Raw genomic sequence first — 72,089 nt, 5'->3', positions numbered from 1 at the left:
TTTGTGATTGTTTTTTCAAATGTACAATAGGTTAAAATCATGTAAATTCTTGTACTTTTATAGAAAATTTAATTCAGTCTCGATTTACATAGTGCATTTAGAATGTTCATGTTTTTAAAGGGCAATTACTAATTAAAACAACTAAAATATATCTGTAAAACTTATTGCTTATAAGATTTAAGATGAAGATTTTTAAAAATTTATCTTTTTTACCGATAAAATATTAATTATAAAACAATAAATTTAGCAACTTAAATTTACTTTTATGTCTTCCTACCTGTTGAAGGTACAGATATTAAAATATATGTTGTATGATTAGCTATTAAAATATTCATTAAAATAAATGTGACTGCAGAAATCCACTTCGTATCTTCTTTAATGTCGACACGCTTAAATTTCTGTATAGATGAATTAACAGAGACCGAAAGAAATTTATTAAAAATTTTAACTGAAAATATAAAGATTTTAGTTATTAATTTATATTTATTTTTCATTGTTATAAAGTATAAAAGTTCAAAAATATTCAAATTAACATTGTAAAAGCTAAAAATTATACTTAAAAGATAGATGGTGTGATAATTTCAATACTGAAAATGTAAGTGAAATTACAATGCAGTTTTTTACACGATATATTAGTTATGATATTGCTAAAAAGAGCTGTATTTACTCAGACTCATTCACGTTGTAGCAATGTGGAAAGATTTTGGAAAACTCATGACTTTTCTGTATCGCAATCCTACCATCAATTGTAACAGTTCAAATACTGACATTAAATGTTGCTCAAATATTTTATTGTAAATGAAAGTGTTAAAAATAATACGAAAGAATATATTAAAAGTACTAATTATATGTTTTACACTTACCTTCGTCTTTAAAATGTGAATACTTTGATACTTTTAGCAGATTTTCTATAACAGTCGCAAGTACAACCGAAATGATAAAGAATGCGATAATTGACCTAGAAAAAAAATTCAAATATAATATAAGATACTCGATATAAAATGAATTATATTTATAATATTCTTAATTACAATACATAAAAGAATTACGATAAGTAACTATGTCGTGTAGACAAATAATTTATCTGATGAGAAAAGTAAGTCACTTTTTTCTATAATTAGTATTATAGAAGACTTTTTTTAATTTTGTTTATTTTATTCCTTTATCTATTGTGTAAGAGAACAATACATAAATTTTAAATTTAAATAATAAAAAAATTTATAACAGCAAGTCGAAATTTGGAAATTTACTAACTATATCTATAAAAATTAATTAAAAGTTCTTATACAAACAATTAAAATAAATTGTTATTACTGATTTAACTGTTAATAATTAATTATATTTTCAAATTTAAATTTTAAACTAATAGTCTGTAACGATCAATAAGATTTTATTTACTGCAGATAATAATTGTCACTAATTTAATGCTGGTGTAAAAATTTAAATAATATCCAGATTATTTAAAATATAAAACTTACAGGCAAATTATTTGATGTGTTGAATAAATCCTTTCTTCATTTTGTTCTTTGCATTTTTCTACAGTCAATAAGTTATCACTCCCAGTTACTGAAAATGTAAAACTAATACAATTCTGTGTTTTCTGATATATTCATTATACTTGTGAGATTTTTTTAAAAAAATGGCATATTTCAAAAGAATTTACACTATTATGCAGTCATTTATAAATAATTTGGATGTGAAATACTTGATACAATTTGTCTGAAAGTACATACGAATGGTTATGCCTACCCATGTCGAATGCAGTAATAATGCAATAATGTGAATGAATGACTCATGTTCACATATATTATGAACACAACACGCATAATAACTGTGCTCCTTCGGACGACGTCATTATGATAAAGCATTTTGAATATACTATTTAAGTCTTATATGAATTTTTTATATAAAATTTCATTAGCAAACGTTTAAATAAAACACATTTGTACAATTAGCTACAATTAACTTATAGCAAAGCAACACTTGTGCAATCTACCTATGGGAATGTCTTCTGGGAGGTCTTTTTAAGGGAAACTGGCCCCTAATGACCGAACTCCCAGTGTTCGGGGTACGTTGACCGCTTTGCCACTGGTAGGCCCGCAACACGGTGAAGGAAAGGGTTATAATTATGAGTGTCACGCGAAAATTTTACTCTTTTTGTTTTTCTGTGTGTCGACGCATACAATCTTAAAGTTCCTAAAAGTTGTTGCCCACCAGTGGTCAAGCGGTTCCATTCCCTGGACACAGAGAGTTTGGTCTTCGGTTGGCGCCTCGCCAGGACGGGCTGGCCACGTGATCTCTTCCGGGTTTTCTCCACCTATGTAACGCCTGAATAGAAGCCAGTTATCCTTACAAATATCTCTCGGAAGGAATTTCCTTAGGCAGATCGCACAAGAGCCATAAGTTACTAAAACTAAACCTAAAAGTTTTTCGAAAACCGATTTGTTCTAAAATTAAAACCAAATTTTCAATAAGAAGTAATACGAAATAAATTATTCTATTCCTAACCACTGATACAAAAACCTTTTTAACGATTTAGCTGCATGCCATGCATATAAATGCAATGTAATATTATATATGATATTTTATGTATATCTAATAAATATTTTAGTTTCATTTTCGATGTAAAAGTTTGTTTTTATTAACTGGCTGCGTAGTATTACTATTAAATATTAATTTTAAAATATATAATATTGTATTAATAAATGTTTTTATTTAATTGAACTTAAGCATATCTAAACACGAATTTTTGAATGTCATTTATATTACTTGAACGTCAATTAACATAGTGTTTATTAATTAGCTAGTAGCCCGGGACGTTCCTATTACAAATAAAAATAATAATGAATACTGTTAATAAAAAAATTATATTATTAATTTAAATAACAGCTGAAAATCATCGCCAGGGACGCCCATTAGTGCACATTCTAGGCTTACTGTGACAGATATACAAACAGTGAAATCAATGGCTTATATAATAGGATTTGTTTTAAATTCAATTGCGATGCGTACCGAAAAACAGAAATGATAACAATAATAGGTTTAATTGTATTTATTTTTAATAAAATAGTTAACATAATCGGCTTTCGAAAATACAGTTTAATAACTTTTTCAGTACGTTAAAAATTCTGTTAATCAATAGTCGACTAACCGGTAAGATTGTTCAAGAAAGTAATAGTAAATAAATCTTAAGCAATTCACACAAAAAGGTTTATATATAATTATGATTTTATGTGTACAGTAGACCCCCCTATAACGCTTAGATACGTTCCACGCTAACCGAAAATTACGTTGTAGGAGTGAGCCAATCGCAGCCCGATAGGTGGGAACTTTACGGACTAAGGCTGTTCGAAAGGTTTTCTTCTATAAAATTAACCGATTCTAGACTAATTCCACTCAACATTTCCAAAACACGTATAATTTTTTGGGAATAATCTGTATAAACTATGCTATAAACAAAAAATTGTAGGATTACTTACACCGTTCGACTACGCCGTTGCTTAAAGCTGGTTTTCATCGCGGAACANATTGGCTCCCTTCAGTGAACCTGCAGAGGGTTTGCCGAAAGCATCTAACACTGAAAAATAAAATATATATTTTTATGTATTGTAAAGTAAAAAATTCCTCATGGCATAAAGTTGGTCATTCTAATCAAGAGGTATACGTAAGAGCAAAAAGTTGTTAATAAACTGAATTACTTTCTGCCATCAAATGTCTTGTTGGATGAATCTGTGAGTTTCTAGTAAGCTGTTGTATTATGTCTACGTTTTACAAAAGTGGAATTATATTTTCCTTTAATGAGTCTTTATGAAACCTATTGAACCTTCCTGTAGGATCTTTTATAATTTCACGTTAGAAAGTAGTATTATTGGCCTGTTATTCAATATTAAATGTTTCCGTCTAAAAACGATTATTCTACTTTATCCTCTTCACAAAAAGTAACATTTCTAGCCTAGTTTAATCTTGCATAACTTTTGATTTTTTACCTTTCGCATAATAAAATCCGTGTTTAATATTACTCTGAACTGTAATTCTTCTAATTTTCTTAAAGATTTTTCTCTGTAATCTTGTTTAGCTCTATAATAAATTTTATAGTTTCTAAAAATGAAGCATTCACAAAAGAGCCGGGTTTTGTTTGTTACTTTAGTATGAGAAAGGACAGAATGTATGTATACAAGTTTCTTTCAAAATGTCCTATATGTAAGATATGTTTGACTTTTATGGAAATGTTACTTTTATAAAACTTTTAATTATATTTCTTTCTGAAATTTCTCATTTAGTGATAAATTTTAATTGGAAAAATTTTTAAATTATTGAAAAACTTTGAAATAATTTTTCATAATAACTGCAGGTTTCAGAAAACTCATTTTGTGCCACCATGCGGGAAGATGTTCTAGATAAAATTATTACATTACGGATACTTCGTGTAGCCAAGAAACTTTATTAAAGCTAATTAGAAAAACTAATAACATAGCCCGTTTCATTTGAATCAGACTGTCATTCACATATTTATTCCCTTGTATCAAAGCCAATTGATCAGACAATGAGACAGGGGCGAATTCTCTGGGCTTGCTTAGCATGCGCTGTATGTTTAAGAAAAAGTTTTTTTGCTATTAATATACTTTTATATGAGAAGAGATATGCCAATAATAATTTATTCTAATATGTAAACTTTTTTTATTATATGTGCTTGGTTTTACATTGACAGCTAGCGGCTAGATGTCTTCATTCGGTGCGATGCTGAAGGAAAATCGCTTGCTGGAGTGGAGGTTTATCGCAGCAAACAAGTGCGCGTGCATGACGTTATTCGAATCACTTAACACGGCCAGATTGTATCGAAAGCTTTCGGTCCCCAGTCTGCATACATGTATTGCTTGGTTTCAAATTTATGTTGTGAATTGTTGTGAGTTAGGTACGTTGTCATAAGTACTAGGCTAATTATGAAAAGTGAAGAGTTTTGTATAATCAGTGACCTGTTACAGAAACAGTTTTCTAGAAGAAATGTAGCTGAAAAAAATCGAAATCGTGAGAAATAATAGACCATGTCCTGAGATTCCAAATTTATCTTTAGATCATAAAGACAAAAATGGAAACTATGTACGACATTTTAAAATATCTCAATACGCAAATAACCTATAGCTTGGTTAGCTTGATCTAAAACATTAAACTATTTTGCTGACCCTGCTTCTTACTTTCAGCAGACAATGGAGTTTTACTTACATCAATCTTATGTTTATATAATGTGTGTGTATGTGTAATGGGCTTTATAATAGTCCGTTATTTTTTATGAACACCAAATAACGTTTTTGTCTATTGTTTAGTGCCAGAGATAAGCTTATTATTCTTTTTATAACTTTCAGCTTGCCCAAAAATTTTGGTCAGGATTTGCCCCTGCAATGAGACCTATAATCTACGGTCTGTATATTTATCTCAATGGTAAACACCTATAGTGTCTGATTGCCAGGTTAGGTGCTTTCAGGCAGTTTGGATTTTATAAATTATATGCTGAGTTAAAATAAATAAACAAAAAAGTATACCTCAGTCAAGAAAAATTACTTTTGGGATGGTTTGGAGTAAAATAAATAATATATTTATGCACAGATTTCTAGTCACTACTGGTAACGTGTAACGTAGTTTGAAGATTAAACGTACTTTTTAAAATTCCAGAGACACGTGACTTGTGATTCTCGTTTGCTTTTTCTTTATACTTTTTGCTGTTTATTCTGCATGAGCTAAGGTAGGAGATAGATCCGAAATGGAAAATTATAAGTACTAAAGCGGGCATCATGAAAGCAAAAAAACCCCACAAAACCAAGAAGTAAATAATGTTAAACTACTTAAAATTAGAAACTGTTACGAATCACAACAAACTTAAACCACTTAAAATCCAGATTACATATTTTTAAAGTTAGCATCACAGTTACTGTCAATTCGGTCTGTATTCTAATGAAATATTTAAATATGCAAAACGGTTTATGACCTGACAACCCTTATTATCCTAGATAATGATGAGTTAACATTCAATTACTTCTCATTATAATTAATGAAAAGTAAATTTTCTATATACTTTAGTAACCGATTAGATTGTTAGCATTTACAATAAGAATGCTTTTCTGTGTATAAGTTACAAATGATAAAAATAATCTGATATAAAGTTGACTTACCCCATTTTAAAATATTTTGCAAATCATTTTTAGAACAGGAATTTGGAATGCAAACGTCAATAAATAATTGCATTCCACTTTTCAAATTTGATGTTATTTGAGAAAGATTAAATGGTTTCTGGAAATAAACATATTAAATGAGGCAAAGTGTATATAAAAAGTGATATTACTGTTTCAAATTTAAAACCAGATTAACTATCAATACTTCTAAGATTAAATAACCTAAATTGAAATCATTTTTATAGCATTATATTTTTGCTAATCCGTGGGAAATTGGAATACTTACAGTTTCAAACTCAATGAATTTTACAAGATTACTCTTTTTTAAACTCATAATTTTTTCTACCATTTCGCTGTTTACTTTATTAAAATCGACATTAATGTAACAAAACTTTCCTCTTATATCGTATACGTTTTTATTTGCTGTACTGTTTTTTTCAGAATTGATCTGTATACATTGATCGTAATCACNGGAAATAAACATATTAAATGAGGCAAAGTGTATATAAAAAGTGGTATTACTGTTTCAAATCTAAAACCAGATTAACTACTTCTAAGATTAAATAACCTAAATTGAAATCATTTTTATAGCATTATATTTTTGCTAATCCGTGGGAAATTGGAATACTTACAGTTTCAAACTCAATGAATTTTACAAGATTACTCTTTTTTAAACTCATAATTTTTTCTACCATTTCGCTGTTTACTTTATTAAAATCGACATTAATGTAACAAAACTTTCCTCTTATATCGTATATGTGTTTATTTGCTGTACTGTTTTTTTCAGAATTGATCTGTATACATTGATCGTAATCCTTTATTTAGTATACCTTCCTCATTCACACGTTTCCAGAGGGTTAAAAATATGCATCTAACACTGAAAAATAAAATATATATTTTTATGTATTGTAAAGTAAAAAATTCCCCATGGCATAAAGTTGTTCATTCTAATCAAGAAATATACGTAAGAGCAATGAGTTTTAATAAACTGAATTATTTGCTGCCATCAAATGTCTTGTTGGAAGAATTTGTAAGTTTCTAGTAAGTTGTTTTATTATGTCTACGTTTTACAAAAATAGAATTTTATTTTCCTTTAATGAGTCTTCATGAAACCTGTTGAACGTGCCTGTAGGATCTTTTATAATTTCATGCCAGAAAGTAGCATTATTAGCCGGTTATTCAATATTAAATGTTTTCGTCTAAAAACGATTATTCTACTTTATCCTATTCACAAAAAATAACATTTGTAGCCCAGTTTAATCTTGCATAACTTTTGATTTTTTACCTTTCGCATAATAAAATCCTTGTTTAATATTACTCTGAACTGTAATCCTTCTAATTTTCTTAAAGATTTTTCTCTGTAATCTTGTTTAGCTCTGCATTTGATATTTTCACGAACTTCTCGTTCGCTACGGTCATTATCTCGAGGAATGTCGATATATGTCTTAATCATGGCTGGTTTAACCGTTAGGCAAAACTATCACGTACTTAGGGAATCAACGAAACAGGGAACCACTAATATTTTCAATTGCTTGATTTACAATGGACCATATGGTGTAAAGAGCAAATGGTTAATTAAGCTGGCCCAGAAACTTCAAAAAGGGCATCAAAAAGGGCCACACATTAAATTAAAAATTAATGTACCGTAATTGCTGTCATTATTTATTTCGAAAACTAAATTTTCATTCTTTGTTCTATTAATATTTATAATTTTAATTTATGTATACATTATATGAATGCACCAAAATTTTTTCTAGTGCTTAGAGCCTCTGAAACTCCTAATCTGGATCCTGCCATTAAGTAACTTGAAACAATTTTTCATTTTACTATTTGAGTATTCAAATTACTTTTATACGTCTATATTTCATGTTGTAAATCAAGGAAAAAATGTTTTGGGGTTTATAATAATGTTACAGTTCAGTTTGTCTGAAAGATCATAAAAAACACATTAATCCTCTTTATTTTGTTATAGACTGTAATTTAATGCAATCAATATATGTAACATGGTCATCTTCTGTTAGAATCCCGGTCGGACATTTACTGTACAATGTAGGTTGTGTACTTGCACTAATTAGAACTTCGTTCCTCATTCTTTTATCCATGTTTTCTACACTATTGTGGATTAACGTAAATCAGGAAAAAAGGCCCCACTTCAGTACTTTTTTCTGGCAACACAATCTAATAGAAAAACTAACCGTAGCTCAGATCTATAGTAAAGATCATTGGCATGTCATACTTTTGTTTTTTATTAATAAATTTTATACTTTCTAAAAATGAAGCATTCACAAAAGAGCCGNGTATACGTTTTTATTTGCTGTACTGTTTTTTTCAGAATTGATCTGTATACATTCATCGTAATCACCTGGTATCCAATTGGCTCCCTTCAGTGAACCTGCAGAGGGTTTGCCGAAAGCATCTAACACTGAAAAATAAAATATATATTTTTATGTATTGTAAAGTAAAAAATTCCTCATGGCATAAAGTTGGTCATTCTAATCAAGAGGTATACGTAAGAGCAAAAAGTTGTTAATAAACTGAATTACTTTCTGCCATCAAATGTCTTGTTGGATGAATCTGTGAGTTTCTAGTAAGCTGTTGTATTATGTCTACGTTTTACAAAAGTGGAATTATATTTTCCTTTAATGAGTCTTTATGAAACCTATTGAACCTTCCTGTAGGATCTTTTATAATTTCACGTTAGAAAGTAGTATTATTGGCCTGTTATTCAATATTAAATGTTTCCGTCTAAAAACGATTATTCTACTTTATCCTCTTCACAAAAAGTAACATTTCTAGCCTAGTTTAATCTTGCATAACTTTTGATTTTTTACCTTTCGCATAATAAAATCCGTGTTTAATATTACTCTGAACTGTAATTCTTCTAATTTTCTTAAAGATTTTTCTCTGTAATCTTGTTTAGCTCTATAATAAATTTTATAGTTTCTAAAAATGAAGCATTCACAAAAGAGCCGGGTTTTGTTTGTTACTTTAGTATGAGAAAGGACAGAATGTCACTAATTTAATGCTGGTGTAAAAATTTAAATAATGTCCAGAATATTTAAAATATAGAACTTACAGGCAAATTATTTGATGTGTTGAATAAATCCTTTCTTCGTTTTGTTCTTTGCAGTTTTCTACAGTCAATAAGTCATCACTCCCAGTTACTGAAAATGTAAAACTAATACAATTCTGTGTTTTCTGATATATTCATTATACTTGTGAGATTTTTTAAAAAAATGGTATATTTCAAAAAAATTTACACTATTATGAANATGTTTCTAGCTATTGTTTAGTGCTAGAGATAAAATTATTACATTGTGGACACTTCGTGTAGCCAAGAAACTTTATTAAAGCTAATTAGGAAAACTAATAACATAGCCCGTTTCATTTGAATCAGACTGTCATTCACATATTTATTCCCTTGTATCAAAGCCAATTGTTCAAACAATGAGACAGGGGCGAATTCTCTGGGCTTGCTTAGCATGCGCTATAGCTTAAGAACAAGTTTTTTACTGTCAATATACTTTTATATGAGAACAGATATGCCAATAATAATTTATTCTAATATGTAAACTTTTTTTATCATTTGTGCTTGGTTTTACATTGACAGCTAGCGGCTAGCTGTTTTAATTCCGTGCCATGCTGAAGAGAAAGTCGATCGCTTGCTGGAGTGGAGTTTACCGCAGCAAACAAGTGCACGCTCATGGCATTATTCGAATTACTTAACACGGCCAGATTGTATCGAAAGCTTTCGGTCCCCAGTCTGCATATATGTATTGTTTGGTTTCAAATTTGTTGTGAGTTAGGTACGTTGTCATAAGTACTAGGCTAATTATGAAAAGTGAAGAGTTTTGTATAATCAGTGACCTGTTACAGAAACAGTTTTCTAGAAAAAATGTAGCTGAAAAAAATCGAAATCGCGAGAAATAATAGACCATGTCCTGAAATTCCAAATTTATCTTCAGATCATAAAGACAAAAATGGAAACTATGTACGACATTTTAAAATATCTCAATAAGCAAATAACCTATAGCTTGGTTAGCATGATCTAAAACATTAAACTATTTTGCTGACCCTGCTTCTTACTTTCAGCAGACAATGGAGTTTCACTTACATCAATCTTATGTTTATATAATGTGTGTGTATGTGTAATGGGCTTTATAATAGTCCATTATTTTTTATTCACACCAAATAATGTTTCTGTCTATTGTTTAGTGCTAGAGATAAGCCTATTATTCCTATTATAACTTTCAGCTTGCCCAAAAATTTTGGTCAGGATTTGCCCCTGAAATGAGACCTATAATCTACGGTCTGTATATTTATCTCAATGGTAAACACCTATAGTGTCTGATTGCCAGGTTAGGTGCTTTCAGGCAGTTTGGATTTTATAAATTATATGCTGAGTTAAAATAAATAAACAAAAAAGTATACCTCAGTCAAGAAAAATTACTTTTGGGATGGTTTGGAGTAAAATAAATAATATATTTATGCACAGATTTCTAGTCACTACTGGTAACGTGTAACGTAGTTTGAAGATTAAACGTACTTTTTAAAATTCCAGAGACACGTGACTTGTAATTCTCGTTTGCTTTTTCTTTATACTTTTTGCTGTTTATTCTGCATGAGCTAAGGTAGGAGATAGATCCGAAATGGAAAATTATAAGTACTAAAGCGGGCATCATGAAAGCAAAAAAACCCCACAAAACCAAGAAGTAAATAATGTTAAACTACTTAAAATTAGAAAAACTGTTACGAATCACAACAAACTTAAACCATTGTATACTGGCACAATGAAGTGACTTTTCTTCAACACTAGGCAAGTTTCAATCTTTATTCAGTTAGTACTAACTGAATAAAGATTGAAACTTACCTAGTGTTGAAGAAAAGTCACTTCATTGTGCCAGTATACAATACATAAATACAACACGGTTTCGACAACAACAAACTTAAACCACTTAAAATCCAGATTACATATTTTTAAAGTTAGCATCACAGTTACTGTCAATTCGGTCTGTATTCTAATGAAATATTTAAATATGCAAAACGGTTTATGACCTGACAACCCTTTCTTTTGTTCAAAATCATATATTACATGCTTCAACTTCTATCACGCAAATTTTTTTTTCTGACTGCCAATTAGATGCAACAATTTCGAAATTTATTCTCTCATGATGAGGAAACATAGATTAATTCTTGGGTGTTGGCTACATTGTCTATTCTGTGTACAAAACATAAATGGGAAAAGGTATAGGCATATGTCTGAAATTGTAAAACTGCTTGCATTTTCAAAAGCTAGGGAAAATTTTCAAGCTAACCTTATAGCCTTATGATATTAATTACTGCAAATTACAAAATTTTCATATTCGGATATTTTAGCAGAGATTTCTTTTACTGTTTCAATAGCAGAATAAATATTATATTTGTCGCCTAATATGACAGTTTTTTTCAAACCGTGATTCGATCCTGGATACCCTAGAGTAGTAGAGTTGTCTTCTGTACTATATTTTCTGTTTTGCATAAGTCGTTACATATTTGCACAAGTTATTCGCCTAAATAAACATATTTGCGAATAAAAATTACTATTCAATTTATGACATTTTTCATTCGTCGAATTCATAATATACTTTACCAAGGACATGTTATAATTACAAGTGTACAAACTGCACAATTAAGTTTTTCATTGACTAATATGTATTAAACAGTTAATAAGGAAATATATGCATCAGTTAGTTAATTAAAGAACAAACTGGATAAGATAGCTTAAAGGATAGTCTACATATAATAAACAATAATTAATCTTCCAAACTACTTACTTTTTAAAGTCCACGGTTTCAATTCTATTAAATCTTTAAAAAATCGATTTCCTGAGATTCGACAAGATTTTGATATTTTCACTTCTTTTTCCATTCTGAAGAGGCACGGAAGAATTAATTTATTAAGCGATTTAAAGAAATTTTTCAAGTTAATCTCGGTAGTTATAAATAACTTTTTATAAACATCATCTATTCCTTCAGTATTATTTTTACTACTTGATACTAGAAAAATTTCTATCAAAATTATAACAATAGTAAACTTGAAAGCGATAGAATTCATGCTGCTAGCTTATAAAGCAACTACTTCGCAAGAGTTGAACTCAATTATTATTCTGTCATAAATGTTAAAACTGTTTTTATTTATTAGAAAGTTTCCTGAAGACATTATTCGAAACAACGAAGTGAAAAATTTTGTGGAAAACTGCAATTAACATTTCAATGATAAAAAAAAAGAAATCTTAAATTACAGTAATGTAAGGGTTACAAGATGATGTAAACTTAAAATAATTATTTAATGAACTTCATTGGATTTAGTAACGCAACTCTACGTATGGGCCATATTAGAGAAAGAAAAATTCATAGACACGACTGTGTTGTAACGGTTCGAGTTATTGATGAGTAAAATTATAGTGTGTTGAAAATATTCTAAAGTAAAAACTGAAATTATGGGTAACAATTATTACTGAATTTCTTCCATTGTTCAATGATAATTGCAGTTTCGAGTTAGGTAATGACATTTTCTGTCATTTAACGTAGTTTAGAGCAACTGTTAAAGTCGTTCTGCCATTTTTATAAAACTCTGCATCGAATAGATGGATAAGGACATTCAACAAGTTAACGGTCCTGATCTGTGTTTAGAAGTTACACACGTAAAAAAATAAATTTACCAGTGACAGAATAAATAAACATTAATGACCGGAGTTGAGGGTTCTCACCTCAACAACTAGCTGCACACATATACATTTTGGAGACTTTTTTCACGTGTTTATCACCTAATTACGAGAGGTTTTTTTTATTAAAAAAAACTCTCTGGGAAGGCACATCTCCTATTTGATTGTCTTAATTTATTAATTCAATATAATTTATGCAAAGAAAATCCGGAAAACTTCACGTCGGTCAGTTTGTTGGTCAGGTGCAAACCAGAGTTTAGAGGTTTATATATTCTCAGCCATTGACGAGCTTTTTAAACTTACGATGTAAACTATTATTTTGTAAAACTATCATGTTGTAAATCTTACGTAATTTTTAAATTTCAGTTGATATTTTAAATGCATTTTAAATAATTAAAATGAATTTAAATTTTAAAATACGAAATATCTTATATTGTATACTAGAGTCTACCACTTCAATAACTAATTATATGTAGATTTTTGTACATTTCTGATTGAACGTTTGCTACAAACGTATTATCTTTTAATCAAAGAGTAAAATGTAATATGGAAATTTTCGTTTTGTTATAGAGAAGGCACAGATTTTAAGGTTTTAAAGTTTTTATTTGACTGTACGACCTAAACTCGAAGAAATTATGTTTACTGATTTTCAGAAACTAGGAGGCTACATGTATATATGCATATATTTCCGTGCATATATACATATATGCACAGATATTTTTATTACATTTTGTCAGATACACTGTAAATATCAACGATTTTTGAAAAAACGTTTAATTTATGAAAAAGAATTCGTGTATTCTTTTATGATTTTTATTGTAGAGGTAAATAAGTGAAGGAATACATTAAAAAAGAATTTCTGGGAATTCTGCACTCTTTATTCCTCTCCTTCTCAGTTGCTCCTTGCAGCCCTATAGCTAGCCGGTTGTTAAAAATTCACCAACACACCACTGATTATAAGAGATAGTTATTAAAATTGTAGCCCAAATTTTATAATATTTGTAACAACATATAAAATAGCTGACTCAATTGCCATCTTATAAATTAATTTGCTGCTTGTAAAGTTGAATCCCCAGTGTTTTCCAACAATCCAATTGAGCAGGTTAGCTAGCTGTTTGACTCGTTTTCTTGCTAATTTCATTCACATGATGGAGCCAACTGAGCGTTGGGTCGAAGAATATTCCAAGGTATTTCAAAACTTTCACCTGTTTAATTCTGTTATTACCCATACGAACTTTAATGGGTTTTTTGATTAAAGTATCTCAGTACAACCGCAATATTCAATTCAGTTGGACACCATCTCATAAAGGACAAAAAGGAAACGAACTGGCCGATTCTTTGGCCAAAAAGGCTGGTACTTTCAAGACGCAGAATACATATACTAGGATACCAAAATCAACACCGAAAAATTCCTTAAACGAATGGGCACTAATTGAATGGCAGGAAAATTGGAATAATTCTACTACAGGGAGACTTTGCCACCAGTTTGTTCCCTCTATTACTAATCGCATCAAGGCTATTTACTACAAACTAGATCCGAAACCACCCAATGTTTAACGGAGCACGGCAATTTTCTGGCCTACTTCTACCGCTTTAAGAAGAGAAACACTAATAAATACAATGCGACAATAATAGTGTAGGAGATGCCATACATTTTATATTCCACTGTGAACGATATGAGGATTAACGCATTCCATTCTATAGGGAATGCATTCAAGAAGGTTGTAATTGGCCACCGACACTATAAAACATTTTTGATAAGAAAAATCTCTGGAAGTGTTTTGAAAGGTTTATTGAAAGCATCAGGGCTCTTCCAGACTTCTACAGGAAAGAAAAAATTCTTGAGAATGAAAACAAGAACAGACAAGATGAGCAGGAAGACTGTGAAAAAACGGAAAAGTGACGTTATCAGCGATTAATTGATCGGTCGTGTAGAATTATTCTGTGCATAGTTTAGTTGTCTAGTATTAGTTTAGTTTTAGATTCTAGATAAAAAAAAAGTATTCCCATTAATATGTATCGGGTCCTCATGTACCATGAAACTTTTATTATTATATCATAGTAAGCTGATATTTACATTTTCTCTGCGTATTAAAATTGTAATCAATTCTTAATATTATTGTAACATTGCAGTGTTCAAGGTTATTTTATACCTACCCATATGAGATGGGTTTTGTATTTTACTGTAACCGGATCATTTCTTGTAATTGTTAATACTGTATAACGGTCTTGTTAACTTTTGTAATTTTGGTTATTAACAATTTCCGATGCAACGCTCTGAGGTCATAAGAACTTTTTTCACCGTTACTTTTCTCCTTTTCCTTTATACTTCTCCATTCAGAACCCTTCCTTCAACCTTTTCTTCCCCCGTTTCTCTTCCTACTGGACTAAGTTTGCAAAAGCAGGTAGCCCCTTCTTCTTTATTATTATTATTACTATTATTATGAATATCTGTAACAAACACGAAACACAATATCATCTATCAATTTTGACTTTTCTGGCTGTTATATATAACAAACAGAAAGTATGGCGATCGGTCAAAAATGATTCCCCCAAGATTTTTACGTTTATGAACTCCGAACCTTGAAATGTCCAGAAATGCAGACAAATTCAGGGGTAATATCTGNTTTGTATTTTACTGTAATAGGATCATTTCTTGTAATTGTTAATACTGTATAACGGTCTTGTCAACTTTTGTAATTTTGGTTATTAATAATTTTCGATGGAGCGCTCTGAGGTCATAAGAACTTTTTTCACCGTGACTTTTCTCCTTTTCCTTTATACTTTTCTCTTCAGAACCTTCCTTCAATCTTTTCTTTCCCCGTTTCTCTTTCTACTAACTAAGTTTGCAAAAGCAGGCAGCCCCTTCTCCTTCTTTATTATTATTATTATTATTAATATCTGTAACAAACACGAAACACAATATCATCTATCAATTTTGACTTTTCTGGCTGTTATATATAACAAACAGAAAGTATGGCGATCGGTCAAAAATGATTCCCCCAAGATTTTTACGTTTATGAACTCCGAACCTTGAAATGTCCAGAAATGCAGACAAATTCAGGGGTAATATCTGTTTGTAAATATTAGTGTGTGTGTTTGTGTGTGAAGGGAGGGGAAAAAAAGTTTTTTAACCTTTTTGAAATTTTATGACTCTCCTGCGTTTTCTTAAATTCTTGAAATCTTGCAGGGAGGTTTATGTTTTAGTTGTTTTAATGATGATAAATTTTTCTAGTTAAACGTCGAGGGGGTAAGATTATAATGGAGGTCGTGTGTATCTTCAGCAGGGTCGAAAATTAATGACGATTTTATTTCTTATTAGCATTTAAAACTTTTTATAAAACTCGTCTCTTCTTTCAAAATGAAGGTTTTTGTCATTTTGTATAACAGTTAAAATATAAAACTTGTTTAATGAAGTATTATAACAGATGGCATCACCATAATTATAAATGTTGCCTGAAAAGTTGAGCAACTCAATGCTGGTTTATTTTGAAATGTTTATTCCGTTTATNACACCAAACACTTGCTGAGCTTATTATTAATTTACTAATCAAACGTTTTCAGCCTACTTCTAATAGGCCATCCTCAAGAAATTACTGTTCTACTATCGAATACAAAGCTTTCGAACGTTCGAAAGCTTTGTATTCGATAGTAGAACAGTAATTTCTTGATTATATTTGTGATTATATTTGAAAATACATAATTTTACATACGTAAAAATGATTGGGATGCAAGTTTTTATTTTCATTTATTTATAAAATCATGCGCCTTATGTTTTAAATCGAAAGTTCGTTTAAAGTTAATCTGGGTTTTTCACCATTAAGCTCTCCATGTCTAGTATCGATTTTGGTCTATTTGACTTTGTTTTCGAGATTACGGAAGGACAGCCAGATAAAACTGCAAATGTATAAGTAGATAATTTGAAATTTTTATCACAAAAAATAAATTTAAAATTTTAGAATTAGGTCTTCCTGTTTCCAGACTAATTAGAAATTTTTTAGATGGGTGTAAAAATATGTTGGATTTCCCGTAAAAACTCAAAAAACCGCATCTGCGCCTGTAAATCTTGCATGTCGTTTTTTATTGACACTTTCATTGTTACTTAATGTCCAACCTGTGGCTCGCGACTTTATGCGAATCTAGTAGAGTTTTATTGCGGCTCCCATATACTTATACAAATTATTTATATAAACTTTATAAATATCACAGTATTTACACAGATATAATATTTATGGAAGTTTTCTTGCTATGATGTCATGTAATATGCACAGAGATTGTAAGTGTAATTTGCAGTGTAACTTCGAAGAGGCGAATTGAACCTTATGTTACATTCATAAAGATATAGACGTTTACCTAGTAAGTCATGAAGTACTGGTATAGTGAAAGTGATATTTAATATATTAAATGATAACTACTCTATTTCATCTATAAGCAATAGAAGTAAACGATATTGCTCTTTAATACTCATTCCAACAATAATTGTGGTTCTCGTATATTTCTGATAGATAGTGTATGGCTCTTCAAAAGGTTTGGCCATTCTTAGTCAAACCTTTTCATGCCTTGTAAGCAACTAAAACCATTTGCCCACTGAGTAGCTGGTGTGCAAAATAAAGTTTCTTAAACAAGGATACATTTTTATCGTTCTCTGCAATTAATGATCTGTCGAAAATATATATATCAGTAACAATGTAAGATTCAGAAACTCTTAAGTAAACTACAAAGTTTGCCTTACACGTGGATTTACTATAGAAAGTTGGTGTTAGAGCAGGAAAACTCCAGCTCATTGATGAGGCGCGAACTGTTTAATAGTTTTATACTTATATTAACAATGAAACATCTTTTCAGTTGAAAGTGATCTGTTAGAATTAAGTTATAAATATCTCGGAGTATTTAAATTGTATAAATTAGTTACCAGATCTGGTAAATAATTTACTTTTACATGGTTTCGTCTCTTCTCTTACTTAAGAAAAAAAGTTTTATAATTGTTGTTGTAATTCATAGTAAAAAATTAAACTATGTTTGTTTATTTAATGAAATAAACAATATAAAAGAATCCATACGTAAAATATCCAAATTTATATTTTAATTTCTACTCAAAAAAACAAATTAGTTTTATCNCTTACTTAAGAAAAAAGTTTTATAATTGTTGTTGTAATTCATAGTAAAATATTAAACTATGTGTGTTTATTTAATGAAATAAACAATATAAAAGAATCCATACGTAAAATATCCAAATTTATATTTTAATTTCTACTCAAAGAAACAAATTAGTTTTATCAAACAAAGTACATGATGCGAAAAATGAATTACAGTTACATTGATATTAATCGCATATAAATACTTATATAACAATGAATAATTAATTTATTTAGTTCTTATTTTTGTCACGTAAACAAGAAGAAATGTTCCTGATAATATATTCTGCATATTATTGTATTTATGTCCCATGTTATATATATTTAACATTCCTGACTTACTTTATCTATTGTTTGAAGTTGGCATTCATTTTTTTGTATTGAGGTTACGTTAGAATTTCTTTCGTAAAATAAACCTTTAACTACAGCATTAAAAGGAGCTTCCAGGAATAAGTAGAAAACAAAAGATGCAATTATGGAAATAAACAACAAAAATATAAACGCCATCCACTGTAAAAGAAAAATAAATTATATTCAATAATGAATTAGAATATTATTTTAAATTAAATATAATACTGTACTATCAATTTATTTTTTATATAACGGTAAAATTAATGGTAAAGTACTCTTACTTTAAGTTAAAGATAATGATTGGGGTATTAAACTTATTAAGTAATTTAATATAAGTTACTTCCGAATTACAGCTCTAAAATAGTAAAATTTATTTTTATTTGTCTTAAGTCATAAAACAGAAAACTTCAGTATAACATTATTTTTGAATACAGTATAAACTGCCAGAAGGGTACAGTTGGAAAGAGGATGGAAAAATTACTTTGAAAGTGGTGTTGTGTTTAAGACTTACAACATTACGTAGTAAAAGTTGTAGAGATAATTATTTGCTGTACGTATAAACTAACGATTGGAACATTCGCCTAATAACGGATTAGTAGTCCACCTGCAATTTTATCTAAACCCATACCTGTTCAAACAGTTTTGTTAGTTGGTGTGCATTTCATGGTGGAATGGGTAAGAAACTCAGCCCATGTTTTAGCATATATTAATTAATAATGTTCACATCTGAGTACATTCTTGTAAGATGGGCAAGACAATATGCGGAATTCATTGTCGTATTCCTCCAATCATTCCCGAATGAGCCTTGCCCGGTTACACGGTGCATTATTATTTTCAAACATGTCACTATTGTCAGAAAACTTTGGTGATCATGTGCACATGTTAGTCTGGAGATACACACCCTAGACTAACAGGTCTCTGTATCTTTTACCATTCAAAGATTGTGGTATCACGAATAGTAACTCACTGGTCGTCATCCTATAATCTATGAATAGGCTAGGATCACTGACAGTGACCTACCCCTGGTCAAAAGAGCCTTCCCCAGGCTATTATACTATAATCAATAGCTTATGTAACCTCAACTGTGCAAGCAACATATGTGGCTTGATGTGGATTACATCAGATTCGGATCTAGCCTTCGGTGTGATTCCGCAAGGAACTCAACTCGTAACTCCTGGTAAGCTTCTTCCATATGTCCAAGGTCTAATGCTATTTTTTTCTTGTTTACACGAGGCGTTGTTTGAAATGACACTTCATCAACAGATGCACTCTTTCCGTTAAGTGACTATTGAAATCCAGTCGATACAAGTATATTGCATTGTCATTGTCTTATCCGCTGTTGTACTGGCTTGTAAGTTATTCTACTGTACTTCATCTGTGTTTAGTTACCAGTCCTAACATACGATACTCACCTTCAGGATGAATCACACATGCCAGCCGGTATATCATCTTCGAGAGGATGTTTGTGCATGATCCATGTATTTGCAGTCAAAGTCGCTGAAGTCACCCGGTTTGCACATGGCTGGCAAATATTGTCTTCAAGTATGAAAAAAGGTCAACACGTCATGACTGCAAAGTTGCAAAGTAGAATTAGAGGACACCATTTTATCATTATTATCACACCATATAATGGAAATAGTGCTGGCGTAGTGTTCCTAAAGCAGTGTTAGTTCAGTGTATATCAAATACCTGAGAATAGGTATATTATAAAATTAGAAGGAAAGACTTATGTAATATATTATCTGACTTTTAGAGATAGGTTTCTTTTGTGCAGTTTACCAGAGATTCACAGATGAAAACCAATCTTAACAATAAGTCGAAAAAATTAAAAGAAAAATTGGAAAAGGAATTCATATTCTTGTAATTAGAACTGTTAGGTTTTTTATACCGGTGTACAATAGTGTGTATTTCTTTCGTCTGTCAGAAAAGAGCCATGTTTCAGAAACAGCCACAGTGCAGTTTGTAACGAACTTTTTTGATTATTTCCTAAAAATAAACTACTTACCAGTGTTATCATAGAAAGATAAAATGGTTTCCTAATGGTAAAGTAAATGTAGAAGATGAAAAGAAAATGTACTATGTAGAGAGATCCATTCAGACAATCAAATCTTACGAATATATCTGAAGACAGAAATCTTTTTACTAAACCTGAAATATAAAAACAAAACTAATTAATTATATATTCTAGAAAACATTGCGTGAGTTTTTACTGCATATCAAGACAATCAATTCATTCTCTGATACAGTGGCAACGACATGGAGGAACTGAGTATTTATTGATTTCACACGGGTTCGAACAATCAAGGCATTTATGTTTATTTTAATAACAGAAAATACATCCTAAAATCTTATTTGTATAAAAAAATTATATAAATTTCTAAATTCAAAAACTAATGGCTAAAGAAGCCCTATTTTCCTCCGTGTCTCATATAATTTCTGGATTGCCCTGTTCTAACATCAAAGAAGAATTATTTATTGTGACATCAGAGCCCTCATTGCGACATCGTCACAATGTGGGCTCCAATTTTTAATCATATTTTTAATTAATTTAATTCAAAATATATGCTCTTCAGATCAAATTGGTAGATGCTTCACTTTACACGTACTTTGCTTTTACCAATAGAATCATACTTGTAATTGTCTAACACGTTTCGAAGAAAACTATTAAATCGAAATAACAAAATTTTCGCTTTTTATCCGATATTTCTGTATATATAATTGGAGTGTAATGCGATTGCGCCTTTCAACTTTAGTTGCAGGTTTTACCTTCCTAACAGCGTTCACGGGATTTACGAAGGACATACAGACAGACTGACAATAGTGGGAATATAAAGGTTTAATTCTTTTCCAATTGAAGTTAAAAATAAAACTAAATAAATAAAATAGTCTGTTATATCATATTCCAATTTCCCATAGTAATATATTCATTATATATAAAACATAGCGTAAACGCGATTGACTATGTATAATTTTTCAAAATCTGTAAATAATTATACTATTCTGTATGAGATAACATTGTTAGTTTGCTTTCTTAAAGCAAAATGTTAAAATAAGTGTTATTTAAAAGATTATTATGCGGCCAACAAGTATAATGGGGCAACGAAGAAGTAAAGTACAAGTTGTAACAAGAATAATGGAGCAACGAAGAAGTACAGTAAAGATCTTGAGCAATATTCTGTTTCTTCTACTTGATATTATCTTGTTTGAAAAGCGGATAACCCGCGTGTTATCTGTGGTTAACCCTCGGTTAGACCTGCGGCGATTATTATTTTAGATGGCAAGACAATCAACTCTCAATAGTACCAGTTAATTAATAGATGACGTATAATATAATAATAGTATAGGTTGGGATATGTCGCATTGTAAAACTGAAGTTTTGCACGTTGTGAAAAATAATTGTTTAGTAAATATATACAAACAAATAATATTAATTGTAAGTGAAATGTGTGATTTTGATATTTAGTGGTTTTCAAATTGTATTATATAGTAATATAATGTAACTTATACTTATACAGTACTTTAACTAAAAGAACTGACTCTCAGTTACTTTTACTGTAAAAAGTGGAAATGGAAAATATAATACATAAATACTGGATAAATTTAAAGTAAAGTAAGATTTGAATTTTAATGAGCCATTGTTTCACGTCATTATAATTTATATTTTATACGATATAGTTGCTTTTTTAATGTATATTTACGGAAAATGCAAAATATGGAAATGAATTTTTAATTCGTTTTTCTATGAAACATATAAGTGTTTGTTGTAAAAATTTTTTACAATATATAAGTAATGTCGGGTTCCTAATTGTACTGTTGTTGATTTTTGACAGCATTGAACAGGGATTGTAGATATACAAAAACCCGAAATGTATTTGTAGCCTGCGTTCAATTTGGCAATAAAGTCTTAATTTTCTAACCGGAAGTGCTTTGAGATTGTCAACCATAATGATTTATTGAATTAAAATGACTATATATATATAACTTAATAAAATAAGTTGATCAAAACACAGATAAGCTGCTAAAATAGATTCTATTTCATATGTTAGACATGTGAAGAAAACTTTACGTAGCCAGTGTTTTGGCAAAGCGCAAACCTGTGACTGGACTAAGGTATTTAAAGCGAAGTAAGTAATTAAATAATGGAAAAATAAAATCAATCTTTATACATAAACAATTACTTTGAGAGACATCTTTGTTCTCCTGATTTAGTATATAAATTTTCTCCATTGCATCCGTCAAGGAGAAGATTTATATACCAAATAGTGTAAAAGTTTATTGATGAACTAAGAAACTTGTTTTAATATTTATAAATTATTTTATAGTGTTTAAAATGAAAATAGTAACTATTCATATTTTTAGGTACGAAATTTATGCTTTAATTCGAATACTGCTTACCTCCATGGCCTTTAGTAAATGCGATGCATATCCATATATTTGCAACTAACCATAAATACGGTGCAAATATCTTGAATAGAAGAATACTATTTTCATTCGGCGATACCGTATTCATATTTCCGTGTATTCCAAATATTGCAAATAGCAAACATGCAATTGATAACATCCAAAACAATAAACGAATTTTCTGTAATAGAAAATTAGATATGTTTTAATTATTTTATGTAAGAAGAAGCTTGTGTAATGCGATTGAAAGTTTTAAGTATACGTAATAAGTAAAGCATTAATTGCAGTTGGAGTTTGTTAATCCAACTGTTTGCTAATCAAGTTCGAGTGCTGCCATATTATCAAATATACAGGGTGTATTAGAATGACGTTTTAAAAATTTGGGGGATTGTAGAGGATGAAATTTTGAACGTTTTGATATAAGGAACCTATAGCCGGGAATTTGAACTGAAGTGTCTACGGTGGTAGGAAGTACTTGACCGCCTGTTACTTTGGTAGCACCCTTCCGTCCATTGACGTCATGTTATTGCTGCGGATGGAAAACTGTAAACACATAACTATAGGTGTAACTAAGCCTGTGTACAGGACGTTGTGTTCTTAGTGCTTGTCGTCCTTTAGGTCACCATCAGAGCAGAGCGTGGCATCTTACAGAGAGTCGGACAAAACGTGGTTCGTCGTTGCACATTATGTAACGAAGTTGATGATCGTCACATTGAACATTTATTGAAGTAAACTGATTCGATGTACACTTTGATTGTCCTCTACTGTTTTGTCAATAAAACTTGTCATAAATACTGTATTCTGCTGTTTCATTCAGCATATCGACCGCAAAGTGCAAAGTGCTGTAGACACTTTCGTTCAAATTTCCGGCTATGGGTTCCTTACATAAAAACGTTCAAAATTTCATCCTCTACACACCTCCAAATTTTTAAAACATCATTCTGATATACCCTGTATATGTATTATTGCAAAAATCGATAAGCTATATTAAAAAAAATCCGCTGCATTATTTACCATTTATATTAAGGCTATTTTAAGAATTAGATATAGAGCGAATTGATTATTCGTTTGGCATGACTAATTGAATCAAGTGATCGTATTATTAAAAACACAACCGCTCACAAATGTAAGTGGTTGCGTTTTTAATAATTTTTACAACATTGCCACGATCAAAAGCAAATTAAAATATCAATTTCTTTGTTATTTATTGCACCTCAATATTTAGACAAAGACATTTATAGCAGCATAAATTAAAACACGAAGTAGAAATTAAGCTGAAGAAAAAAAAATCTCAAAAAATGAATTCTTGTAAATCTGAATATAGGGGAGACCGGGGCAAGATCGGCATGTTAAGCTTTACTTAAATTTTGTGTAATAAATACTGCTGTAAACTGAAAAAAAAGCTTTGCATATTGTCTATTGGAATGTTACCTTACTATAGAACTGGTTAAAATCAGTTTGGAAATAAAAATAATTAAAATAATTACAACTTTACAAGAAGAGAGAAATTGACGAAGTTGCCCCGGGTATAGGGGCAAGATCGGCAACTTCTCTCTTTTTGTAAAGTTGTAATTATTTTAATTATTTTTATTAAAGTTGCCCCTGGTATAGGGGCAACAGTAATGGGGCAAGATAGGCACGTATATAAAATTATGTTATTAACAATGTATAAGTTGGAATTCACTATTAAAACAAAGAAATACAAATCCAACACCCATTTAATATTATTACAACGAAATGCAAGTTCAAAGACATATATACATGAATAACAAATGCAAACATGTTTTCATTTATCATCTGTTTGATTTTTATCCTTTGCTTCTAATGTGGCTTTATGTTGCCGATCTTACCCCGCTAGTCATGATTTCGAAACATTAAGTACAACCCTGAGAACAGAATGCCAAGCCACGATCTGGCCACGTGAATAAGTTGAAGTTACATCCTTCTAACAGGAAAAGTAACTTTCGTTATCATGGAATTATAACAAAACCTGCCAATTCAATATAAATGGAAAAAAAATATTATATGGAATTCAACGAAAATGAAAATTTGCTTGATAATTCAACTACGCTTGTTGGAGAACAATAAAAACACTACATTCAACAAGCTACCAATAAAACTCAACTTCCTAACCTATAACCAAAGTTTCCTTTTAATTTGTTTTTTAAAAAAAAAAGCGCTTGACAAACTTGCCCCGCATGCCGAAGTTGCCTCGGTCTCCCCTATATAAACAAAAACGTAAATTTATATGTCATGTGCCAACCTATCCGTCTAGTTAACAGGCAGGGTAGATTGGTAAGTAGGTAAGAAAGTCAATAGATAATAAAATATGTAAAATTCAAATTAAATCTCTAAGATAATGTTAACATAAAATTGATCTACCTTTCCAAATTTCAAAATTTTTCTTTGAGATAAAAGATACCCAACCAGTAGTCCCATACAATAACTACTTAGATGTGAGCAATATGGTTTGAAATATACTTTTTCCAGATACTTCATTATTTTCCTAAAAAGATGAAAATTTTATAAAAATTTATATTTAATATATTGTATAATAAATATAAAAATTAATTATTGAAAATTAATACATGTTGTAATGTTTCATTTAAGTGTGGTTACAAGAAAAGAAAATAAGGAGAAGATGCCATTATACTTGTAATTCGTTTATCAGCACTTGTGATAAGTACAAATTATATACAATCATTGTTTTTCATGTATGCAGCGTAAGACAAAAGTTTCTTTACGTTTATCGTCATTGCGAATTTATGTTTATTGTTGATGGTTAGTAGACGTGTTATAATGTTTTTCTTGTTGATAGTAAACACTGTGGATCCTGTGTGTGATCTAAGCCGAGTGATTTATGTATCGGCTTATATTATTGGGAACTACCCTATTTGGCTAATAGAGAATGGCTGGAACAGTGGTTTTCAAAGAGGTAGTTTGAAGAGCAGATTGTGTTTTCTGATATTCGGGGTAAGATGCCACATTGCGTATCGTATTAGATGTGATTGCATTTACTTCTTGTTATGTAAAAAATGACATAATAAAGTTTGAAGTAAAAATATTTAGTTTTTGTTGGTTTTGTTAAGCTATGGCATTTTCTCCGGACTACTGTACTTTTAGTAAATGTTAAACTCGTGTATTGAATATTGTTGAAATGTTTATCTTATTCACTCTAACTCATTAATAACATATTAATTTAACCATATAAACGTACTTTATATCAAGAAGATATCCAAATATTGCTGCAGTATCGGTAATTAAAAGAAGTGCTGTGTTTGCTGCAAATCCGATTAAAGTCAGCAAGACCATCATTATAATTCCACATTTTGGCCACCTGTAAATTAAAATATCATATTATATGTTAATAATTCTCATAAAACAACGATAATTCAATTAATGTTTTATTGCATGAAACTTCGTTTGTTAAGACTATTATGCTCTGTAGTTATTACTGTTTAACAAGTTAATGTAATAAGTTGTAGACTATAACATAATACAAAACACAATACAAAATAATTATTAATTTTTGAAATACATGATGAATTAATTTCACCTTTCCAAGACTTCCAAGACTTAAATCTCATTGAATACCTTTTCCTACCTGCTTCAAATTTCAAACAATGAAAGAGCATTTCTTCGCAATTTCTATATACTTTCATACACAACTACTACAGATTCAATCAGAATGTATTATTAGTTTACTATTGTATGTTATAAGATAAGATTGAGCACATGTCTGTTAAATAATTAATCGTTTTAACATGATAAATTTTGTTAATAAGCAAGTAATTCTCGTGCCCAAAAGTAAAAAGTATATATAAAAAATTCTCGTTTAAAAAATATATTACTTTGTTATGAGAAAATGCATGAAATTTTGGTAAATGTTTCTTATCTCATAATTTCATTACGTGCTTTGTCCATTTAGATTGCACAAGACATCGCCTTAATAACACGAAAGTTTTAAAAATAGCCACAGTAAAATAGAATGCACAACTTTTCTTTCTGTTTGCATAAACAAAATCTTTTTTCAGGCACTAAAACCGTTAAGAAATGTTTACAGAAATCATGCTTAAAGACTATGGGAAACTGGAGATATTGGAAAATATGGTTCACATGACTTTTTAGAACATGTTTCAGAAAACTTTTAAGTTGTGAACGTTCGCTGAGAATATATTGAAATCTACCTAAAGTAGTAAAAATAAATAACAAAGCAGAAAATATAGAAACGTAAATAGTAGTATGATAAAAAAAAAATACCTTATTTTACTACTACTACTGAATTTATACATAGAAATAAAGTTATAGCGCGATAATTGACAACCTTGTTTGGACCATTAATATTAATTCCGAAAATCTTGCAGATAGTCAAAACAATAGTCTAAACGTAGATGACCATGATGGGCCCTATTTTAAAAAAATATAAACAAAAAGTATATACTAACTTCAACATAGTTGCAAAACTAGAGTTTTCTACATTCATTTTTCCTTTATATTTATATATATATTGAAGTTACGTTTAACATAAAATCTTCTTAGTTCTGTTTTCTTATATATTACTATTAGTACATCGATGTACTAATAGTGACATATAGCAGAGTTTAAGTTAAACGTCACTTCAAAAAATAATATGGAAAAGTATAAAGAAAAATTAATGTAGAAAAATTTAAAATTTTACGAAAATTAAAAGACATTTTCTAACGATCAATTTTCTGAATAAGAGAATGCAAAAACAAGAAAATTCAATACAACCTATTAAATAACAATAACAAATTAATTTGTTTTATAATTATAAAATAAGAGTATATTTTACAGTTATTGAATCATAAATGATATAATACTTCATATACGAATCTCTTCAAATTAAGACCTATATTTTCATAAATATATACTGATTATTCTACGATAGTTTGAATCTATAAAAACAAATTTCGCTTTTTAATGAAATACAGCAGTAAATTTCAAAAAGTATATTTCAAATAAAATGACTGTCATCTCATTCTTCTTACCTGTCAAGTATAAATAATATGGGTGCAGTTATGATAGTTAATTGAAATATTACATTCATGATCCACATGGGAGTTATCATCTGCAAGAAAAATACATTACAAGTTACTGTTTTACACAATGCAGTAAATAAAATTGAATTTAAGTTTGTTGCCACTTACCAACGGTATGAATTTATAAAAATTCGATACATGAAAAACGAATTTCCACCAATGTTCTTCAATTAGATTAACTTGTTCCTGTAGAAAATGCCAATGTGGGCCATCACCAAATATTGGTAGTATAAGGGCAATTGCTGTAGTACATATCACTGGAAATGTTAATCTGAAACATGAAAATACAAGAAATTCCCAATGAAATTTATCATCAAACCGAAATAAGGATTGTAAAATCAAATAATTTTTCAAACCTGATGAACCTCTTCACTACAAACATAATGTAATAGAAAATAGAATGCTTCACGTTATTTCTTCGTAGATAAAGTGTTAGAAAGCCGCTACATTACAAATTAAAAATACATCATTACATTCTTACATACTAATTATCTATAAAGAAGTTTTAAAATGTTATTTATTGCATTATCGTCGTCAATCTTTCATTATTTTTCATATTGCTGTGTCACAAAAGAAATTTCCGTTTCTATTAGTTACATCTATAAAAAATTAGAATCTTATAATTTTAATAGCCTCTTCGTAGTATAACTGTCTACTTTCTTCCTATTATTGTTCACAAAAACAGAAAATTTACCTTTACTTTATTGAATTCGACACATTCGAGTTGTGTTTGACTTAAAAGTTTGTATATTGTATATTATTGAGCAAAATAAATAAAATTGTGTGTCTCACGATCTGTTATAAGATTTTATTATAAAAACTTTTTTATTTTTAACTAATATAAAATGGTAAAAAGCTTAGCTTTCGGGTAGTGATGAGTTTTATAAAGAGTAATAACGAGAAAATGTTTATCAAGCATTACTCCTCTATTAATACCTTTATGTTAAGAATACACTTGTAATGTTATTCTTATATTTATTATTTAAAAAATTTAATTTTTAAGAACTAAAAATGTATTAATTAAATAATAAAAAACAATTAATAATGAAAAACATTGCATACCTCAAGAATAAGAAAGATTCGACTGTTTCGAATGAGTTTAGCACTAGGTCCATGTAAGCAACGTCAATCACATGAGTATAGTATAGGAGATTTTCTAGAAATAAATTTTAATAAATATTTTGTTATATATTTAAATATAATAATAATAATTGTTTTACGTTGAAATATATAAATATAATAAATTGATTTCATTTTACTTCATTTATATTTATTAAATATTAGTTTATATACCACATGTTACCCGAAAAATGTAATAGAGCACTGCAATGGAATAACCTTTCTTATGTTCTGAGAATGTACAATCTGCATAGTTATTTACAGTGATAATGCAATAACTATTGTTGATTTATTCTAAAATAATGTGCATATGTTCCCCCAACAAATTTTAATAACTAATAAACAATAAATCATTAAAACATAAGACACAAAAAAGCTCAAGAGTAGTGGAATATTCTGTAAGTAACACATTCATTTATTAAATAGATTTAATAGTAATTCTTAAAGTACTTTTTTTTAGAATTAAAAGTTGAAGAAGTAAGTGTAAAATTATAAGAAAGTAAAAACAGAATGTTATTATTGTAATCACAATAAAATGTGTTGTAATATTGTAGTCATATTATAATAAACAGTTTTGAAAGGAAATATTATTTAAAATATATCCACTTTTAATTAAAATAAATGTATAAAATATATGTCTGAAAAAGATAATAAAAGAAAAAAATCATTATAAAGAAAGATAAAGTTAGAGATGTTAAAAGTTTAGTTACAATAGAAAAGGATACACAGTACTGGAAGGAATTTGACACTCATTAAAGTTGCTTATAAAACTATGTTTCCCATTAAGCCTTCTTATCTGGCAACATATCTTCTTTAAAAAGAAATGAAACTATTAAAATGATGTTTGACAGCTAGTGATAAAAACATTTTGGTTAGGTTTGATGAAATATGTCAATGAATACATGGCACACGCGTAATGTTCTGTGTTTCTGTATGGTGCTGTACGATGGATTTAAAACCATTAATGGTTTCGTGCAATCACTGAGGATGAATCAACCAGTGGTTACATCTGCCGATAGTCTAGTTATCTGTGTATTCGCTCTTTTTCCTCTGTGGAAACTAGAGGATATGCATTTAATCATGTCCAGCATGGATTTGGTCAAATTTGCAATAGGCAACTGGGTTTATTATCAGAAATTAAGTTGAAATATGTAAAATAATCAATATGAAAAAACTTTAATAGCTGATAATTAAACAAAATTAATTTAATTCGAATTATTAACTTATTTTTCAGAGTAACAACTTTCTACCTAATGCTGGATATCGATCAGTTCGTATCACAATGCAACCCCACAATACACCATTTTCTGGCTCTAAAGTTATAATCGCTTAAATTTTAAAATAACATATAATTATATAGATATACGCAGTGATTGAAAAAAAAAAAAGATATTAATACATCTCTGTACTATGTTTTAAGTAGAGAGAAAGCGAAGGATTATGTCTCCCCTTGTCTTTTGGTACCAATTATTCTGCACGCAATAAAGGCTATGAAATAATTGTAAAATCTATCTGAACATCGAAAAAAATGCAAATAAGAAAACGTAGATTAAAGAATATTAAAAAAATTGTTTCCTTATTAAAATAGATATAGGCCTAATAGGAACAATATGAATCGAGCTGTACTTCTCACGATAATTATTCCCATTGATTTTATATCAGATGCAACAGACAGCTTTTTTTAACTTACGTTAATATTAATTCCACATAAAGACATAACAGTTTACATCTATTTTATCTGAATATATATTTGAACTCGTAAATAACAACTTGTAAATGGACGGTGAAAATATAGAAGCTTAAGTTTAAACATAGTTTTCATGTCAGTCACTACATACTTATATATAGTATTTATTCTAATAAACAGTACACTGCTTACATTTTTCAGTTGGCAAGTACTCAGTCTAATAGAGTGCGTTTATTATTAGAGGGTGCTAATTTTTTTTCTATTAAAAGGCACTATGAGGACGTTTAGTTACTGTAGTAGCTCATTGTGTGTTTGTTAAGGCTCATAATAGTGTGGATAAATGGTGACAGACAGGATTCAACATATCTGGACAGATCATCCCTAGAAAATTTTTTGAATGATTTTCGATTTGTACGGATTCAATCCGGATAATAGTGTACAATTGGAGTCCGGATCGAACCGGACTCCAATTGTAGACTATTATCCTCCACGGTCATCCGACCATCAGAGAATGCTATTATGAAATAAATCCGATATCTTTTTACACATTATTGTAATTTCGAAACATTGCAATACTCATTACAAGTGTCTTTTATTTTAACATATAGTAAAAGTGACAAAGCTGAATAGACTGTACAATTTTTGAGTTTAATAAATAAATACTGTACTTTACACACTAATAACAATTAAATAATTCAAATTTAAATAGTTATGTAATTAGATTTTAATTTATTCGATTAATGAAATGTAAAATCAAACTTTAATTTCTTACTTACCTATTGAAGGAAAATAAATGAAAGCCCCTATTATATGAATATATATTAACTTTATCAATAAAATCAGTTTAACGCCGCAAATCCATTTCGTCTCCTCTTTGATGTTGACTTTCAGCAATTTCTGCATAGATGTGTTAAGAGAGACACACAGAAAATAATTCGAAATCTTCACTGAAAGTACAAAATTTTTTATGTATTTAATTGATAAAACACGTTAGACTTTCGTCAATCCGACACGTACCAGAGCAAAGCGATGTTGGATTTCCTGTATAGGTGAATGGATGTTCTGCATTTCCGCAAAATTCGATAAATTATGTGATTCGAACGTTACAGACATTACTGTACAGTTTATACCAGTGCAGCTACTGCATGCAACTGATATATTTGTGTACGCTGTTTACACAGCTTATCGACAAGCGTACAAAGGCTGCCGAAACCAAAAGTAGAAAATGAAAACTACAAAATTTTTGTTTTATGTCAACCGAACTGTGGCAGAAAAGAGGGTTCAGCTGTGCTGCATAACGTTTCTGATTTATATTAACCAATAAATAATTAAAATAATACTATAGTATGTCATTACTTCAACGCCATGACATTGATTACTGCCGTGCCAATGTGCAGTAGGATATTAAAATGGCAGAAAATATTAGAAAGCGTGACATTAATCTAAAAGCATTTTCAGATAAAATAAGAATACACTAATGCTTATAAAATAAATCAGATCAAAATTTACAGGTTAGATATTGCTGTAAAATTTTCATAGTACAAACACTACATAAGGTTCATCGCGTTCTATAATGCCGATTTGTATATTACCCACAGTTCCAGTTGTAGGAAGTAGAATAAAAGCAACTGGCCCACGTGCTGCTGTATATTCTGAATTTTACTTTCGATAAGTAAGTTTATCTATTGCAAATATGCCACCTAAAAAAACAAAGGTTTGCAACAGCTAGGACCGTCGTCAAGTGTTTCAATTCGGCCTAGAAAAAGGAATGCCCCAAGCCGCATACTGGAGGGAGGTGATAGCAAAAGTGCGACAACTGATCAGTGGTTCAAATCCAAAAACCCAACGAAGTATTGCCCAGAATGTTGGAATAGCTCAGTCCACAGTTCATCCCATAATTCACAAGAATTTGAAACTGGAAAACGCCATAAAGGTCGAGTCACAAGCTGCTGTCTCATCACATTCAAGAACGTAAGACCAACTGCCGAAAACTGTACGAAAAGTATCTTTCGGTAAACAAGTGGCAGTTTGTAGTCACGCTAGATGAAGCACGGATGTACAGTACATGAACAATTGTAACAAATCTCGGGCAATTTACTACAGACCATGAGATGGGAGACCATACCAAAAATGGTTCAAGGAATGTTGCGAAAGTTCTCAGTCAGGCTTATGGTCATTGAGAGTTATTGTTATCGTATTAAACTAAACATCAAAAAAGTTGATAAAAACGTTAATTTGACGTTCTGGAACCTCTATACCTTGAAGAGATCCCTACTTTATACGGAAATGACCAAACAAATGTATAGGTGCATCAAGACAAAGCTTCGAGTCATACCTCCAAATCGACCCGAAATTTCATCCATGTATTGGAACAGGAAACGGGAATCCATACCATCCCTTTCGATGACATTCCCGTGAAGTCGTCCGACGCGGTTCTAGTGGACTACTGTACGTTTGGTCTATTGAAACGATCTCTGCGAAGCTTTCGTCCAAAAACAACGGCAGACTTATGGAAAGCCTGTAAAGAGGAATGGGACTGTTTGGACATGAATGTTCTGTAAAGAAACCTTATACAGTGGAAACTTTGATGTAGGGCTACAGCTCACAACATGGCCATCGGATCGAGCTTAATCAAAACTGGCGCCATGGCATTTAGGTTACTTTATAGGTCTCTAAATTCGGCATCATGTAACGCGATCAACCCTCTGTACGTGATAAATTATTTTGGATTTATTTAGTTTGAATCTTACTGTTTTAAATACTGAATATTCACAGAAAATTCTACGTTACTTAAAACGATATTTTAGATTATAGTCATTTTCAACAACCCAATTAAACATGAAAATTGCTGAAAAGAAATACACTATATACAATTGCATGCGTGTTAACCATATTCTATTTTAACTACTTTTCGGTCAACTAGAACATGCCTTGATTTCTATATGAAGAATCTTAGGCATGACAGAATAGAACAAATCTCAAACTGGAATAAATGTGAAATATGGCGTTTCAGTTTTCTGCTAAACTTTTTAAGTCTGTGGAGTTGAAATTATTTCTTTGCTATCAAAATTATTATCAGTTAATTTCAGAGAATGCCGAGTTACCGGAAATTCTAAATTATCGAGTGTCGGATTAACGAAATTCTAATGTTGTAAAATATAATTCTAAAAGGGGTTTAAAGTAAAAGTTAAAACAATAATGTACAAGCTTCTCTAATATATATATATATATTAGTATTATATTATATATATATAATATTATGCTAAGAAGATTTTTTACTTTTCTAGCTGTTATATATAACAGAGGGAAGATATGGCGATCGGTAAAAAAATGACTCCCCAAGATTTTTAGTTTTGGACTCAGGACACCTTTAATTTCCGAGAAATGATAAGATTCGAAAGTTTTTCCGTATTTGTAGATTTTAGTTTGTATAGGGCGGGGTACGACTTTTTCAATCCATTTTTAAGCTTAAAACTTTAGTGCTTTTGTCGAAATTTTTGAAAGTTTGCAGAGAGGTTTGATTATCAAGGATATTAATGCTGTTAAATTTTGGTCAATAAAGGTCGACAGGGTGTGCATATAAAGAGGGTCGTGTGTACCTCCAGTAGGGTAAGATTTAATGATGATTATACTCATTATTAAAATTTACAATTTTTTCTATACCTATCTGTACAATCAAAATTAAGCATTTTTCCATTTTGTAATAGTTAAAAATATAAAATTTCTATTAAAAAAAACTATGATAAGAGATGGCGCCAGCAAATGTTGCTGGAAAAGTTAATGTTGCCATCTTGTTGCTGGACTTTTTTATCTGAACTTCATTTCTAGGGGAAATTTAAATGAATTGGGTGTTATAGATAAAGTGAGTCTGCAAATTAGCTTTTAATTTTTGGTTTGGATGATCCTTCCGATTATACCAGATAGCAAAATTCTGAAATATCCCTATTATCTTTTATGGGGAGTTGACAATACTTTTTTAACAATTCGCAGTAAGGTTCATCAACACGCCATCAGTGTATGTTATTTACGAATGAATGTTTGATCCTGATAAAGAGCTCTGACACAAATTTGCTGTACTTTATGCTCTGAACAACTTTACATTACTCGCTCATGGTCATTCGATCACCTAAAAAATGTTCATCGAGACTCAAATTAAGCAGAAGGACTTTAGTTCCATTACATTTGCTATCTTAAACGTGATATGAAAACAATATACAATGACTTACGATGATTTTGCATGATGACAGCCTAGTCGTATACTGAGTTGTAAATTATATGTATTCAAACGAAAACTCGATGCCAGTTGGAGTAATAATTTGTAATAAAAGCTGAAGATGGCTGGATTAACGTCAAAAATGTTATTTGAATAAAATAAAAATTAATAAATTTAATTTGCTAAAATTCCTCCTTTATAATTTCAGAAATATTGCTTTAAATATTAATGAAGGAATATTAAAATACCGGAAAGACATACGCTTCAAAGAAAACACGGGAGAAAAAAAATGCGTAGAAATAATACGGTAACAGTAAATCAGTATAAACATAAAATATTCCATGTAAAGTGGGCAGAAATATTTTTTAAAAAATATATAATCTGTGTCGACTCCTCCTCTGAGTAATTACTCAGGAGGAGGAGGAGGTGGATCGTACCTGAAAATATCAGGATATTACGTAATAATGACGTCAAGGAGGAAGTTCTTATTTTAAAATCTTATTCACGGTTAACCGATTTATTCTTAAACAAAANTGCTGTTCCGCTACAATCTTTGGCTATGTCTTGGGCTACTCAAATATTTTACGTTTGTGATACTAAATTAACTTTTAAAGTATAATTTTTTATTGTTTTTATATTTTTCAATATATTTATTTTGTTTGTACAATATAAAAAAAAAATAATTTTTAATGATACAATAGTTTTCGTTAGGCTTAACATCAACGAAAATTCAACGCGAAGCAACACGCAATGGAGAAAAATTTTAACATGAGATAGGTTAATATATTTTTTCGTACATGATCGGTTATCCGAAATAGCGATTTTCCGAACAACCCCAGTCCCCCAATTGATTCGGATAATCGACGCTGTACTGTAAAAATAAAATGAAATCTGTAATATCATAATTATAAAAATCATAAGTCTAAATGCAATAAAAAATGATCGAAGTAAATCTATAAATCTGTTTAAAATTAATCATGATATTTGTTTTGTAAGCATGGCACAAAACAGTAAATACACAACTTACAAGCAAATTATTTGTGAGGTTGAATAAATCCTTTCTTCATTTCGCTCTTTACATCCTTTAACACATAGCATTGAATTATCTCCAGTTGCTGCAAATTATTTAATTGATACATTAGTATTTATTTATGAAATTATTATTATTGTTTTATTTCATAAAATGGATGTCACGTACATCTAATTATTTTTTAATTTCGTAAAGAAATTAAAAAATAATTAGATGAAACACGAAAATTTGAGAAATTTGGATTATTACGTGATAATTGTTATTTCATAACTTCTTATCAAAATTGAAAGTATGTTGCACTGTTTTTAAAAATCCGCCATTTTAGTAGTTTATATATAAAAACATTAATATATATCATATTTATATAACACATATGTTGATTTTTGATAACTCGTAATTGAAGGCAGAGAGAAAAATTTTCGAAGTAACAAAATTTCGAGTTAGAAAGGCTATCGAAATTTCAATGAAATAGTATACGTCACAAAACAAACAATATATTTAGATTACAAACATTACATTTTACACTTTTATACGTACATCACTTATATGTTTTCGATCAGTCGAAGGTTTTTTTGCACTAATTACGAAATGCGCGCTAATTATTTTTGGAGTATCTAAGCCGTTCTTTAAATACTGCGCCAAAAAGTTGCACTTTGGGACACAAATCTTTAAAAACAGTGGACCTTTTATAGTGGTGATTCAAACTTAGCGCGCACGTTAGCGCCCTGGCATTTTTTAATATATGACTATATTCTGGTTTCATCCTATAGAGATTTTCATCTGTCAGAATACCGAACGTTGAAGTATTGAGTTGTATATGTTTTAATTGGATTGTCGGATTCTCTCTACTTTCAATGTTTATTTATTGGTATTTGGTAGATTTCAAATAATAATTTAAAATAAAAGTATAAACAAACACCCAAACGATAAATTAAGCAATTGTATTAATATCAAACATTCTTGAAAATGAACTTACCCCATGCAAGAATATTTTGCAAGTCATCTTTAGAACAAGTACTTGGTATGCAAACATCTATCCAGAATTGTATGTCCGTCTCGAATAATAATTTTATATGAGAAAGTTTAAGCGGCTCCTGAAAATAATATTTTCATTGAACCAAAACTCCATTATTAATCTAATAAAATGTAAAAACAATTATTATAATATTGTATGATACTTCTAAAAAACTTATACAGCGTTAACTGACTTCAAGAATAACGATAATAATATTTATAGTAATATATGACTAAATTTCAATTAGAAAATTAATATTAATACAAATTTAAATAATTTCAGCATTACTGACAATTTACCAGCAAACTTATAAAAATCTATATTTATGTTTGTTTAATCAAATATTTTAACCAAACACATGGTAATCTGTAACGGGGCAGATTATTCTTGTGTTGGGTTGGTATCCACCAATCTGTTAGTTTCCTATAGAAACACCTAACTGGAGGACTATTTATGGGAAACGACCCTTATTTAGGTATTAGACATGATGATGAAAACCCAGAAAACTATGTGGACAGATCTTTAAAGACATTCGAAGCTGATACCAACTATTAGGTTAACTACCCGTGTTTTTATTCACTCGGCAATTAATGACCGAAAATTCGTTTATTTAATTAATAAATAAAGAGAAAAATGCTTACAATGAAGTGTTGAATCAGTTTTATAATTGAATTATTCTTTTGTTCGACAATCTGTGCAACTTTAGGGTACATACTTTCGCCATTGACACCAATATAACAGAATTTTCCTCGAATATTTTTCGAATTTTTAATTGTTGTTTCTTTGTCTTCTGTACTGTCAATCAATAAACACTGATCGTAATCTCCTCGTATCCAATTGCTACCTCTCAAAGCACCCGCAGAAGGTTTTCCGAAAGCATCCAACACTGAAAGTAAAAATAAATAAGGTCACATGATAAATGGTTTAAGAAATCGCGTATTTTTTTTAAGTTTGCTGATATAAAAACTTTAATAATCTTTATTATCTGACACCAATGAGCGCAGTCAGGAACAAATACAGTAGAGCGTCGTTTATCCGAATCAATTGGGGACTGAGGTTGTTCCGATAACTTATTTTTCGGATAACGAATCATGTACGAAAAAATATATTAATTTATCCCGTGTTGAAATTTTTCTCCGTTGCGTGTCGCTTCGCGTTGAATTTTCGTCGATGTTAAGCCTAACAAAGATTATTGTATCGTTAAAAATTATTTTTTTATTTTGTATAAACAAAATAAATATATTGAAAAATATAAAAACAATAAAAATTATACTTCAGAAGTTAATTTAGTATCAAAAACGTAAAATATTTGAGTAACCCAAGAAATAGCCGAAGATTGCAGCGTCACAGCACTAGCAAAAATTTAAATTTGCCCACTGGAATACTTTCGGATAACAGACGTTTCGGATAACCAGCTTTCGGATAAACGACGCTCTACTGTATGTATAGACAAATACATAGTAGATACATGCTGTTAGTGATTGTCATACAAGGATATAATAATATAACGTCAAAGAAAAGGAAAGTAAAATAAAATAAATGAATAACAGCCTGAAAACTTCTTTTCATATTTTGGTTTTTTCTGGGTTGTGGGCACTAAGAATTTTGTATTAATAGCACCGATGATGGGTTCGGTCAGGCAGAGAAGGTATAGGCAATCACCGACCATATCAATGAAAAATTTTTGTGATTGCTTACCTGGATCCATTCCCGGTAAATATCCCAATAATACGTAAATACTAATGTAATGGAGACACGAACCAACGACCAGTATTACAGAGATATATAGACATAGTATATGCATATTTTTAATTCTCCATGTTAATGTTGTATATATTATTTGTAACCTTGCTGTAATTCTTCATTTTAAAATGTTTCAAAATTATAAAAGTTTGATCGATAATTAATATTTACGGTATTTTAATTTTACCCGGCTGGTTATAAATAATTTAATTGGATATTTTAATCAATTAGAAAATTATAGTTTCTTAATCATTTGTATACTTAGAAGTAGTTAACTTCAGAGAGGAATTTCAATCTTATAATTGTTTAATTTTATAGGCATACATATTGATAAAGTTCTTCGATGCCATCGTCTAATATTCACGGTGATGAACCACATCATTTAAGAGAATGGAATTTTATATAATCGAAGTATTTCTTATTAACTTTGTTCTCCATAACAAATAATAATCTTTGTAAAGACTTCAATTTAGCCTTTTTCTGAAATGTATAAAATAGATTTCCCAGAAGTGCTTACCTTAAATCAGCGGTCCCCAACCTTTTTATCGCCGCGGACCGGTCAACGTTTGATATTTTACCGCGGCCCACTGAGGGGGGACGTTGATTGTTTATATTTTAGATTGATTTAATTTAATAATTTTAATTTAATTGTATTTAAACATGCCTTTAAAATAAAATATAGTTACACAAAAAAATAAACGTTAAATCAATGAGAACCCTGAGCTTGTTTCTTTGCAACAAGACGGTTCCATCTGGGGGTAATAGGAGACAATGACACCCGAAGTGTGTTTCTTATGTCCAGTTTATTCCGTTGTTCCGTCGTCCATTAAAAGTCGCACAAACCCGAGAGAAATATACCATAGTAAATAAAATGGAAATACCAGTAATTTAATGTTTCTTGGGCGGCCCGGTACCATTTGATCCACGGACCGGTACCGGTCCGCGGCCCGGGGGTTGGGGACCACTGCCTTAAATCATAGTTTTCATTTTCTCCAACTCGTAATTTCTTCTATTCAAAGCATTTTTTAGATTTAGCGTTCACTCAAACATTTTTTTAATACACTGAAAAGTAACTGTTTTTTAAATGCTTTATTCAGAAGTATATACAGTGTAAAAAATTTTCAGCATTTCTATGATACAAGTCTTTCTTAGTAACTTCATAAACTTAGGTTGAATCTTCAGCTCGATTCTTAAATAAAACAATTTTTTATGTTGGTATGGAGAATTATTTATTTTCTTTATGTTACGACTCGAATTCTATGTGATAATTCCTTGCCAAATTACTACCTGGATAATCACACTTGTTCTACCTGTTTTCCAATTAAGTTTCAACTATACATCATTTCTGACAAAGTCGTGAATTCTCTCAGAAGTTCCATGTTTGTTAGGTTTCTTGGCATGTCGGAATGATTCATTCAACCTATAATTTTACTCAGTATTGTGTAATCAAAATTTACGATGTTAGACAAGTGTCAGTAAATATAGGTGCGAAAATCGAGTGTTAATAAATGCTAAATCCGTTCACTGAAATACTGTTAGAAAATTGTAAATTAAATGTTCCACGTACAGTGTCTATCATAGATTTTCCTACAGCATAGATTGTAGTGTTTCGAAGCATTATTTACTTTTCAAAAAAATAACCTGCAATCATTTTTTCTACTAAAATACTATTTAGTTCTACACCAGAAAAACATTATTTCTTTTCTAATACAGGATTTGTTTTGTCTGAACTAAAAGCATAGTTTAGTATAAAATTTCCATTTTCATTTATTTATTGGCTAAGTAGTAGTTAGAGTTTTCTATTCTCGCGTACCTTCAGGTTCTATTTCTTTTAAACATTTCAAATTCTGAGCCACTTGCGTTCGACTTGATTAATTGAACTTTTTAAAGAAACTTAACAATTCTTATATTCTGAGTAGTGACGGTTATAGATCAAGTATCTTCTTAAATCTTCAATATAATATAACACTTTCTTCAATTTTTCATCAAATTACTTCTTATCTTCACACACAGGAAGAGTCATCTTCCACGTGTGTACAAACTTATTAAAGAGAAAGACAAGTTACGAATGAACCTGGTAGTTAAAACTACATTTTAAACAAGTATTTTCCTGTTCCATTAAGTTAATACTTCTCATTTAATTTTTACAAATAGCGAGATGTTTTCATTCATACTTATTTTACATGTTAATCTCCCTAATACTAGAAAGGTCAATAGACAATATGGTATAAAGTACAATGGTTTTTGGTTTTGTGATGTATCAGACTTGAAAAAGAAAGTAAGGAACATACCAGAATGAAAACAACATTAAGAACTGAATGTTACACAACAGTATACTGGAAGTAAAAAGTTAACATTAAATACAATTAGTGTTTGGTAAATTCAATTTTATTAAGATTGGTTTTATATAATTACAGTTATAATGTTGTATGTAGTAATTGCATAGTAATGTACCGTATATGTCGGTTTATCTGAGCATAGAAATTCATTTTATCAGATTCTTTTATGTATTTTAATTACAATACGATTTTGTCGAATTGTGTACGTAACTCGGCTAAGAAGAGCTATTAAAAATGCCTCTGGGATATTAATTAAGCGTTAATTTTAAAAATCGGAAATGACTGTGATGTGTGCGATAAGTCTGATGGCATAACAATAATGCCAGCAGGCTCTTATGAGTAAGTACTACTAAGGTATTTAATTAATTAGATTAATTAAATTAACAGACTAAAAGGTTACGTCGAGTGCATAACCTGCATTTTTATTATGCATTACACATGATAATCCGCCCGTTTATTTATGCAGCATATAACCCAGCGTCCACCGTTTCAATGAAATTCGTGTCAAGCATTTTATTTTCTAATTTAGTCAATCTTAATTTTCTGCACATTATTATTTTATAACCTGAAATTAGTGTGCACAATACTGCAGGCCAACCAGACATATTACTTCTTCGCTTAAAATTTTTGGCGCTTTAGTAATCGTTCCTTCATTACTAAACTTGACTCGATACAACATTCATTTCTTTTAGGTAAGCTTTAGGTCCATAGGGTACCATTAATCCTACACTGTCGCTAATTTCTAACCAATCAGTGAAAAAATAACCGGTTTAAAAAAGTCTAGGGCAGTATTATATTTACCACACTACTTCTTGCTATTATTGTGGGAAGTTTTAAAAATCAAACATGAGCTATAATGTAACAGTTTTTTAAATTCATTTATTTCAATTGCTGGCCGAGAAGTCTCGCTGTGTAATTTTGTACGGTAATAAATATTTAAAAGTACTTACTCTTTAAAGTCCACGGTTTTAACTGCATTAAATCTTTTAGAAATCGAATTCCAGAAGTTTGACAAGATGTAGATATTTTCACTTCTTCTGCAATTCTCAACATGTAAGGAATGGTTGCTTTATTAAGCGACCTCAAGTATCCTTTTATTCTTTTCTCCGCGTTTTCCAGAGACGTTTTAATGTACTCTTCTATTGTCTCATTGTTACTGTTTCCAACAGTTTTCGTCTCTTTACTAAATACCACAAAATTCTTGAGCAGAAGTAAAATAAATATACATTCGAAAGCATTAAACCTCATATTGAACCTCATATATGAAGAACGTATTAAAATTCTAACATATTTTTGAATAGATTTTAAAATTATTTCCAAGAAATTTTCCTGTAACATTATTATATGAAATGAAATAAGGAAAATATCATAATATATGATAATTATGATTTATTATAAAAGTTTCCTTATTTTATTCGAAATTATGCCGTATAATTTTTATCATATTATTCTTGTAATTTTAAAATATTATCGTAAAATTATTTTATTATAAAAACGCATTTAAAATTTAAAAAATTACTCGGAAAGAAATTATATAACATAAATTTTAATATTAAATTTCCATAGCGTAGCAGAATAAAGAGTTATCGTGCCACTCTCGAGCTTCCTGTTGGAATCCAAAACCGCAAAGTCAGGAATTTTTCTTATCAATTTGCTATTTTATCTAAGGGAAATATTACAGTATGGGCAGTTGATGAATATAATTTAAAAGTCCTTTTAATTCCCTCATGGAAGAAAGTCTAACATTCAATATAATTTAAAATAAACTTGTAGAATATATTTCGAGTACCGTATTGGTGAAATTTTTTTCTCAATAAGAGTAAGAATTTTATAAATGCCAAAAGCTTTGGTTTCTATCAGCATAAAGCCATCTTTAAAAAGATACAGTACCAAGTTGCTCAACTTTCCCAGCAACATTTAAACTGCATGTGGTGCCATCTGTTATGGTATTATATTGAAAAATATTTTTGATATTTTTGATTATTATAATATAGCAAAATACCATATTTTCTCAGAAGGAATGGGTTGTAGAAACATTGTAAATGCTAATAATGAGTAAAATCGTCATTGAATTCGACCTTAATCGAGATGCAACACAGGACTATTCTCCATTTTCGCCCCTGCTTTATCTCAATCCATCAAAGTTTAATAGCATCAATTTTCAAAATAAAAAACCTCGCTGCAAAATTTCAGAAATTTTCAACAAAAAGCAACAGGAATTATTAATTTTCAAAGAATGATGGAAAAATCATTCCCTCACACACACTTCTACATATGCATAAAAAAACACCAGAATTTGTATGCATTTTTGGACGTTTCAAGGTCCTATGAGTTGAAAATATAAAAATCGTGGGAGTTATATTCTTATCGGTTGCCGTACTTTCCCTCTGTTACACAACAGAGCCAAGAAAATAAAAATGTAATTTAAGAAATGATGTAACTATAATAATTACTATTATCCATCAATATACTTTATTTGTACATATACACAAATATTTGGCAGTTTTTATTTTATTAAAATTTTTATTTATTTTATTGCACTAATTCTTCATATTTTTGTCTCTGTAAGTACACCCCTAGATTGGTAAGTGGTAAAAAGACTTGTTTATAACGATCGAAAATGTTTTATAAAATATCTCAAATTCAATTCAATGACAAATTTAATTTTTTTGAATTGTCTACTATAGATATAAATCATTATCTCATCATTTCTTTCAAAACAATAACTCAGAAAACAATAGGATATTTCTAAGAGGATTTCAATTGCTTAATTTCATGTAGGAGTATTTTTACAATAGAACTATTTTATTTATGTATTGTCCAGCTTCTGATTTCTACTTATGCTACATAATGAAATGAATGCAATTAATATCAATTATTTTTATCTATTCACCAACATATGAGTGACGTGGGCCACGTGTAGCCGAATAAATAAAAGTATTGAAGACTGTCTTTGAATTCAATCTTTAAGAATGGGCTAGTTATGTGAAGTATTTTGGGTTTTCCTCACCTGTTTGATATCTAAATTTAGACTAATTTTTTAATGAAAGCAATTACTCTTTGGCACATCACTGACGTGTTGCATCGTTTTTTTTTCGTATTATTCCACTCGAACATGTATGTAAGAATCCAAACTTTTAACAACAATCGGTTGACGATTTCGTCATAACTGTTGTCATCTACTACCTGAGAACATCTCGATTTACATTTTCTCGACGGCGAAAGCGATGCTTTCGTGTGATATATTGACATACTAGCCAAGTGTTACCGATTTTAAGGCTTACATTTAAACTTCCTAACGAAATGTAACAGACTTTAAATTAAATAATTTTCTTTTCATGGAAAATTATTTAATATTTCAATTAAAATAAAATATAATTTTATATAATTCAAACTGTATCAGAGTTTATTTTAATAGTTTAAAATGTATCAGAACTTTACATTCAATTCCTATACAAATTAAAACGTATACCCCAAAGTGCATCAAAACACTAATACAGTAGACTACTTATACGGATAAAATATACAACAATATTGATAAACATTTTTTACTACAATTTCTAAAAATTATTCATTTATTACAATTAATATAATTACATTTTACGAAATTTTTGTCACACAATCGTATTATTATCTTATTATTCACTATAAAGTTTGCATTCATATCTTTTATTTTGTGATAGTTTTAAGGATTTTGCTTTATTCTTCTCCTGTTATAAGTAAGGATATGTTTTATTATAAACATCGTTTATTAAATTTTACAATTTTTTTTTCTTTTATAAGACATTAAATACCCATATTGAAAAATAATAATATTACAGAATCTGTAAGAATTAACAGTAAAAGGTATGTCTAAATGATATTACATCTATTCTATTATCTAAAATACATTTTTTATTGTAAAATAGGATAGGGATATTTGTTCTGAAGAAACATTGTTACCACATGATTATTACTTTTAATTTGTATTATTGATGACTTAACTGTTAAGGCTTTACAGTTCTGTATTGAATAAAACTTCCTTATGATTAAAAGCTTTACAACAGATTTTTAAAAAATTTATTATTTATTATTTATTTAGATGTTTATTTACTTTGGTTTTAATGAACAAAATTTAATTATTAGTTTTGATAAAGTTTCATCTTTAAAATATCCTAACTTATTTTTTGTTTTTTACATTATATAATCCTTTCTATTTGTTATGATCAAAAATTGGTACACAGGAAAAATTTAAAACTTGATAACTGTCCATAATTTTAAAATAATGTAAAGTAAATGAGAATAAATTTTTACTCGACAATTTAAATTACAATTATTATTAAATATAACCAATATTATTTTCATCAGGTGTATTAGGGATATCGAATGCATTTATTTCATCTTCGAATAACCATCTGAAATTATTTATCGGTAAATAAGAACATATTAGAAATCCGTAAAGATTATTCGCATCTATGAAAATGTGAACTGCCAGGGAGGTTGGAAGTCTCCTTTTCCGACGACAGGTCGTTAAACCTACTCACTGTCAAGATGGCTTAAATGTTTCTTTTTCCCTATCCCGCGGTAACAAGATTTAATTGTTCGGATCGAGTGGAGGAGGGATGAGTGCCGTCGGTAAGGTGACAGGCGATATACGAGTAAAACAGGACACGAATTTAACAAGGAAACAACGATTTATTAGCTATCTACATAGACGGTACAATAACTATTATCTAGGGGAAATTTTCAGTTCCTAAAACGCGGAGGGCCGAGAGAGAGTTCACAAAAATTTGTTCCATACCTCTTTACGTTGATACTGTAGTTCTCTTGGGAAAATTAATATTATACGTAAGCCAAAAAAATTCGTAAGACACAATATTTCATAGAACACCATATATATAAAAATAGGACACAGTACCCAGTAGACCCCCCTATAACGCGGTAGATACGTTCCTCGTTATACCAATTTTGCGTTGTAGAATCCTTAAATACATAAGCCAATCACAGCCCGACACGTGTGAACTTTACGGACAACGGCAGTTTGAAAGGTTTTCTTCCATAAAATTAATCGATTCTAGACTAATTCGACTTATTGAATATGCGATATCTTAAATTGTTTACATATACTTTCTTCTAATGTTAGCTCAACAAACTTTTATTCACATCCGACTACTCATTGGCATGGTGATCCGCCAACGAATCAAATTTCGCGAGAAGAGGACCAAATATTTAATCTGGGCATCTCGGAAAACCACTTAATACATACTTTGTGCTGACAGGTAACATTGTATTATATACAGTAATTTTCCTATTCGAATGTTACCATACCATTGGGTCCAATTGGAAGACAGGAGAGTTCCAAAAAGAGATTGAAGTTAATTCGACCAAAATAGTCGTTAGCCTCTTCCTGGAATAGAGGAGGGTCAAGGACTACTATTTAATGCTGTTATGCTATTTAAACCTTCGTGGCCACGCTCGAGAGTGCCTCGAGCAGATTCTATATCGTTACGAAAAACCGAGTTTTTAGACCCTCCAGGGAAAAACAAAATTTTTTGGACGTTTTTTGTCTCCAAATTTTTTCAAAAATTTTTTCCCGCGCGAAAAAATTTTATCGCGATTTTAATCTCCCTTTAATGACGTGCTTNATTATATAATCCTTTCTATTTGTTATGATCAAAAATTGGTACACAGGAAAAATTTAAAACTTGATAACTGTCCATAATTTTAAAATAATGTAAAGTAAATGAGAATAAATTTTTACTCGACAATTTAAATTACAATTATTATTAAATATAACCAATATTATTTTCATCAGGTGTATTAGGGATATCGAATGCATTTATTTCATCTTCGAATAACCATCTGAAATTATTTATCGGTAAATAAGAACATATTAGAAATCCGTAAAGATTATTCGCATCTATGAAAATGTGAACTGCCAGGGAGGTTGGAAGTCTCCTTTTCCGACGACAGGTCGTTAAACCTACTCACTGTCAAGATGGCTTAAATGTTTCTTTTTCCCTATCCCGCGGTAACAAGATTTAATTGTTCGGATCGAGTGGAGGAGGGATGAGTGCCGTCGGTAAGGTGACAGGCGATATACGAGTAAAACAGGACACGAATTTAACAAGGAAACAACGATTTATTAGCTATCTACATAGACGGTACAATAACTATTATCTAGGGGAAATTTTCAGTTCCTAAAACGCGGAGGGCCGAGAGAGAGTTCACAAAAATTTGTTCCATACCTCTTTACGTTGATACTGTAGTTCTCTTGGGAAAATTAATATTATACGTAAGCCAAAAAAATTCGTAAGACACAATATTTCATAGGACACCATATATATAAAAATAGGACACAGTACCCAGTAGACCCCCCTATAACGCGGTAGATACGTTCCTCGTTATACCAATTTTGCGTTGTAGAATCCTTAAATACATAAGCCAATCACAGCCCGACACGTGTGAAGTTTACGGACAACGGCTGTTTGAAAGGTTTTCTTCCATAAAATTAATCGATTCTAGACTAATTCGACTTATTGAATATGCGATATCTTAAATTGTTTACATATACTTTTTTCTAATGTTATCTCAACAAACTTTTATTCACATCCGACTACTCATTGGCATGGTGATCCGCCAACGAATCAAATTTCGCGAGAAGAGGACCAAATATTTAATCTGGGCATCTCGGAAAACCACTTAATACATACTTTGTGCTGACAGGTAACATTGTATTATATACAGTAATTTTCCTATTCGAATGTTACCATACCATTGGGTCCAATTGGAAGACAGGAGAGTTCCAAAAAGAGATTGAAGTTAATTCGACCAAAATAGTCGTTAGCCTCTTCCTGGAATAGAGGAGGGTCAAGGACTACTATTTAATGCTGTTATGCTATTTAAACCTTCGTGGCCACGCTCGAGAGTGCCTCGAGCAGATTCTATATCGTTACGAAAAACCGAGTTTTTAGACCCTCCAGGGAAAAACAAAATTTTTTGGACGTTTTTTGTCTCCAAATTTTTTCAAAAATTTTTTCCCGCGCGAAAAAATTTTATCGCGATTTTAATCTCCCTTTAATGACGTGCTTAATTGTTTTGAAATTTCTTTTATCAAATTTCATTCATCGTTCTAAAGTTCTAGTGCATGGATTTTACTTTGGTAAAGTTATTTAAAGCTAGTTTCTGATGTCAAAAATGACCTCCAATAGTTTTTTAATTTTTTTAATCAATAGATTTTATTATATATACGTCTAATTAAGTCGGGTTATCGAAAATCGCAATAAAAAACGTAATTTTTTAAAAATATTTAAACATATACGACCAGCTAGTATTTACCCTACTATAAACACTTCGCCTGCTGTAAGTTTTATGAGAATGTTCCGCGAAAGACGATACCAGCTGTTCTGAAGGTCATCTAGCTGTAAATACGATGACTCATCTCTGTCAAATTTCACAAAAAGGCGAGACAATGGAAAATAAACTTTGAAGCTTTTTCTTCAAAATTAACGCATTTCCTTCGTTTTTTTCAGTTTTAAGTATTTTTATGTTTAATTAAAATTTCTTAAAAAAAAGTAGGAACAGAGGGGTTAATATTTGAAAAGTGATCGGTGTTGGATAGGTTGTGATTGCCTCGCAAGTGATCGAAGTCGCTAAAATTACCCTCCGAAATACTTCATATAAAACTTGTTTCAATAAAAAACAACCCTGTAGAAATGAGAGAATAATTGCTGATGCAAAAATTGTTGAAAACGGGTTGGAAAATAAAGCTCAGCAAGAACATCTAAGTATAGGTAACTTTGGCATAAGAATATTGTAAACAGATTTAATAGTAAGACTCAGCATATGTATAAAGTGCACATGATACAGACTACAACTGCAGTACCGTGATAATAAAAAGGAAAAATAAACATCGGCACAGAGTAATAAAGAAACTTCTAGCTCTACTTTGTTGAACATACATTAATTTAGATGAACATTAAAACTTTTCTTTATGCAGTATCACTGATACGTGAAATAAATTTAAGGCCATGAGCTTATGAGTTACTAAGGAGAAAAAAAATCAAGGTAGGTGAGAGGTATCGAGGTTTCGTGGAAGTAGGTCTTTGTAAACATCGCGTTTATAGAAATATTATTTGAATTGGTTTTGTTTATTTGGTTACGACGACGTAAGCGATCCGTTAAGGAGAATGCAATTCAGTAAGATTTTTGTGTAAAGCAGTCTCCTATTTAGCTGAATAAAACAAAGAAAACCCCCGAAAATTCCATGTGGTTAGTCTGTTGGCGTCGCCGAAACTCACGAATGACACATTCCGTGTTTTTATCCACTCGGTTAATGGAGAGTATTTATTGGGCTGCAATTTAAAAAAAAATTGTATATCTATAAATTTACTGTTTCGTCTGCTATCTATTTGTAATCTCGAAAACGCAGTTAGATAGTTAAATGCCGAGACCAGAGATGAAGATCTTCCATAAATTTTCGTATACAAATCGAACATTAATAGTTTCACAGAAGATTTCTAATTACACAGAAGTTTACGATCAAAATATTTTCATGCTGACTGAAATCGTGTTTATACGTTCAAGACATGTCTCACAAGTTTCAAATATAGAACAAATCTGATTTTGACAGAATTGCTACTGAATAATCGAACCTTTTCAAGTTAAAATGCAAAATTGAAACGTACGTTATTAATTTAAATTTAAAATTATACTAATTTCATCTAAACCCAGTTTTATTTTTTCAGTCGTTATGTATACATAAAAAAGGAGAGTAGGAAATCGTATTAGATTTGACCCTTCGAGTTTTTTACATATCTTCACGTTCTGAATCCTCTTGAATTCAAAAATGTCAAAAACAGCAAAAACTTTCGTGGATGTCTGTGCGTGTTGTATGATTGTCAGCTATTTCGCATAATAGCTCAATACGGGGTAAATGCTAAAAACAAAATTTGGCAGGGTGGATTGTATATAAAGGCATCGATGCTATTAAATTTTGATGATAAGAGGGCGAGAGGGTGAAGAGCTAGAGAAGATTTTCATTTGTGATATCTCGCGAGGGGTCTGATTTTCATAAAGATTTTACTTGTTATTAGCATTGAAAATTTTTCGTCAGACTGTGATTGCTATTCGCTTGGGCCAGTAAATATAGGTTGCCTATGAGTGGACCTAAATGGCTGCCACAAAGGGTATAGCGTGCCTGACAACATACGAGAGTTACTTGTGTGTTGTAGTTATAATAACTTTTCTCTCTGTAGTCAAAACGTTTATTCCGCTTTTGTGTCTGACATTAATTCTAGTTGATTTCGTAGTTGTTTAAGTCATGATAATTACACTTTGTGACAATTTGGAATATGTGAGTGATCGAAAAAAATGTCTTATAGAAGAAGAGGAAATGCTAAAACTGATAACTTCATATCTATCTATCTCATTCTCAGCAAGTAATTCACTTCAGTTTCACAACACCAAATTTTGCTGAGCTTAAAATTCTTTTACTTTTACAAACGTTTTAAATCTGTCTAATATAGGCTAACGTCATGTTTAATAATATAAATTTTCCAAACTAGAACGTGCCGTTTTGGAATATTTTATATATTTAAAATTCATAGCTATAATTAATTTAACAATACATAACAATANGTTCCATCTGGGGGTAATAGGAGACAATGACACCCGAAGTGTGTTTCTTATGTCCAGTTTATTCCGTTGTTCCGTCGTCCATTAAAAGTCGCACAAACCCGAGAGAAATATACCATAGTAAATAAAATGGAAATACCAGTAATTTAATGTTTCTTGGGCGGCCCGGTACCATTTGATCCACGGACCGGTACCGGTCCGCGGCCCGGGGGTTGGGGACCACTGCCTTAAATCATAGTTTTCATTTTCTCCAACTCGTAATTTCTTCTATTCAAAGCATTTTTTAGATTTAGCGTTCACTCAAACATTTTTTTAATACACTGAAAAGTAACTGTTTTTTAAATGCTTTATTCAGAAGTATATACAGTGTAAAAAATTTTCAGCATTTCTATGATACAAGTCTTTCTTAGTAACTTCATAAACTTAGGTTGAATCTTCAGCTCGATTCTTAAATAAAACAATTTTTTATGTTGGTATGGAGAATTATTTATTTTCTTTATGTTACGACTCGAATTCTACGTGATAATTCCTTGCCAAATTACTACCTGGATAATCACACTTGTTCTACCTGTTTTCCAATTAAGTTTCAACTATACATCATTTCTGACAGAGTCGTGAATTCTCTCAGAAGTTCCATGTTTGTTAGGTTTCTTGGCATGTCGGAATGATTCATTCAACCTATAATTTTACTCAGTATTGTGTAATCAAAATTTACGATGTTAGACAAGTGTCAGTAAATATAGGTGCGAAAATCGAGTGTTAATAAATGCTAAATCCGTTCACTGAAATACTGTTAGAAAATTGTAAATTAAATGTTCCACGTACAGTGTCTATCATAGATTTTCCTACAGCATAGATTGTAGTGTTTCGAAGCATTATTTACTTTTCAAAAAAATAACCTGCAATCATTTTTTCTACTAAAATACTATTTAGTTCTACACCAGAAAAACATTATTTCTTTTCTAATACAGGATTTGTTTTGTCTGAACTAAAAGCATAGTTTAGTATAAAATTTCCATTTTCATTTATTTATTGGCTAAGTAGTAGTTAGAGTTTTCTATTCTCGCGTACCTTCAGGTTCTATTTCTTTTAAACATTTCAAATTCTGAGCCACTTGCGTTCGACTTGATTAATTGAACTTTTTAAAGAAACTTAACAATTCTTATATTCTGAGTAGTGACGGTTATAGATCAAGTATCTTCTTAAATCTTCAATATAATATAACACTTTCTTCAATTTTTCATCAAATTACTTCTTATCTTCACACACAGGAAGAGTCATCTTCCACGTGTGTACAAACTTATTAAAGAGAAAGACAAGTTACGAATGAACCTGGTAGTTAAAACTACATTTTAAACAAGTATTTTCCTGTTCCATTAAGTTAATACTTCTCATTTAATTTTTACAAATAGCGAGATGTTTTCATTCATACTTATTTTACATGTTAATCTCCCTAATACTAGAAAGGTCAATAGACAATATGGTATAAAGTACAATGGTTTTTGGTTTTGTGATGTATCAGACTTGAAAAAGAAAGTAAGGAACATACCAGAATGAAAACAACATTAAGAACTGAATGTTACACAACAGTATACTGGAAGTAAAAAGTTAACATTAAATACAATTAGTGTTTGGTAAATTCAATTTTATTAAGATTGGTTTTATATAATTACAGTTATAATGTTGTATGTAGTAATTGCATAGTAATGTACCGTATATGTCGGTTTATCTGAGCATAGAAATTCATTTTATCAGATTCTTTTATGTATTTTAATTACAATACGATTTTGTCGAATTGTGTACGTAACTCGGCTAAGAAGAGCTATTAAAAATGCCTCTGGGATATTAATTAAGCGTTAATTTTAAAAATCGGAAATGACTGTGATGTGTGCGATAAGTCTGATGGCATAACAATAATGCCAGCAGGCTCTTATGAGTAAGTACTACTAAGGTATTTAATTAATTAGATTAATTAAATTAACAGACTAAAAGGTTACGTCGAGTGCATAACCTGCATTTTTATTATGCATTACACATGCTAATCCGCCCGTTTATTTATGCAGCATATAACCCAGCGTCCACCGTTTCAATGAAATTCGTGTCAAGCATTTTATTTTCTCATTTAGTCAATCTCAATTTTCTGCACATTATTATTTTATAACCTGAAAGTAGTGTGCACAATACTGCAGGCCAACCAGACATATTACTTCTTCGCTTAAAACTTTCGGCGCTTTAGTAATCGTTCTTTCATTACCAAACCTGACTCGATACAACATTCATTTCTTTTAGGTAAGCTTTAGGTCCATAGGCTACCATTAATCCTACACTGTCGCTAATTTCTAACCAATCAGTGAAAAAATAACCGGTTTAAAAAGGTCTAGGGCAGTATTATATTTACCACACTACTTCTTGCTATTATTGTGGGAAGTTTTAAAAATCAAACATGAGCTATAATGTAACAGTTTTTTAAATTCATTTATTTCAATTGCTGGCCGAGAAGTCTCGCTGTGTAATTTTGTACGGTAATAAATATTTAAAAGTACTTACTCTTTAAAGTCCACGGTTTTAACTGCATTAAATCTTTTAGAAATCGAATTCCAGAAGTTTGACAAGATGTAGATATTTTCACTTCTTCTGCAATTCTCAACATGTAAGGAATGGTTGCTTTATTAAGCGACCTCAAGTATCCTTTTATTCTTTTCTCCGCGTTTTCCAGAGACGTTTTAATGCACTCTTCTACTGTCTCATTGTTATTGTTTCCAACAGTTTTCGTCTCTTTACTAAATACCACAAAATTCTTGAGCAGAAGTAAAATAAATATACATTCGAAAGCATTAAACCTCATATTGAACCTCATATATGAAGAACGTATTAAAATTCTAACATATTTTTGAATAGATTTTAAAATTATTCAAGAAATTTTCCTGTAACATTATTATATGAAATGAAATAAGGAAAATATCATAATATATAATAATTATGATTTATTATAAAAGTTTCCTTATTTTATTCGAAATTATGCCGTATAATTTTTATCATATTATTCTTGTAATTTTAAAATATTATCGTAAAATTATTTTATTATAAAAACGCATTTAAAATTTAAAAAATTACTCGGAAAGAAATTATATAACATAAATTTTAATATTAAATTTCCATAGCGTAGCAGAATAAAGAGTTATCGTGCCACTCTCGAGCTTCCTGTTGGAATCCAAAACCGCAAAGTCAGGAATTTTTCTTATCAATTTGCCATTTTATCTAAGGGAAATATTACAGTATGGGCAGTTGATGAATATAATTTAAAAGTCCTTTTAATTCCCTCATGGAGGAAAGTCTAACATTCAATATAATTTAAAATAAACTTGTAGAATATATTTCGAGTACCGTATTGGTGAAATTTTTTTCTCAATAAGAGTAAGAATTTTATAAATGCCAAAAGCTTTGGTTTCTATCAGCATAAAGCCATCTTTAAAAAGATACAGTACCAAGTTGCTCAACTTTCCCAGCAACATTTAAACTGCATGTGGTGCCATCTGTTATGGTATTATATTGAAAAATATTTTTGATATTTTTGATTATTATAATATAGCAAAATACCATATTTTCTCAGAAGGAATGGGTTGTAGAAACATTGTAAATGCTAATAATGAGTAAAATCGTCATTGAATTCGACCTTAATCGAGATGCAACACAGGACTATTCTCCATTTTCGCCCCTGCTTTATCTCAATCCATCAAAGTTTAATAGCATCAATTTTCAAAATAAAAAACCTCGCTGCAAAATTTCAGAAATTTTCAACAAAAAGCAACAGGAATTATTAATTTTCAAAGAATGATGGAAAAATCATTCCCTCACACACACTTCTACATATGCATAAAAAAACACCAGAATTTGTATGCATTTTTGGACGTTTCAAGGTCCTATGAGTTGAAAATATAAAAATCGTGGGAGTTATATTCTTATCGGTTGCCGTACTTTCCCTCTGTTACACAACAGAGCCAAGAAAATAAAAATGTAATTTAAGAAATGATGTAACTATAATAATTACTATTATCCATCAATATACTTTATTTGTACATATACACAAATATTTGGCAGTTTTTATTTTATTAAAATTTTTATTGAAGATATTTCAATTTTCTTTATGTTACGACTCGAATTCTACGTGATAATTCCTTGCCAAATTACTACCTGGATAATCACACAACTTCTTATCAAAATTGAAAGTATGTTGCACTGTTTTTAAAAATCCGCCATTTTAGTAGTTTATATATAAAAACATTAATATATATCATATTTATATAACACATATGTTGATTTTTGATAACTCGTAATTGAAGGCAGAGAGAAAAATTTTCGAAGTAACAAAATTTCGAGTTAGAAAGGCTATCGAAATTTCAATGAAATAGTATACGTCACAAAACAAACAATATATTTAGATTACAAACATTACATTTTACACTTTTATACGTACATCACTTATATGTTTTCGATCAGTCGAAGGTTTTTTTGCACTAATTACGAAATGCGCGCTAATTATTTTTGGAGTATCTAAGCCGTTCTTTAAATACTGCGCCAAAAAGTTGCACTTTGGGACACAAATCTTTAAAAACAGTGGACCTTTTATAGTGGTGATTCAAACTTAGCGCGCACGTTAGCGCCCTGGCATTTTTTAATATATGACTATATTCTGGTTTCATCCTATAGAGATTTTCATCTGTCAGAATACCGAACGTTGAAGTATTGAGTTGTATATGTTTTAATTGGATTGTCGGATTCTCTCTACTTTCAATGTTTATTTATTGGTATTTGGTAGATTTCAAATAATAATTTAAAATAAAAGTATAAACAAACACCCAAACGATAAATTAAGCAATTGTATTAATATCAAACATTCTTGAAAATGAACTTACCCCATGCAAGAATATTTTGCAAGTCATCTTTAGAACAAGTACTTGGTATGCAAACATCTATCCAGAATTGTATGTCCGTCTCGAATAATAATTTTATATGAGAAAGTTTAAGCGGCTCCTGAAAATAATATTTTCATTGAACCAAAACTCCATTATTAATCTAATAAAATGTAAAAACAATTATTATAATATTGTATGATACTTCTAAAAAACTTATACAGCGTTAACTGACTTCAAGAATAACGATAATAATATTTATAGTAATATATGACTAAATTTCAATTAGAAAATTAATATTAATACAAATTTAAATAATTTCAGCATTACTGACAATTTACCAGCAAACTTATAAAAATCTATATTTATGTTTGTTTAATCAAATATTTTAACCAAACACATGGTAATCTGTAACGGGGCAGATTATTCTTGTGTTGGGTTGGTATCCACCAATCTGTTAGTTTCCTATAGAAACACCTAACTGGAGGACTATTTATGGGAAACGACCCTTATTTAGGTATTAGACATGATGATGAAAACCCAGAAAACTATGTGGACAGATCTTTAAAGACATTCGAAGCTGATACCAACTATTAGGTTAACTACCCGTGTTTTTATTCACTCGGCAATTAATGACCGAAAATTCGTTTATTTAATTAATAAATAAAGAGAAAAATGCTTACAATGAAGTGTTGAATCAGTTTTATAATTGAATTATTCTTTTGTTCGACAATCTGTGCAACTTTAGGGTACATACTTTCGCCATTGACACCAATATAACAGAATTTTCCTCGAATATTTTTCGAATTTTTAATTGTTGTTTCTTTGTCTTCTGTACTGTCAATCAATAAACACTGATCGTAATCTCCTCGTATCCAATTGCTACCTCTCAAAGCACCCGCAGAAGGTTTTCCGAAAGCATCCAACACTGAAAGTAAAAATAAATAAGGTCACATGATAAATGGTTTAAGAAATCGCGTATTTTTTTTAAGTTTGCTGATATAAAAACTTTAATAATCTTTATTATCTGACACCAATGAGCGCAGTCAGGAACAAATACAGTAGAGCGTCGTTTATCCGAATCAATTGGGGACTGAGGTTGTTCCGATAACTTATTTTTCGGATAACGAATCATGTACGAAAAAATATATTAATTTATCCCGTGTTGAAATTTTTCTCCGTTGCGTGTCGCTTCGCGTTGAATTTTCGTCGATGTTAAGCCTAACAAAGATTATTGTATCGTTAAAAATTATTTTTTTATTTTGTATAAACAAAATAAATATATTGAAAAATATAAAAACAATAAAAATTATACTTCAGAAGTTAATTTAGTATCAAAAACGTAAAATATTTGAGTAACCCAAGAAATAGCCGAAGATTGCAGCGTCACAGCACTAGCAAAAATTTAAATTTGCCCACTGGAATACTTTCGGATAACAGACGTTTCGGATAACCAGCTTTCGGATAAACGACGCTCTACTGTATGTATAGACAAATACATAGTAGATACATGCTGTTAGTGATTGTCATACAAGGATATAATAATATAACGTCAAAGAAAAGGAAAGTAAAATAAAATAAATGAATAACAGCCTGAAAACTTCTTTTCATATTTTGGTTTTTTCTGGGTTGTGGGCACTAAGAATTTTGTATTAATAGCACCGATGATGGGTTCGGTCAGGCAGAGAAGGTATAGGCAATCACCGACCATATCAATGAAAAATTTTTGTGATTGCTTACCTGGATCCATTCCCGGTAAATATCCCAATAATACGTAAATACTAATGTAATGGAGACACGAACCAACGACCAGTATTACAGAGATATATAGACGTAGTATATGCATATTTTTAATTCTCCATGTTAATGTTGTATATATTATTTGTAACCTTGCTGTAATTCTTCATTTTAAAATGTTTCAAAATTATAAAAGTTTGATCGATAATTAATATTTACGGTATTTTAATTTTACCCGGCTGGTTATAAATAATTTAATTGGATATTTTAATCAATTAGAAAATTATAGTTTCTTAATCATTTGTATACTTAGAAGTAGTTAACTTCAGAGAGGAATTTCAATCTTATAATTGTTTAATTTTATAGGCATACATATTGATAAAGTTCTTCGATGCCATCGTCTAATATTCACGGTGATGAACCACATCATTTAAGAGAATGGAATTTTATATAATCGAAGTATTTCTTATTAACTTTGTTCTCCATAACAAATAATAATCTTTGTAAAGACTTCAATTTAGCCTTTTTCTGAAATGTATAAAATAGATTTCCCAGAAGTGCTTACCTTAAATCAGCGGTCCCCAACCTTTTTATCGCCGCGGACCGGTCAACGTTTGATATTTTACCGCGGCCCACTGAGGGGGGACGTTGATTGTTTATATTTTAGATTGATTTAATTTAATAATTTTAATTTAATTGTATTTAAACATGCCTTTAAAATAAAATATAGTTACACAAAAAAATAAACGTTAAATCAATGAGAACCCTGAGCTTGTTTCTTTGCAACAAGACGGTTCCATCTGGGGGTAATAGGAGACAATGACACCCGAAGTGTGTTTCTTATGTCCAGTTTATTCCGTTGTTCCGTCGTCCATTAAAAGTCGCACAAANTACAGTAATTTTCCTATTCGAATGTTACCATACCATTGGGTCCAATTGGAAGACAGGAGAGTTCCAAAAAGAGATTGAAGTTAATTCGACCAAAATAGTCGTTAGCCTCTTCCTGGAATAGAGGAGGGTCAAGGACTACTATTTAATGCTGTTATGCTATTTAAACCTTCGTGGCCACGCTCGAGAGTGCCTCGAGCAGATTCTATATCGTTACGAAAAACCGAGTTTTTAGACCCTCCAGGGAAAAACAAAATTTTTTGGACGTTTTTTGTCTCCAAATTTTTTCAAAAATTTTTTCCCGCGCGAAAAAATTTTATCGCGATTTTAATCTCCCTTTAATGACGTGCTTAATTGTTTTGAAATTTCTTTTATCAAATTTCATTCATCGTTCTAAAGTTCTAGTGCATGGATTTTACTTTGGTAAAGTTATTTAAAGCTAGTTTCTGATGTCAAAAATGACCTCCAATAGTTTTTTAATTTTTTTAATCAATAGATTTTATTATATATACGTCTAATTAAGTCGGGTTATCGAAAATCGCAATAAAAAACGTAATTTTTTAAAAATATTTAAACATATACGACCAGCTAGTATTTACCCTACTATAAACACTTCGCCTGCTGTAAGTTTTATGAGAATGTTCCGCGAAAGACGATACCAGCTGTTCTGAAGGTCATCTAGCTGTAAATACGATGACTCATCTCTGTCAAATTTCACAAAAAGGCGAGACAATGGAAAATAAACTTTGAAGCTTTTTCTTCAAAATTAACGCATTTCCTTCGTTTTTTTCAGTTTTAAGTATTTTTATGTTTAATTAAAATTTCTTAAAAAAAGTAGGAACAGAGGGGTTAATATTTGAAAAGTGATCGGTGTTGGATAGGTTGTGATTGCCTCGCAAGTGATCGAAGTCGCTAAAATTACCCTCCGAAATACTTCATATAAAACTTGTTTCAATAAAAAACAACCCTGTAGAAATGAGAGAATAATTGCTGATGCAAAAATTGTTGAAAACGGGTTGGAAAATAAAGCTCAGCAAGAACATCTAAGTATAGGTAACTTTGGCATAAGAATATTGTAAACAGATTTAATAGTAAGACTCAGCATATGTATAAAGTGCACATGATACAGACTACAACTGCAGTACCGTGATAATAAAAAGGAAAAATAAACATCGGCACAGAGTAATAAAGAAACTTCTAGCTCTACTTTGTTGAACATACATTAATTTAGATGAACATTAAAACTTTTCTTTATGCAGTATCACTGATACGTGAAATAAATTTAAGGCCATGAGCTTATGAGTTACTAAGGAGAAAAAAAATCAAGGTAGGTGAGAGGTATCGAGGTTTCGTGGAAGTAGGTCTTTGTAAACATCGCGTTTATAGAAATATTATTTGAATTGGTTTTGTTTATTTGGTTACGACGACGTAAGCGATCCGTTAAGGAGAATGCAATTCAGTAAGATTTTTGTGTAAAGCAGTCTCCTATTTAGCTGAATAAAACAAAGAAAACCCCCGAAAATTCCATGTGGTTAGTCTGTTGGCGTCGCCGAAACTCACGAATGACACATTCCGTGTTTTTATCCACTCGGTTAATGGAGAGTATTTATTGGGCTGCAATTTAAAAAAAAATTGTATATCTATAAATTTACTGTTTCGTCTGCTATCTATTTGTAATCTCGAAAACGCAGTTAGATAGTTAAATGCCGAGACCAGAGATGAAGATCTTCCATAAATTTTCGTATACAAATCGAACATTAATAGTTTCACAGAAGATTTCTAATTACACAGAAGTTTACGATCAAAATATTTTCATGCTGACTGAAATCGTGTTTATACGTTCAAGACATGTCTCACAAGTTTCAAATATAGAACAAATCTGATTTTGACAGAATTGCTACTGAATAATCGAACCTTTTCAAGTTAAAATGCAAAATTGAAACGTACGTTATTAATTTAAATTTAAAATTATACTAATTTCATCTAAACCCAGTTTTATTTTTTCAGTCGTTATGTATACATAAAAAAGGAGAGTATGGAAATCGTATTAGATTTGACCCTTCGAGTTTTTTACATATCTTCACGTTCTGAATCCTCTTGAATTCAAAAATGTCAAAAACAGCAAAAACTTTCGTGGATGTCTGTGCGTGTTGTATGATTGTCAGCTATTTCGCATAATAGCTCAATACGGGGTAAATGCTAAAAACAAAATTTGGCAGGGTGGATTGTATATAAAGGCATCGATGCTATTAAATTTTGATGATAAGAGGGCGAGAGGGTGAAGAGCTAGAGAAGATTTTCATTTGTGATATCTCGCGAGGGGTCTGATTTTCATAAAGATTTTACTTGTTATTAGCATTGAAAATTTTTCGTCAGACTGTGATTGCTATTCGCTTGGGCCAGTAAATATAGGTTGCCTATGAGTGGACCTAAATGGCTGCCACAAAGGGTATAGCGTGCCTGACAACATACGAGAGTTACTTGTGTGTTGTAGTTATAATAACTTTTCTCTCTGTAGTCAAAACGTTTATTCCGCTTTTGTGTCTGACATTAATTCTAGTTGATTTCGTAGTTGTTTAAGTCATGATAATTACACTTTGTGACAATTTGGAATATGTGAGTGATCGAAAAAAATGTCTTATAGAAGAAGAGGAAATGCTAAAACTGATAACTTCATATCTATCTATCTCATTCTCAGCAAGTAATTCACTTCAGTTTCACAACACCAAATTTTGCTGAGCTTAAAATTCTTTTACTTTTACAAACGTTTTAAATCTGTCTAATATAGGCTAACGTCATGTTTAATAATATAAATTTTCCAAACTAGAACGTGCCGTTTTGGAATATTTTATATATTTAAAATTCATAGCTATAATTAATTTAACAATACATAACAATACATTGAAACAAGTGTTATATCAAATAAATAAATAAACAAATCGAACAGAAAACAAAGCTAACTAGAAGGAAATATAATTTAAGTCCCCGTGTTTTTTTCTATTATATATTTCTATGCTGTTGAAAGCGCATTAGCATCCCTGGTATTTTAACAACGGTTTTTCATTTTACTTCAATTTCCACCTTCTCCATCTGCAACGCGATGGATGGAGATTTCACCGTTTTAATAACTTACGTCTCTTCCCATTTTACAACCGCTCCTTCGGTCTGCACCATAATCGCTAATATTGTGCTGTTGTGTACTTTGCCAACGTTGTATCTATGTTCTCGCAGATGTACCGCCAGATTTCTTCTAGTCACACCGAAATAATCTTTTTTGATTGCTAACTGTTGATTTTCAAATGATATTTTATATACCCTTCTTTTTTACGCTGACATTATCGTTCCTTAGCAAGCTACAGATATTAGGGGCTCTTGTTTTCAGTAAAACTCCAGAATGGTCTATATTAGATAAGTTGAAACGTTTATAAAAATTAAAAGATTTTAAGCTCAGCAAAATTAGATGTTGCTGAAACTAAACTGATAACTTTAGTTTTATTTTCCACTGTTTTCGCAATAATTTATCTTTTGGGAAGGTGTGCATATGTATTGAGTTTGATGAACGTTTAAAATTACATCCAAGTACACAGTAATACTTATTATTTACCATTGTAGGTTGAACAATTTCTAATTCTAACAAACTCATCACGTTGTGACTTATAAAAATTACCACTTAAGCTCCACTCAAATACTTAAGATAAAAGACTTGGGAAATTGCAATTTTATTTTACAAAATATGATTTAAACATTTTAACAAGTGTGCGTAATGTGAACTGCTTAAAAACTATGTTGTGTAATATTGTCCCGATAAAAAGCGTGCTGTAGAATAACCTTTATGAAAAATGTGGTGCTGCGGGACGATCGTTATGAAAAGTGTAATGCATAAAATATGCTTTGTAAAATAAACTGTCTAAAAATGTGCCCGTTAAAATAACATAATAGATATTCGCATAAATGTATTGCATATATTAATATTTTGGATAAACGACAGAATATTATGTATTTATATTTCTTATAGCAGTGTCTTTCACTGTATTAAGATTAACACAAGTTTCTATAACAATGAAAAAATAGTTAAAGTAATAGAAGTAAGTATAAATTTAAAATGGCGCATCGAGAATATAAAATATTTAAGCATACTCTTTACAGTTTAATAATATAATACTCTATATGTGTACATTTCCCTTTTTAATCACTGCTATTACTCAGTGAGATAGCGTTTATCCTGCATCTATGTTGGAATACACTTTTTCTTACAACAATCCTTCAAACTTATAAGCATTATTATAATTTCATGCATTTATATTATGGAAATAAATGATTTATTAATAAAATACTTTGAGTTAGTTACATTATGGGTAGTTACATTATAATTCCTTTCAGCATTGCTCATCATTATGACGATTTTATTGTGGAGTTTCTTTAATAATGATTGTAACCTCTTTGATTATGCCCACGAGTACAGAACTCTTGAAGNATGTTTTATGAAAATATCTCAAATTCAATTCAATGACAAATTTAATTTTTTTGAATTGTCTACTATAGATATAAATCATTATCTCATCATTTCTTTCAAAACAATAACTCAGAAAACAATAGGATATTTCTAAGAGGATTTCAATTGCTTAATTTCATGTAGGAGTATTTTTACAATAGAACTATTTTATTTATGTATTGTCCAGCTTCTGATTTATACTTATGCTATATAATGAAATAAATGCAATTAATATCAATTATTTTTCTTTATTCACCAACATATGAGTGACGTGGGCCACGTGTAGCCGAATAAATAAAAGTATTGAAGACTGTCTTTGAATTCAATCTTTAAGAATGGGCTAGTTATGTGAAGTATTTTGGGTTTTCCTCACCTGTTTGATATCTAAATTTAGACTAATTTTTTAATGAAAGCAATCACTCTTTGGCACATCACTGACGTGTTGCATCGTTTTTTTTTTTTTTCGTATTATTCCACTCGAACATGTATGTAAGAATCCAAACTTTTAACAACAATCGGTTGACGATTTCGTCATAACTGTTGTCATCTACTACCTGAGAACATCTCGATTTACATTTTCTCGACGGCGAAAGCGATGCTTTCGTGTGATATATTGACATACTAGCCAAGTGTTACCGATTTTAAGGCTTACATTTAAACTTCCTAACGAAATGTAACAGACCTTAAAATTAAATAATTTTCTTTTCATGGAAAATTATTTATGCTAGCTTTTTTGGCAATGCTATTTTCTACACATTTTAATATATTAACGTGTCAGTTCTACAGATTTTGCTTTCAGAGCCAAAACTTCTTATGTNTATATTATGGAAATAAATGATTTATTAATAAAATACTTTGAGTTAGTTACATTATGGGTAGTTACATTATAATTCCTTTCAGCATTGCTCATCATTATGACGATTTTATTGTGGAGTTTCTTTAATAATGATTGTAACCTCTTTGATTATGCCCACGAGTACAGAACTCTTGAAGTATTTATGCACTATCTAAGTCAATTAGTTTTAGATACTTCAAGAAATTACATTATATTGTTATGTAGAAAAAAAGATATAAAGTTAAAAAAAAAATGTATAGTGCACATGTTATGTTATACATAATTTTGGTTTTCTGGAATTTTGTAAGCCTTTAACAGTGGAAAAGAAAGAAAATCCACTTTCCAACATCTGAAAATTGAAAAATGAAATTATAAGTAAGAAAATTGGTTAGACGAAATTATTTTCAGTTGATACTTTCTATTATTGTTAAGAATTAGGATTTGTGGGTTTTTAAAATCCGGTTTTTTAGGAAATTTATATAATTTGATAACCGACCGGTTTTTAGCCTTGACTTGAACATAAAAAATAATTAATTATTTGATTAAAAACATAAACGTTTTGACAGGAATTGTCTCTGGCATAAAACGGAAATATTGTTAAATACTGAGTCTCAGAAAACTAACTACAAAAATTAAAAATCTCGCTACGCCTAAAATCTGATATCATTATGTTATCTGGACAAATATAATCGAGATTATATCCAAATTATTCTCTAGAAGATGACTGTAATAATGCAAAAGTGGCATAGAATAGCTTTAAAAAGCCACAGCTTTAAAAAATGCCATGGAAAAATCAATACATAAGTATTTTCAAGAACCTGAAGAAGTGACTTTGTGCACTTCTAAGACACTAAAACCGGAGTTTTTAGTATTAGCAGGTAGAAACAGAAAAATTTATATTTATTATTTAATGCTTTAAAGATAATTAAACCCAGCTCAGTAGCAAGCGAGAGTTTTTCTATTTCTTGGAATTTTGTGTAAAAAATAAGGATATGATCGAACAATAAACCTATAGACGTTCTTTGCTTTCTAAAATCATATTTTCTTAGTAAAAATAAGAAATAAAATAATATTTTTTATGCATTCATTGTTATTTGTTTTTCTTTATGGCTTTCTATGGAGTAAATTTTATAGTTTAATGTGATAATCTAGCTTTTTTTTTCTTGTTTTGTTTTGTGTAGACATTGGTCGATTTTATGTTGTTACATTTTTAAAATTTTATAAATACAGTAGAACCCCTATAACGCGGGTTCCTATAACAGAGATTCCTCTAACGCGGCGAAAAAATTGCGACAATATTCGTATAAAGACACTAAAAGGGACGCGTAAAACGTCATCGCCAACTCGTCATCGCGGATGAGCAGCCGAACTACTTTTTGCCGTCCAGCGCCACGCTACGGAGAGTTTAGGCGAGTAAGTTGAGTTTACTATCGTTTGTACAGTATGTAAATTAGGTACCGCAAGTCTAATACAGTACTGTAATTTTATACATTTCTTGTGAAAGAAAGATTTCTTATTCAACGGCCATAAAAATTATTTATATTAATGATGTCTCCAAAGTTCAACGAATTTTTCGCAGAAAAATAACTTTCAGAAATCGCGGCCGCCGTTTGGTGCGCTGCTCCGCGAAGAAAACAAGCTTAAGCAATGGCGACGTCTAACGGTGCACACTCGATAAGTAATCCTACACTTTTTTGTTTATAGCATAGTTTATACGGATTATTCCCAAAAAATTATACGTGTTTTGAAAATGTTAAGTCGAATTAGTCTAGAATCGATTAATTTTATGTAAAAAAACCTTTCAAACAGCCGTAGTCCCTAAACTTCACACGTGTCGGGCTGCGATTGGTTCGTGTATTTAAGGATTCCTATAACGCGAAATTCGTATAACGAGGAACGTATCTACCGCGTTATAGGGGGGGTCTACTGTATTAAATAAATTAAAAAGTTTTAAAATAAGTTCTAAATATCCTTTATCTTTATTTTTTGGGGGGGGGTGAAAATGCGAAAATCGTTAGGCCTAAAACCGGTTNAGTTAGTTACATTATGGGTAGTTACATTATAATTCCTTTCAGCATTGCTCATCATTATGACGATTTTATTGTGGAGTTTCTTTAATAATGATTGTAACCTCTTTGATTATGCCCACGAGTACAGAACTCTTGAAGTATTTATGCACTATCTAAGTCAATTAGTTTTAGATACTTCAAGAAATTACATTATATTGTTATGTAGAAAAAAAGATATAAAGTTAAAAAAAAAATGTATAGTGCACATGTTATGTTATACATAATTTTGGTTTTCTGGAATTTTGTAAGCCTTTAACAGTGGAAAAGAAAGAAAATCCACTTTCCAACATCTGAAAATTGAAAAATGAAATTATAAGTAAGAAAATTGGTTAGACGAAATTATTTTCAGTTGATACTTTCTATTATTGTTAAGAATTAGGATTTGTGGGTTTTTAAAATCCGGTTTTTTAGGAAATTTATATAATTTGATAACCGACCGGTTTTTAGCCTTGACTTGAACATAAAAAATAATTAATTATTTGATTAAAAACATAAACGTTTTGACAGGAATTGTCTCTGGCATAAAACGGAAATATTGTTAAATACTGAGTCTCAGAAAACTAACTAGAAAAATTAAAAATCTCGCTACGCCTAAAATCTGATATCATTATGTTATCTGGACAAATATAATCGAGATTATATCCAAATTATTCTCTAGAAGATGACTGTGATAATGCAAAAGTGGCATAGAATAGCTTTAAAAAGCCACAGCTTTAAAAAATGCCATGGAAAAATCAATACATAAGTATTTTCAAGAACCTGAAGAAGTGACTTTGTGCACTTCTAAGACACTATATTTGAATTGGTTTTGTTTATTTGGTTACGACGACGTAAGCGATCCGTTAAGGAGAATGCAATTCAGTAAGATTTTTGTGTAAAGCAGTCTCCTATTTAGCTGAATAAAACAAAGAAAACCCCCGAAAATTCCATGTGGTTAGTCTGTTGGCGTCGCCGAAACTCACGAATGACACATTCCGTGTTTTTATCCACTCGGTTAATGGAGAGTATTTATTGGGCTGCAATTTAAAAAAAAATTGTATATCTATAAATTTACTGTTTCGTCTGCTATCTATTTGTAATCTCGAAAACGCAGTTAGATAGTTAAATGCCGAGACCAGAGATGAAGATCTTCCATAAATTTTCGTATACAAATCGAACATTAATAGTTTCACAGAAGATTTCTAATTACACAGAAGTTTACGATCAAAATATTTTCATGCTGACTGAAATCGTGTTTATACGTTCAAGACATGTCTCACAAGTTTCAAATATAGAACAAATCTGATTTTGACAGAATTGCTACTGAATAATCGAACCTTTTCAAGTTAAAATGCAAAATTGAAACGTACGTTATTAATTTAAATTTAAAATTATACTAATTTCATCTAAACCCAGTTTTATTTTTTCAGTCGTTATGTATACATAAAAAAGGAGAGTATGGAAATCGTATTAGATTTGACCCTTNTACATTATTAATTGTAGAATAAAACAATAAGAGGAAAAATCAATGTCAATTTTCAACTACGAGCTAAAAAATACCCAACCTAAAAGTTTTGTCGCCAGTAGATTGTTCAACATCTAATAATGTTGCCTGTAATTTTCGTCATGTTTGTTTCTTTTACAATAATATCTGGTAAAGACGATATCAGAAACGTGGATAATTCAACAATACTTGATTTTAACACGTTTGTACGTCTGTTTAAAAATACGGAAAGAAATTTAAAAAGCACAATGAGGATCATTGTTAAATATTCTCTTCCACACATCATAAAAATGGGAGAAGAGTCGAATATATCTTATACGTGTACAAGTAGTGTTTTACGTTTTGTGAAAGATGTAATGCAACTAAAAGAATGGGCTATAAGAAGTAAGTATTTTACATTATTAATATGATTCTTATATTAATAAACGAACTGAACAAAATCAGTTTTTGAATTAGTATTTTATTATTAAATTTATTTTATTGCCTGATTCGAAGAAAATCACAGAAAAGTTTATAATAAGCAGCNTCCAAAGTTCAACGAATTTTTCGCAGAAAAATAACTTATCAGAAATCGCGCCCTCCGTTTGGTGCGCTGCTCCGCGACGAAAACAAGCTTAAGCAATGGCGACGTCGAACGGTGCACACTCGGTAAGTAATCCTACAATTTTTTGTTTATAGCATAGTTTATACGAATTTTTCCCAAAAAATTATACGTATTTTGGAAATGTTAAGTCGAATTAGTCTAGAATCGATTAATTTTATGTAAGAAAACCTTTCAAACAGCCGTAGTCCCTAAACTTCACACGTGTCCGGCTGCGATTGACTCGTGTATTTAAGGATTTCTACAACGCAAAATTCGTATAACGAGGAACGTATCTGCCGCGTTATAGGGGGGTCTACTGTATTAAATAAATTAAAAAGTTTTAAAATAAGTTCTGAATATTTTTATCTTTATTTTTTGGGGGAGGTGAAAATGCGAAAATCGTTAGGCCTAAAACCGGTTTCCTCAAAAAGTTAATATTCGAAAACCGGTTTTTAAAAAGTCTGTTTTTTGTATAAACTCTATTAAAAATCATACCTGAAAGATTGATGATTTCGTAAACACAAAATCCAAACATTCCAAGCCTACTGTAGGTCCACTTAATAACTTTAATGCAGAAATTAACTGGAATGATCATTAAACAATATTATCTTTTCCTTATTTGAAAAAAAAAAATAGTTTATGAATTGCAATTTCTTACATATATAATGCAATTTTTTCAAAGATAAAATTAACATAAATCTTATTTAAAGTATAGAAACAAATGACAAATTACAATGCTAAATACAGTATAATAATAGCGATTAATTAATTGCTAGAAAAACCTAGGAGATTAATTAACACTCAGTCTACTATTCTGGGAAATACGTAATTGATTCCCTGCGAGCAACTCAACTTTACAACTTTAAAATTTTATACAGTATTTTTAATGGGGGTCTGCCCGGGATATATCTGGCTTTGTCCTTTATTCCCAGCTATACAAATTGTAAGTCTGGCCGAACACACGAATTGTATAGAAAGAACAATCTCAGCGGCAGAAAGCAGTAAAGACACTAAAAGGGATAACAAGAAAGGATTTTGTCAACATTGTTAAGTAAACAAGTAACTCACCTTTAATCTTTCCATCGTATTCATTTCATAAAAGCAAAACTTTTTTAGATTAATTAATGGAGAAATGACCTACAATAGTAATATCATGTATAATTAAATCACAATTAATTAAATACACTCATAAAGATACTTTTTAAATTACATTTAACATGTGCTAGTTACCATAAAAAACTGGATTTACTTATCTTAAAAATTATAATTGTTCATTATACTAAACAAGAACAATCTATTTACAATAAAAGTTACTTTACATTCCAATTTACCATAAGGATAATCGGACATCAGAAAATAATATTTTTCATTTTATAGATATATAATTGTTATAATTCTAGTGTTTATATGTAATACGTATATCAAAAAATTATGAATTTTACATAGAATTATATTAAATAAGTATAATTATTATTCATTATTATTATATTTATAAAACATAACACCTAAAACTACAATATGCCAAATAAAATAAAGGTTACCGACAACGCAAGATTTGCCGCTATCAGAGAGAATAGAGTCGTTATAAACACAATAATTATTAATCCAATAAGCGTAAGTAGAAATTGTTTAATATCGTGCGTGAAATATAGCAAATTGTAAAATATAACACAGAACATTGTGATAACAAAACAATAGCATGCACTTGATACTTTACTAAACACTGCATTAAACTGGTGTACTTGCACGCGGCATTCTTTATATTGTTCAAGAATCTTTTCAAGAAATTCTCTTCGATTGCAAAAATAGGGCTTAAAATTAATAATTACTTCCGATATAATATTCAATTTTTTATTAATCGTCGTTATACAACACAAACATATCAGCGCAATATTGAATATAATTCCAAATATAGTAAAATAATTAACGTTTAATAGAAAATAACAAAATCCGGCAACGTAAACATTCGTAGATTTTCCAATTGCAAAAAACACTTTAAAGCAATGAAATATATTAAAGTATACACAAAGGCCAAAGTATATACAAAGACTAACATTAATCACTAATATTTGCATGTCATAAATTGTATTTACTTTCAAATGATTACAGATAAAAGCAAAATTGATAGTTATCCCTTTGTTATTTATCGTGCAGAAATAGATGAATAATGTAAAAATTTGCAACAGAATGTGGAATAAAGCAGCAGTTAAGTTGTCAGAACCGTATTCATCTAACTGGTTCGAGCAAAAATATATAGACTGAGATTTAGGAAGATTCAAAGATGTTTGCAGAAATCCTGTGTAAGTAATCATAGTAGCCATTATAAACAATTGCTGCAATTTTATCCACCATGTCGACTTGTATCGTTGGTGGTGCGCGCATCCAAATATATTCGGTAATCCAAATATTTTCTGTAGATTTATTGTTGGCTTTAATGTTTCACAGATACAAGTATTTAAAAGACACTCATCCATAACTGATTTATTTTGTTGGAAGTTTTGCACAATTTATTATATTAAAGATAAAATTAACGTTGTGTTCCTTATAGGTTTTACCTTCTTGTTTTTAAGAAAAACAAATTTTAAATCTAAAACAATATTATTTAAATACCGACTTCTTGCGTCGTATATGATAAAATCAATCCACTAACTGACTGACTTTGTACTGTCTATCGGAAAATCATTTCAGGATTATTAATTAATGCAAGATGCTTTTAATAAAACAAACTTACTTATTATTAATCAGGAATGCTTTTAGTTAAATATACAATTAGCGATCGATTTCTAATTAGCATTTACGATGGATAGATGAAATTTTCATAAACATTATTGATTATTCTGTAATGAAATGAAATTTTCTAATGGTATAATATCGGAAATTGATAATTTACTTTTCCTTGACGATAAATTTTACACCGTACAGGTTTCTCTTTATGGAAGACCTTTAAGAAAGAAAACGTTGTAATCTTAAATCACGCGTAAAGAATTTGATTTAATAAAGTTATTTAAACAGCAGTTTAATAAAACTTTCGTTAACCGCATACTACAAAAGAAGACAAAATTTGTTAAACTTAGTTCACTCGCATTTTCATGCTACTGAATGATTTGTACTCTGAAAGTCTTATTTAGTAAACGGAACAAATACTCGTAAATTTCATTTAATTTTCAATATGCAAATGAGTGTGTTGATGTACATCCTGCATTAAATTGAATAGTGCTTAAAACGATAAACTATATTTAACCAGAAACTGAAGGATTTATTAAGGTAAAAATAATTATTAAGTAGTGCCATAATGATATTGGCATTCGATCAATCAATCGTAAACTGTATATAAATGTGTCCAGTCTGTGATTATTTTTAAGCATTAGCAAAAAGTGTAAATCTTTTTACGGGTGCGAGCAAGCAACTACCATAAATTACCGGCTCAGAAAATTATCACGGCTCAATCATCGAACAATACTGGTATTACTTACCTGGCACGATGTTCGAGAGTCCATCCGTATGGCAAAACTGCATTGGACAGTCTATTTTGAGAAACATAGCAAGAGCAAGACTGCGCGAAATGGGTTATCAATCACAGACAAATTAGTGGAATCCCGTTTTAAGAGAACATTTTATAGAAACAACCCAACTCAACCACACGAAAAAAAAACTTAGATTGCACCCTTTTGTTAGAGAAGTGTTCTGGACATGCTATCGTAGGGAAAATGATGGCTTTTGACGGTTTTATTAATGTGCCATGCTACTTAACATGTGGAACCTTCTGTATTGGATAATGGCGTGCGGTTACATTTGATGATATGGAAGCTGTGTTTTCATAAAAATTTTAAACAAATAGGCCCTACTGGAAATGACAAAAATAAACAGTTTATTTATTTTTATTTTAAAATAGATACACTGACACGAAACAAAGATATAAGAACTTGTTTTTATTCATTTTTATATACAGTAATACCCCGACTTACGCTACCCCGACTTACGCGAATCCGGAGTTACGCAATTTTCAAATCTCGTCGATTCGTCTTTTGTTTGAGCGCCACGCAACTCTTAATTACTCATTTCCCCCACACTATTGTTCGGCTTACATGTTCGGACGTGTTCGACATATAGCTACAATTTATTTTGTGTTATTTGTATGTATTTATATGCAAAATTATACCCCGACTTACGCGAATTCGACTTACGCGGTTATCGCTCGGTCCCACCTATCGCGTAAGTTCGGGGTATTACTGTACTAAATCTATTCGGAAATTTGTGTCGCAGTCATAATTACTTTATCATAAAAATCGCTTGTCGTTGATTCCATTAAAGTAAGTAAAAGCTGTTTTTCTATTCAGAGCAACACTAGATTTCCTTTCATTGAGTGTTCCTTGCGAATATATAAATTCGCTTTATGGTTTAAAAACTTTATTGAAAATAATAATTATTATCGAATTATCAACGGCTAATTAATTACTTGTCCTTCAATGCGTATCAAAATTCCGTATTTACTTTCTATTAAAATTTAGGCTAATTCA

At 30.2% G+C, this 72,089-nt stretch overlaps 2 protein-coding genes across 2 annotated transcripts; both read right to left on the bottom strand.

Annotated features, from left to right (window-relative positions):
* Positions 1 to 21,142: 21,142 nt before the first annotated feature.
* LOC111636629 lies at positions 21,143 to 31,736 on the bottom strand. The gene is made up of 10 exons (XM_023381912.1): positions 31,638 to 31,736; positions 31,397 to 31,567; positions 28,877 to 28,970; positions 28,171 to 28,257; positions 27,923 to 28,085; positions 27,764 to 27,843; positions 25,972 to 26,091; positions 25,137 to 25,260; positions 22,749 to 22,935; positions 21,143 to 21,222 (listed from the first exon to the last, which is right to left on the bottom strand). The coding sequence occupies exons 2-10, from the start codon at positions 31,521 to 31,523 to the stop codon at positions 21,143 to 21,145; spliced, it is 1,062 nt and encodes a 353-aa protein (XP_023237680.1). The 5' UTR covers positions 31,524 to 31,567; positions 31,638 to 31,736.
* A 3,503-nt stretch (positions 31,737 to 35,239) lies between these two features.
* Positions 35,240 to 42,208, bottom strand: LOC111636628. Its single transcript, XM_023381911.1, has 5 exons — positions 41,911 to 42,208; positions 37,520 to 37,764; positions 36,840 to 36,957; positions 35,861 to 35,948; positions 35,240 to 35,270 (listed from the first exon to the last, which is right to left on the bottom strand). Exons 1-5 carry the CDS (start codon positions 42,206 to 42,208, stop codon positions 35,240 to 35,242), a joined length of 780 nt encoding a protein of 259 aa, XP_023237679.1.
* Positions 42,209 to 72,089: the final 29,881 nt, after the last annotated feature.

This window comes from Centruroides sculpturatus, unplaced genomic scaffold, assembly GCF_000671375.1.
Source record: "Centruroides sculpturatus isolate CEXI.00-Female unplaced genomic scaffold, Cexi_2.0 scaffold1065, whole genome shotgun sequence".
Classification (NCBI taxonomy): domain Eukaryota; kingdom Metazoa; phylum Arthropoda; class Arachnida; order Scorpiones; family Buthidae; genus Centruroides; species Centruroides sculpturatus.
The sequence above is the reverse complement of the archived record's forward strand: the minus strand, read 5'-3'. Positions and strand labels throughout refer to the sequence as shown.

Bases quoted from the DNA above. Each gene is read 5' to 3' on its own strand.
- LOC111636629 (XM_023381912.1), bottom strand. From the start codon at position 31,523: ATGCAGAAATTGCTGAAAGTCAACATCAAAGAGGAGACGAAATGGATT. The intron at 26,092-27,763 runs GTAAGAAGAATG...TTTAATTTACAG, and splicing joins ATATTATTTATACTTGACAG to GTGGCCAAAATGTGGAATTA. The intron at 22,936-25,136 runs GTAGATCAATTT...TTTCTATTACAG, and splicing joins AAATTTTGAAATTTGGAAAG to AAAATTCGTTTATTGTTTTG.
- LOC111636628 (XM_023381911.1), bottom strand. From the start codon at position 42,208: ATGAGGTTTAATGCTTTCGAATGTATATTTATTTTACTTCTGCTCAAG. The intron at 36,958-37,519 runs GTAAGCATTTTT...TATTATTTTCAG, and splicing joins AACTGATTCAACACTTCATT to GAGCCGCTTAAACTTTCTCA. The intron at 35,271-35,860 runs GTAAGTTGTGTA...TGATATTTTCAG, and splicing joins ACCTCACAAATAATTTGCTT to GTACGATCCACCTCCTCCTC.